This window comes from Emydura macquarii, unplaced genomic scaffold, assembly GCF_026122565.2.
Source record: "Emydura macquarii macquarii isolate MOO-44397 ecotype Brisbane River unplaced genomic scaffold, CSIRO-AGI_Emac_v2 contig_3121, whole genome shotgun sequence".
NCBI classification, from domain to species: Eukaryota; Metazoa; Chordata; order Testudines; family Chelidae; genus Emydura; species Emydura macquarii.
This window is the reverse complement of record NW_027133258.1, coordinates 526-72378: the sequence shown is the minus strand read 5'-3', so window position 1 is coordinate 72378 and position 71853 is coordinate 526. Positions and strand designations below refer to the sequence as shown.

Here is a 71853-nt window from a genome sequence, read left to right as displayed (position 1 = left end):
TTATGTGATGAAATCAATTCCATGGGGCATGTGATCTCAAGGGATGGCATAAGGACAGACCCTGAACAGGCAGAACCATCTGATCCTGGCTGGTGCCAGATTCTGTCACTGAGGCACAGTGTTTCATTGCCTTCGCTTCATACTACCTGAGATTCATTGCTGATTTAGCCACTGCACAAGCTGTCAGAGACGGGGCAGATGTTTGAGTAGACTACCCATGCCCAGAAGCCATTCTGGAACTGAAGTGAAGGCTCATGTCTGCACCGATATTGGCCTACCCAGATCCCCAGCTACTGTTCATCCTAGCTACAGGTGCCAGTGAAGCTGGCGTTGGTACTGTCTTTGCTCAGCCATGTGGAGATAAGGAACGAGTAGGTGCATACGCCAGCAGGACCCTGAAGAAACCCGAGAGGAATTACTTCACAACAAAGGGTGACCTGCTGGCAGTGTTGACCTTCACCAAACATTATTTGGCAATTTCTCCTGGGGAAAGAAACCTGTTAAGGACAGATCACCATTCACTCAGGTGTCTTCATACTCTCCTTGCATCTCAGGGACAATTGGCCTGGTGGCTCCAACAGCAGGCTCAGTTCCAGCACCAGATAAGACACTATCCAGGACAGAGCACACTAAGGTTGATGCCCTGTCTAGGAGACCGAGCCTGGACAGTGCCAGCAAGGAAGCCAGACCTGGGGAACAAAAAACTGCCAGCTTAGCAGTTGCCCTGACCCCAGCAGAACGGGTCACCAACAATGGTGCAGAACTGAGATGCAAGATGAAGGAACCACAACTCTGAAGGAGGCAAAAGCCACAGACCCAATAATGTCTGAGCTGAGGAGCTGGAAGGAAGAAAGACGGTTGACTCTGCCAGAAGAGGCACAGACAGACCCAGATATATGCCAATACAGAGAAGCCTGACTTGGAACAGGGCTACTATTCAGGCACTGAAAGGCAATGGAGGACCTGGTCCATTATGCACATCTAACTGTCCGCAGGGGAGCAGTCCCTGAGATTCTGAAGGTGTTGCATAGCAGTAAGACTATGGATGGAGGATTTGGCGATAGAGAAGCTTAACTGAAAGATTCTAAGTCAGTACTACTGGTCTGGATGGCACAGGTCTGTTAAGGATTGGGTAAAGTCTCGCTATACCTGTGGGGCCCATAAAACAGCATATACTACACCCAGGGCACCTATGGTCACCACCCACACAAGCCAACTTCTAGAGAGGGTATCAATGGATATTCTGGGACTCCTACCTGTCAGTGAGAGAGGCAGTCAGTACACCTTCTGGATAGCAGACTGCTTCTTGAAGAAGGTGAAGGATCACCCACTGTCTGACCAAGAGACAAAGATGGTTGCTAAGGGATTCGCTGAGAAATTTGTCTGCTGGTTCAGCACACCTCACTCCTTGCACACTGACCAAGGATAAAACTTTGAGGCACAGTTTTTCCAAGAGGTGTGTGACCTGCTCGAGATAAATAAATCCCACACTGCACTTTACTACGCACGGTCAGACAGGCTGGTGGAGCGTCTGATCCATACACTGACAGCTATGTTGTCATCATTTGTAGACACCAGCCAACAGAACTGGGATAGCTTGCTTCCCTGTGTCACAATGGCCTACAGGAGTAGTGTGCAGTTGTCCATGGGATACACACCACATATGGTGATGTCTGGGCATGAGACTACCCTCCCGGTAGCTTTGCTGGATGGGATGGAAGAGTATGCTAATTCCACAGCATACATAACACAATTGGCAGGCATACTCAGCTGGCAGCTAAACTGAAAAGTATCACCAGAGCAGGGCCACCAGTGCAGAGATGGAGCACTACGATTTATGGGTGTCTGCCCAGACATACCAGGAGCGTGAGCTGGTTTGGGTCATGGATCACAGAATGAAGAGGGGTTTGAGTGACAAGTTGCAACAGAATTATTAGGGGCCGTGCAGGGTGGTCAACCAGATGTCAGAGTTACTCTGTGGACTATCCCCTGCTTTGGGTGGGCATAGTTTTGTCTTACAAAACAACAGGACCAAACCCTAGCTGGGTCCAGAGGAATGATCACCTCAGGTGACGATTTGAAAAAACCTAGTCAGAGAAAAAAGGTCAAGTCCAATGGCAGCAAAAAATGACCAGGCCGGGGTGAGCACTGGTGGGTGTCCTACTGAGCACAGCCAAGCCCTGATGCAGCAAAGGAAGTTGTGGTCTTATCAAAGGGAACCAAGTCAGACGATGAGGCATAAGCGTGGGGGGGGTCACCCACCAACACAGCCTACCCCACAGAGTGGAGGTGAACTTATAATGTGCCCAGAGTTAAGGGGGAACCTGAGGCCACTGAGAAAGTGCAGAGCCCCCCGCTGGCACCAAGACTTCCACAATGGACTGCTGTGGATGTGAGGACATATCCTTTTTCAGCGAGGAGGGCAGTGTGATGGGTCTGCAAATCAGGGGACTACATTTCTCATCAGTCCCCCTCCATTCCACTTGCCTTTCCGCTGGCAGTGAGGGTCCTACCCTGCTTCTGGTATGCCAAGTGAGTCTGCTGGTCAAGATCTCAAAGCTTTCATGGTAGTTTGGCCTATTATAGAGCGTAAAGGTCCTCTGTCATTGGCGGGGTCGGTGGCTCTCCCTCGCCTTCAATCTCTGAGGGAGGCCACACCTCCCAGTGCCTCCACCCTGTGTGGAGTCCAAAAAAGGAGAATGTCTCCTGCCCTTAGAAGGATGAGCCCCGTTTTCAGGCCTGGCCCTTAGGTGAGTGAGCCAAACAAACGGGGAGGTAGCTTCTGGCCCTTAGTAGGGCAAGCACGCCGTTCCAGGCCCTGACCCTTAGGCAGGGCGGGCGAAGCAAACAGGAACAGTCTCGAGCCCTTCATAGGGCGAGCAGGCAGTTCTGAGCCCTGGCCATGAGGTCCGGGAACTCTTTGGAGCAGTCCCCGGAGGGCAGCTCCTTTAGGTCTCCTGGGGTCTCCTCTGGCTCACAGGGGGCTGGCAGCTCGGGTAGGTCCTCCAGGTCGCAAGGCCCTGGGTCTCCTCTGTCTCACCAGGCTCAGGTAGCTCCTCTAGGTCCGCAGGGCCCAGGCAGTGGGCAGCTCCGGCAGCCTCTCCTCCGGGTAACGGTTGGGTGCAGGCCCAGGTCCTGGCACCAAGGAAGAGACGTCCTTCTCCCTTGGCCGCCTTCCCATGACCGAGCGGGAAGGCCCGCCCTCTGTACTCCTTGCCCCGCCACCTGCCTCCGGTCAGGCGCTGCTGCACTCCCGGGCTCCACCCCCAGAAAGGGCCCGGCTCTCCATCACCGTCAATCTCCGAGGGAGGCCACATCTCCCAGCTACAAGAGCCTTGTGACTGCCATGAGTATTCATATACACGTCCAGCCTCCTTTGTCCATAAGTGACCTCCTCACCCTAATGATGTTGGGATGGCCTTATCCTGTAGGTCAGTATGTTAATTATATCAACTAATTATCATATATGTCCATTCATTGCCAAGGCAAGTTTGTGGTTATGCATCTGCAGATGTTCCTATCCTAAACTATCCAAAAACTAGTATTTGGACATATTCCTGCAGTTACCTGCTATAATTTGATACAAAACTCCCCTAAACATAATATTCCCAGTTCCCCAATAAGTCAGGGTCACTGTTGGGTAGCTCACTTCAGCTAAAGCTCATAAGCCTCAAAGCCTTGCACTAAGTGTTCGAGCTAAATATTTCACAGGATATAGACCAGTAGGTGCCTTGTGCTGCTGCCACATAAAATACCTGAAAGCAGCTCTACGGGCTACAACCTGGACAGGAAGAAAGAGAGGGAGTGAGGAAGGAACCCTTTCGCTTACCCATGCTCAGAGGTAATAGCCAGGCCTTTGGACAGATTTTTTGGATTCTGAAGTTTTACTCTTGAGTCTGAATGAAGCCAGACCCATAAAAGGATGGTAACTGGACAAGCAGGTGCATGGAGTCTCTCCAACAGAGGCTGGAATAAAGGGCAAGGCAGGGCAGGGTCACCTGAGCCACGTGAGGGTGCACACAGCAGCCACCTCATCTACAGAGAGTTAACTGGACACAGGGTCAGTCCCATCTCCAGCATTCACAATCTCACCGACAGTGTTCCTGGGAAATCAATCAGCTCTTGTGGGAATACGTCTGTGACATAGAAATCAAGAGAATCGTTAAGCATTTGTGCAGCTTTTCTAAAGGGGAAAGATGTGAGCAACACCTGTGAGACTCCTAGTGATAAAACAGAGACCAGCAAACCTGAAAGTAAAACTAAAGATAAAAGCTACAATAACGTCTTTCAAGGCCAGTAATTCTGTACCTTGTCTGCTGTTTGCAGCTGCCAGGAGGGCAATGTCTCTCCACTCCCTGCCAGTAAGTTGGTTATTTACAGTTCAAACCTGTGACTTGTTTAGCTACAATGATATAGATATGCTCATGAAATCATTTACTATTCATCTAGTCCAAGGTAAGTGCTGTATTGTGGAATGGGTCCCGTCCTTGGGCCTGTGCTACAACTCACTATGTGACCAAAGGTGACCAAATGTGAACAAACTCTTCAGGTGCCCTATAACCAGTGCTTAACTTGTACCAGAGCTGAGCCCCGGCACCTCTAGGCTTGGCAGTTCATAGCCCTGGCACCTTGGGGTTTGCTGCATCAGTTATGAATGTAAAAAAAATTGCTTGAGACCCTGGGACCTCTTTAATTACAAATTAAGCACTGCCTGTAACCTCTGGTTTGGGTGGAGAGAGACATGGGCGGAGGATACAGAGGGGTCCTGCTGTGGTGTTACCACATATGTCCCAAGAGCTGATTGAATCAAATCTTCATTTAGGTCGACGGCTGATGGGCCTGTTCATACCCAGGGTAACATCAAATGAAGAGCTTAACGTTTATTTTAGGCTGACCCAAGGTGTTCGTTCCAAAGACTGCGACATCCATCATTCGCTCGTCTAATTAGGACACTCACAATATTATTCTGATAAGGAAATGGGTTTATTTATGAAATGAGAATTAGAACCAACTTTAACCCTCATCGGCATAAGTCTAGAAACTAACAATTAAAGGTTCATCACTCAGGACAGGAACACACAGGAATGAATGGACGGATGCCGGGACCAAGGGTGGAGCTCGGGAACACAGGGACGCCAATGGAATCCAGGACTCAGTTGAGTTATCTTCTTTCTTCTCTTCTTTCCTTCAGCAGGTGGGTACGCGCGCAACTGACTGTCACTACTACAGACAGAATGAAGCTTCGGGGCTGCAAAACCTTTATAGCTTGTTTCCCACCGTTTTGCACACGGCCCTTAGCCCTTGGTGCACACGGTACTCTTCTATGCACACGGCACCTTAGATTTCTGCACCCGACACTCTAATTCTTTGCACTCAGCCCTTTGAGCCCCAAAGTTCACACAGGGGTCACGTATAACTGACAACCAACAATCAGGTTTCTTACAGGGTAACAATGGGTGGGATGACGCCGCTTGGGGGATACAGAGAGACCCTGGTATGTGGGGGATGGGGACACAGAGTCATGTTTTCACACCGAGATCTCACCTTACACAAAACACGAAAAGCAAGGAAATTACAATTGAAGACACCTACATGGACATTCCCTTTACTCCTCTACCAAAGGCACAGACTTTACTACTCCACTGAGCACATCCCACAACCATAATTCTGCTCTCCTCAACCCTCTGTTCTGCACACAAACCTTTGCCAAATTGCACCTTCCCAACGCGGTTACACAGATGTTTGGTGTCGTTGTCTGCAGTGGGTATTTTTGTTGAGGAGGGGGAAGTCTGGCATTTCCAGGGGTCAGAGATAAAGTTATGATCTGTAATCTGTAAGGCACGGTAGTTGTGGGAGCGGGGTAAAGTGTTTGCTGGTGCAGGAATAGAGGCCATCATGAAAAATGGCTTAACTTTTCATGTCTTTGCTTTTACAGATCTGAGTCAGGTGTGTTAAGCAGTGGCAACCTTAATTGATTACAAGGAAATTCCTCTTTCTGGCTTTTGATAAACTAACTTTTCCCTCCAAAAAATGCCAGCAATTGCAAACAGCAGCACAGCTCCACTGGTGCTGGCATAACACACAGGATGGGGTGAAATTTTGTGCTGCTTCTCTAACACTCCATCATCCTGCATCTCAAAACTCTTTGGTGAAGCACAGGCCAGAGTTTTACCTTTCCATGACCTTTCAGGGAACAGTGCAGACTCAAACCCAAGACTATTATGTTCAAAATCATGAAGGTAGCTCTAAGTAACAGCTCCCAGACACTGTCAAAGAAGAGAACAACAAAACTGTTTTGTAAATACGTAAATTTAATTTTACAAAGAATATTTTAAGCAGTCTTTTTTAAACAAAACCCATTAAGTAATGAGTCTACCAGTGTGTTTTTCCCATACAGATCTCAACAAACTCTGGTCCTGACATGCTCCTGGAATGGCAGTTTGGTTTGTAACATTTTTATCATAAGGCAAAGTTTCAGGCTGTGCTCACAGTTACTTTAGGGGACTCTGCTTACTCTCTGCTGCCCTGGCTCATAAAACCAGAGCCTGACCTCAGAGCACCTGACAGAAGAAGGTTTAGTTACCCACTGAGCAGTACAGGTTGGTGGTTGAGTGCATGTCTGAAAGGCGGATGGCTAGATGCAACTGCGTACAGAACCGTTGGATGTTGGTGTGGCCAGCGCTGTCTCTATGAGTGTGGCCTGCTGCACCCTGTGCGACATCTGTGAGGATAAGGGGAGAATTTACACCTGGAGCCGGCTCAGCACATTGCTAGTTCACAGGCCCAGCACCGGCAACAAGAGAGTTCAACAGTCATTGCTGGCACTGGGTCCATATGAGCAAAAGAAATAAGAAATGCCACATGTGCCCGCATCCATGTGTTGTGGGATGATGCAGACAAGGAAAAGTGATGATCTGATGGGTGAATGTGGTGCTGTGGGCTGTTGTTTTATACAGATCCATTTATTTGTTTTGCTTTTGTGTTGTTATAAGAGTCTGATACTTTATTACAAGATTTGGATAGAACTTCCCGATTCCTCCTTTTTTCCCAAGCACTCACATGGCAACATATGGTGCAACGAAACCAATTAATTAAGAAGTGAGTCTACCAGGGTGTTTTTCCCAAGCAAACTTTTAAAGTTTGCAGATGATATCAAGCTGGGAGGGGTTGCAAATGGTTTGGAGGATAGGATTAAACTTCAAGATGATCTGGACAAACTGGAGAAATGGTCTGAAGAAAATAGGATGAAATTCAATAAAGACAAATGCAAAGTACTCCACTTAGTAAGGAATAATCACTTGCACACTTACAAAACGGGAAATGACTGCCTAGGAAGGAGTACTGCGGATAGGGATCTTGGGGTCACAGTGGATCACAAGCTAAATATGAGTCAAAATTGTAACACTGTTGCAAAAAAAGTGACCAATGGTGGATAAAAAGCTGGATATGAGTCAGCAGTGTGCCCTGGTTGTCAAGAAGGCTAATGGCATATTGGGCTGCATTAGAAGGGGCATTGCCAGCAGGTCAAGGGAAGTGATTATTCCCCTCTATTCGGCATTCGTGAGGCCGCATTTAGAATATTGTGTCCAGTTTTGGGCCCCCCACTACAAAAAGGATGTGGAGAAGTTGGAGAGAGTGCAGCGGAGGGCAACCAAAATGATTAGGGGGCTGGAGCACAGGACTTATGAGGAGAGGCTGAGGGAACTGGGCTTGTTTAGTCTGCAAAAGAGAAGAGTGAGTGGGGATTTGATAGCAGCCTTTAACTACCTGAAAGGGAGTTCCAGAGAGGATGGGGCTAGGTTGTTCTCGGTGGTAACAGATGACAGAACAAGGAGCAACGGTCTCAAGTTGCAGGGCAGGAGGTCTAGGTTGGACATTAGGAAAAAGTTTTTCACTAGGAGGGTGGTGAAGCACTGGAATGGGTTACCTAGTGAGGTGGTGGAATCTCCATCCTTAGAGGTTTTTAAGCTGAGGCTTGACAAAGCCCTGGTTGGGATGATATAGCTGAGGTTAGTCCTGCTTTGAGCAGGGGGTTGGACTAGATGACCTCCTGAGGTCCCTTCCAACTCTAATATTCTATGATTCTATGATTCTGGGATACATTAGCAGGAGTAAAAACAATAAAAGTTCTGAGGCACTTTAAAGACTAACAAATTTAATTTCAGCAGGCATAAGCTTTCGTGAGTCTCAGCTCACTTCCTCAGATGCAGTAGGAAGAAATGATACAGCAAATAGGTAACATAGAGGCATAATATATACAAGTGCATAGAGAACAATGGGGGAGGTGGATAAAAGCCGGGTACTTGGGGCCTAATGACAGACATTGAGTAGGAGGTGAGAATGGGTGATCAAAGCAATTTACCTCTTGTAATGAGAGAGCCATTCCAAATCTCTGTTTAAACCCAGTTCGAATGTGTCAGTTTGCAGATAATTTCTAACTCAGCAGTTTCTCTTTGAAGTCTGTTTTTGGAGTTTTTTTGGAGAAGTACAGCAACTTTCAGGTCAGGGACAGTGTGTTATAAGCAAGAGATGAGAAGTAATTCTTTTGCTCTACTCCACACTGATTAGGCCTTAACTAGAGTATTGTGTCCAGTTCTGGGTGCCACATTTCAGGAAAGATGTGGACAAATTGGAGAAAGTCCAGAGAAGGGCAACAAAAATGATTAAAGGCCCAGAAAACATGACCTATGAGGGAAGATTGAAAAAATTGGATTTGTTTAGTATGGAGAAGAGAAGGCTGAAAGGGGACTTGATACCAGTTTTCAAGTACATAAAAGGATGTTACAAGGAGGAGGGAGGTAAATTGTTCTCATGAACCTCTAAGGATAGGACAAGAAGCAATGGGCTTAAATTGCAACAAGGGAAGTTTAGGTTGGACATTAGGAAAAACTTCCTAACGGTCAAGATAGTTAAACATTAGAATAAATTGCCTAAGGAGGTTGTGGAATCTCTGTCATTGGAGATTTTTAAGAGCAGGTTAGACAAACACATGTCAGGGATGGTTTAGTGTGACACTAGGCTCAAAAAAGCCAAGCAACTTTACAAATTGCATGGCCAAATCTGACCTTTAAGGATGTATTACAGAAAAATACAATGGTGGTGAGGGTCAGTCCTCATAAGTAGACTAGAGCTTGGATATGTAAGTGTATGTTGGTAGTTATCTGATGATGTTTACATCTCTCTTGTTAGAGGTTAGCAGTGTAGATAAACTGCTTTCCTGTCTATCACTGTCCTATTGATTAAGAGTTCAAAAGGAACATATGAACATTTAGATGGAACAATACTATTGTTTGTATTTCTCGTTGAAGTAGTAAATGGTTGTAAATGGCCTGTTACCTTGTGCTAATGAGTAGTACAAAGGGTACACTGTCAGTCAAGGGTCCACGTGACCGGAAGGTCCGCCTTACCCGCCTCTGTTACCGGAATTTCCGCCTCAATCGGGCTCCCAACTTCCGGCCCCACCCTGCCGAGGCCCCGCCCCCTGACCTTTAGGACACGCCCCCTGGACCCCCAGCCCCACCCCTCCTGGTCACCTGACATCCAGGCCCTGTAAACCTGTAAATCCTGTAAATCCTGTAATCCTGTAATCCTGTAAACCCTGTCCCATTTGGGGTTCACTTTTTGCAATTCTTCAGGGTAAAAAGATCCAACAACTGCCTCACCCGCATAATCTTTTAATCGATATACAGGCCTCTGTCCCCTTGTTAAGGTTTCAGTCACTATGAATATCTCATCGGTAAACGTTTGTTCATAACCTTTTTCAAAAGCACCTTTGGTTTTAGATAGTCTCACGTGATCACCCTTTCTAAAAAGGGCAACAACCGGTTTTACTTCTAAACCATCTCCGTATACCGTTTTCCACACTTTCAGAGAATTTGAGGGGTTCACGTCGACGGGTCTGGCACGTATGGTTCTGTGAAAGCTCCGGTTGTAACTCTTTATAAACTCGGGTAACGCTTTGATGTAGCGAAAGGTGTTGCGGGAGGTAAAATATCTCCACATCCTAGATTTTAAAGTTCTGTTAAATTGCTCCACAACCCCAGCTTTGACTTCGTTATTAGTAACAAAATGGCAAACGCCGTGCCGCTTTAACAACCCGCTTAAAGGTTTGTTTAAAAATTCTTTTCCCTGATCAGTTTGTAATTTCTGAGGCACGCACCCTTGGTTAAAAATAGCTTTAAAGGCCTCGGCCACTTCGCCACCAATCTTCTTTTTGAGGCCTAAGGCCCACGCAAATTTGGATAAAATGTCTATCACTGTTAAGATGTACTTAAAACCGCTGTTGTGTTTGGCAAACCTTTGCATATCCACCAAATCTGCCTGCCATTGCGCGTCCATGTCGGAAACGACCGTCTTGTTTCTTTTAAAACGTATTTGGGCCGGTTTGTGTAAAGCGTAAGCATCCTGGTCCGAAAGCCAGGCTTTTACCGCACCCCTGCTCAAAGTTTTACTATGCTTTTTGGCCGCTTGAAAAAGAGAGTTCACCCCTCCAAAGCTCCCAATTTCCCCAGGGGTGTAATATATTTGCTTTAAAAGAGCCGCCTGCGTTGACATGGCTGTCGCGCATAACACAAGTATGAAAAGACACAGTTATGCTGACAATCTTTATTAACAGCCTGGTTTAACACACCACCCTTTTTACAGCTGCTTCCCTCTCAGATTGGTGTAACACACACGTGCAAAAACAGCTGACGCATGGTTGATTTACTCCCTCAGGACTATCGATGTGTAGGTTCTCAAAGGCCTGTAAAAAGGCATCGTCGACCTGTCGAGAGATTTTTCAAAAAAGAAATAGCTGTAAGTCTCTACGGCTTGGCTTTGGCTTTTTAGATTTACAGTACCCGGCTCGGTTACTAACCCCCATCAGCCCTGCTCGGTCCTTTACCTGTGGCTCGTTTCTTCCTTTGGCCTGCCCCGCCGGCGCCTCCTGCAATCCGCCTTCCTCCATGGGCACGGACAGCATGAGGCTGTCAGGCTCATCGGGCGTCTCCGGCGTGTCGTACAAAGGCTGGGCCACAGGGATGTCCTCCTCGGAACTGTCGCTAAGGTGGCGGTTTCTAAGCCTGGGGGCCAAGAACTGAGGAGCCAAAACAATTTTCGAAGGCCTCATGGGGGTGGTGAAGACATCCATGTTCCCCTCTCGGCGTTTTTTTCCACGAGCTGTGAACCACGCTGTCTCGAAAATGAGATGCTTTAAAGGCCCCAAAACTTCCGGGGGCTGTGCCGCTGCTGTCCAAACATCCCCATTGGTGCATCTTTCACTTCTGGGATGGCCTAAGCCCGCTCCCCTTGGGGATGGGGACGCCACGCTCCTCCCCCGCCCTTTCTGGGCCAATCCCAGCTCTTGGCACAAATTCAAACACCCCAACCCCCGCTCTTGGCGTGTAATGTACACCGCCTGCTTCCGGTCAGGTGCCCCTCTGGGACCAATCCTTCTCTCGGAGGATAACCCTCTCCCATTGACCAGGATGTCATAACCCGAGGAGGGCCTGGATGTCAGGTCACCAGGTGGGGTGGGGCCTCGGAGGTCAGGGGGCGTGGCCTAAAGGTCAAGGGGCGTGGCCTCGGCAGGGCGGGGCCGGAAGTCGGGAGCCCAATTGAGGCGGAAATTCCGGTAACAGAGGCGGGTAAGGCGGACCTTCCGGTCACGTGGACCCTTGACTGACAGTGTACCCTTTGTACTACTCTAATGTCACTAATTACCGGTGTACACAGGACATAGGAGATGATACTTCAGAGTCCCAGGCAATCATCTATTAATTGTTCAAGGAGGGACTTGCTGTCAAGAAAATGTCGCTCAGCCTGCATGGATCTATGAAAGACCCTAGTGGACTGATCCTTTTTTTCTCAAATCTGTCCAAACTTGTCAGGGAAAGTTTGGATCGCAAGATTGAGATCCCAGCACCAGCCTGGAATCACCCTGCTAATTCTCATAGGAGAATTTGAACAAACTCTGCACATGGACTATTTCGTCTTCCTTTCTCTGGACTAGATTTCTAACAAAGAAGCTCTAAACAAAGACTGATGACCTCCAAGCTGTTTGGGTAATTTCAGAGCCCTTGTCATTTGAGAACTTTGCAATTTTCAATGCCTTTTTTTCCTCTGTCTTCACAGACAAGGTCAGTTCCCAGACTACTGCATTGGGCAGCACAGAATGGGAAGGAGGTGAACATCCCGAAGTGCTGAAGGAACAGGTCCAAGACTATTTAGAAAGATTGGACACACACACGCCAATGGGGCCAGATGCAATGCACCCGAGGGTGCTGAGGGAGTTGGCTGAGGTGATTGCAGAGCCATTGGCTATTATCTTTGAAAGTTCGTGGCGATTGTGGGAGGTCCCTGATGACTGGAAAAAAGGAAATATAGTGCCCATCTTCAAGAAAGTGAGGAAAGAGGATCCAGGGAACTACGGACCAGTCAGCCTCACTTCAATCCCTGGAAAAATCATGGAGCAGGTCCTTAAGGAATCCATTTTAAGGCACTTGGAAGAGAGGAAGATGATCAGGAACAGTCAACATGGATTCACCAAGGGAAAGTCATGCCTGACCGACCTAATTGCTTTCTATGAAGAGGTGACTGGCTCTGTGGATGTGGGGAAAGCGGTGGATGTGATATACCTTGACTTTAGCAAAGCTTTTGATACAGTCTCTCACAGTATTCTTATCAGCAAGTTAAAGAAGTATGGGTTGGATGAATGGACTATAAAATGGCTAGAGAACTGGCTAGAGCATAGGGCTCAACAAGTAGTGATCGATGGCTCCATGTCTAGCTGGCAGCCGGTCACAAGCAGAGTGCCCCAGGGGTTGGTCCTGGGGCCGGTTTTGTTCAACATCATCATTAATGATCTGGAGGATGGGGTAGATTGCACTCTCAGCAAGTTTGCAGATGACAGTAACGTAGGGGGAGTGGTAGATACCCTGGAAGGTAGGGATAGGATACAGAGTGACCTAAACAAACTGGAGGATTGGGCCAAAAGAAATCTGATGAGGTTCAGCAAGGACAAGTGCAGAGTCCTGCACTTAGGAAGGAAGAATCCCATGCACAGCTACAGACTGGGGACCGATGAGCTGGGCAGCAGTTCTGCAGAAAAGGACCTAGGGGGCATCAGTGGACAAGAAACTGGATATGAGTCAGCAGTGTGCCCTGGTTGTCTAGAAGGCTAATGGCATATTGGGCTGCATTAGTAGGAGCATTGCCAGCAGATCAAAGGAAGTGATTATTCCCCTCTATTTGGCACTGGTGAGGCCGCATTTGGAGTATTGTGTCCAGTTTTGGGCCCCCCACTACAAAAAGGATATGGACAAGTTGGAGAGAGTCCAGCGGAGGGCAACCAAAATCAAGAGGGGGCTGGAGCACAAGACTTATGAGGAGAGGCTGAGGGAACTTGGCTTGTTTAGTCTGCGAAAGAGAAGAATGAGGGGGATTTGACAGCAGCCTTTAATTATCTGAAAGGGGGTTCCAGGGAGGAGGGGGCTAGGCTGTTCTCGGTGGTGGCAGATGACAGAACAAGGAGCAACGGTCTCAAGTTGCAGCGGGGGAGGTCTAGGTTGGACATTAGGAAAAAGTTTTTCACTAGGAGGGTGGTGAAGCACTGGAATGGGTTACCTAGGGAGGTGGTGGAATCTCCATCTTCCGAGGCTGCGACTTGACAAAGCCCTGACTGGGATTATTTAGCTGAGGTTAGTCCTGCTTTGAGCAGGGGGTTGGACTAGATGACCTCCTGAGGTCCCTTCCAACTCTATGATTCTATGATTCTAATAACTTTCTAACTTTCTAACTAAAGAGCCTGGTATACGTGTCACAGAAGGGCTAAGCTTATTTGGTCCTTCCTCAATGCAGGGGGTGGTGGATTAGATGACCTCTCGAGATACCTTCCAGCTTGACATTTCTATGTGTCTATGAGAGGACATATCAATGGTAATACAATGACTGGAAATACGATACTGCCACTCACCCACCTATCCACTGACACTGCACATGGGGCTATGTTTGCTGACTGCCTCCACCCATGGCTGGGCCTCTTGTTTTTTCTTGTGCCCAGTATTCACCTCAGCCCATGTATTCCCTCTTTGTGCCTGGGCTCAGTGGTTTATGTGCTGGTGCCTCCGTGTCCAGGTTTGTAGAAGTATTTTGGCATTGCACCACTCAGCATTGTGAGGCCTTAGCCAGCTAAGTCTCTAAGTCCCATTTTCAAAAATGACCCAGGCACTTTTGACCAGAATTTCAAAGGTGTTTAGGTAACTCCAGATGCAGACAGGCACCTAGATGGCCTTTCATAAGTGTCTAGGCACCTAAACTCTTAACACTCCAAAACTACTCTAAGGAAGCTACAGGGAAGCAGTGGACACTATGGCAGCTCAATCTCACTGCCCCAGGTGGTAAGAGGGAAGGGTGTATGCACAACCCAATGGAGATGGATAGTCAAAAGGTTCTGGGTTCATCCACATGAGTCTCACACACCCCTACTGTGGGTCTGTGTGGACAAACACTAAAAGAAGAATTCTCCTTGAGCCTCCCATAGATAAGTTTATGGCCCTGTGTGCTCCCACAGAAGCATCCAGGAGCTGTAGTAGAAGGGAGAATCCCTTCACTTGTTTGTAAAGGAAAGAAAATATGAATTTTAACTGGGTTTGTCATGTTTGGTACCATTGTGTTCGCGGGAGAAACGACTTTCTGATGAACCCAGCTCGACCCATTTCCAACCACAAAGTATTCTCCAGACTTCCACCAACTGGAGGACCTGAAGCTGAGGGGGCAGCGAGTCTCCACTGCCACACGTCCAAGGGTGACACCACTGAAATCATGATTCTGTAGATTTTTATGAGTCAAATGACATCTACCTTACCTTTCTATCACCAACTTTCCCATGGAATTACACATGCTCTCAGACTAAAAATAGCTAATGAGAGTCTGGGATGCATAAACAGGGGAATCTCAAGTAGGAGTAGAGAAACTAGGTTACTTACCAGTAACTGATGTTCTTTGAGATGTGTTGCTCATGTCCATTCCACTATAGGTGAGTGCACACCACCGTGCATTGTTCACAGAACTTTTTTCCCCTTAGCAGATCCCGTAGGGCCGGCTCTGGTGCCCCCTGGAGTCCCGTGCGCATGCCGGGGTATATGAGGCACTGCTGGCCCTACGCCCCCTCAGTCCCTTCTTTCTGCCCATGACGGTTGCCATTCCCCGTTGTTTGAACTCTTTGTTGTTCAGAGTACTTTAGATAGTTTTATGTAGTTAAGTTAAGTGTAGTTAGATAAGAAGTCCTTGAGGGACTTAGGGTGGCCGGGCCATGCCCCGGTCACCTAGATTTAAGCTGTGTGCCTCCTGCGGGAAGGCTTTCCCGCTCAGCGACTCCCATGATCGGTGCCTTAAGTGCCTGGGGGAAGAGCACAGGAAAGATAAAGGAAAGATCTGCAGGGCTTTTAAACCGCGGACTCAGAAGGACAGAGAGATCTGGTTAAAAGCCTTGCTCACAATATCACTCATGTCGCTGCTCTCGCTGAGCTCTGCTTTGCTCACTGCAGCGTATCGGAACTGGTACTCGGTGTTTGGATTGCTCCTTGTTGGTTATAATGTCCACCAGGTCCCCTTCCTCTGCTCCGCCATCCCGGATAGCGGGCAAGGTTCTTGCTAGCTCTTCTGGAAGGTCTGTCTGTGTTGTTTACACAGATCTCTGAAATTCTGGATTTTCCTCTTGATCTCGGGGAAGGCTGTAACAGCTCTGTCCCTCACCATGTCATTGCACCGGACGTCATACTCCGTCAGGTGCTCCATGGCGCTTTGAGCTTCGTTAATCAGCACCGAGCTGATCTCGCGCACTAGCTGAGCGGCTCTGGAATCCAGCTGGCTCAGTGGGTACAGCCAGACTCACACCGGTACGGCATTTTCACCAGAGACTCCAAGCCGCTTAGGGAGAGTGGAGTAAACGTCTATGGCATCTTGATAAGTAACCGGGTTGTTCTCAAGAGCAAAATCGCCATAAAATTTGCAACTAAAATTTTCAGTTTTTATCTCTTTCTTGTTCCTCTTCTCCCCAGATCCCTCTGCTCCTCCAAAAACCTTTGGTATCTTTTCTAGCATCAGTTTAATGTTTCCCTCTATCTCTCCCACACTCTCTGATGAAGACACCTCCCGGTCAAACACAAAGAAAGCCTGAGCCCCGTACAGCACAGCTGTGATCACATATGAGGCCCGTGCCTTGGTCAAATACAGCAGGATAAACGATGTTCTCAGGCCACAACTGGCTCATGGTCAGCTGCTCAAACCTATGTGTCACTGAATAATGGAGAACCACTCGAGCATGATGTTTTGATTTCTTGGTATCATTTAAAAATGCTGCAGATCCACCTACTTCCACCATCCCCCCCAGGACACTGGCCTTTAGGGATGCAGACAGATTGAGGGCAGAGACCTTGTCTTCAACAGGGTCAGACGCAATGATCTGGAATTCAGTATTGTGCTTTGGCATTGTCTGCACGTCTCTCTTAAGGGCCTCAATGCCCCATAAAGTGATACCTGGACAATTCCACACGAGCACAGAGTCCGTGATCACTGGAGAGGATAAGAAATTGTTCCATGTAATGTAATAAGTTGTGCCATATTAAAGACACACCGTGAGCAAAAGAATACCAGCACTGAGGGCTCAAATCGCTGTGCCCTGTCATCTGACCCTCTGTTAGAATCTCTGTCTGTCCATCTCATAGATTCGTAGACTTTAATGCCAGAAGGAACCAGGTGCTGCTCCCCACCAAGGACAGGTCGATCAGATTCTGTACAGAATCATAAAATCATAGAATATTAGAGTTGGAAGGGACCTCAGGAGGTCATCTAGTCCAACCCCCTGCTCAAAGCAGGACTAACCTCAGCTATATCATCCCAGCCAGGGCTTTGTCAAGCCTCAGCTTAAAAACCTCTAAGGATGGAGATTCCACCACCTCCCTAGGTAACCCATTCCAGTGCTTCACCACCCTCCTAGTGAAAAACTTTTTCCTAATGTCCAACCTAGACCTCCCGCCCTGCAACTTGAGACCGTTGCTCCTTGTTCTGTCATCTGCCACCACCGAGAACAGCCTAGCCCCATCCTCCCTGGAACCCCCTTTCAGGTAGTTAAAGGCCACTATCAAATCCCCCTCATTCTTCTCTTTTGCAGACTAAACAAGCCCAGTTCCCTCAGCCTCTCCTCATAAGTCCTGTGCTCCAGCCCCCTAAGCATTTTGGTTGCCCTCCGCTGGACTCTCTCCAACTTGTCCACAAGCTGAATACGATCACCATGTCTGATGGCTAGCCCACGCCTATGATAGACGAGATTCAAGACAAGTTGGGGGGAGGGTTGTTACCTCGCTACTATGGATCTCACCAAAGGCTACTGGCAGGTGCCTTTAAACCCAGACAGAAATCTGCCTTCATCACCCCAGTAGGGCTCTTTGAGTTCTTCGTCTTACTTTTCGGCCTTAAGGGGGCAGCTGCCACCTTCCAGTGCCTGGTGGAGCAGGGTCTGAGGGGAGGGAGGACTTTGCCCTGGCGAGCAATTCGGACAGAAGGGATTTTTTTTTTTGGCTGGTTTTTGTTCGCACCTATTTAGCTCAAATGACTGAATGAACAGTCAGGAGTAGGGTTAAAGTTTTAACTCCCAATCTCCTTCAATTCAGGGGTAAGAGAGCTCCCAATCCATTTCTCCAAATCCTTCAGAAAAAGACCACTAGCATCATACTTGACATTCCAGATATTCCTCAGATAAAAACAAAAAACCAAGCAGAAAGGTCCCCCCCGCACACACATTTTTGAAGAGGAAATACAGCTACAAGTCACCAGACCTTGTTCTCCATCACAAGGAAGCAAAAGGAAAGGGGGAGGGGAGGCACCAGTCCAATTATTTTTTCATACTTCATATAACCTTTAAAAATGGGGGTGCTTAGCTTCATCACCTCAACCGATCACACTGCTCAGGATAGAACTCAACCGAGGAGCATCCCTGGGGTAACCAGGACCCAAACTAAACCAGATTTGATTGGTCAAAATCAGCTCTATGAACTGCACCCAGAAATGAAGTGGACGCTGGGGCAGATGACAGAGCAGTGGTGTCACATGACGTGTGTGTGGACACCCCCCTCCCCAGGTTAGCAGCTGCGTTCTGCACCAGGTGACATTTCTTAGGGTGCTGGAGGAGTAGCACATACAGAGCATAATGTAACTATTTAGTCTGGTGATTACTAGAATCCTTAATCAGAGACACCCGCTCCTTTCCAACACCCCCAAGATGGAACAGGTCAGTCTATGTTTTCTCATACGTTGCAGCTTTTTGTTGCTTGGAAAAAAAAAAAAAAACCTGTAAAACTCACTCCAAATAGCTTTCTTATAAGATTTTGCCAACCAAGTACTTTTCCTCCCTCCACCCCAAACCCTGACACATACAGAAACTGAAATCTGTTTCCATCCGGTAGAAGCACTAATCAGAGGTAGAAGAAGCCAGAAAACCCAGAGCTAGTCTGAGAAATCCCCAGCAGCCCGGGAGACAGCACAGAAGTCAGAGCGACCTGCAGGCTCAGAGGGAAGAACAGAGAGACTGAGCTGACTGCAAGCTGAGCTGGCAGCACCAGGTACCGCATGGTCTGTGTGTGTCTGAAGTCTGGCTACAGTGTTTGACCAGAGAATTCGTGGTGTTGACGATTGTCACTGGAAGTTTTAAGTTACTGTACAGAGTAAATGCAGTTAACAGGCTAATTTCTCCTTAGCAGTGTCTGTAGGGATAAAATGCCCACTGACCTTGTTTCCAGCCAGGAACCAGAGATTACTTGATGGTTAGAAGCTTAACTAGAGGGTGTGTCTTTATTTTTAAATACAACAATATGGATTTGTTAGATTCTCACTGAATTTAGTTCCCTTAGTCACACATTCTACAGAATGAACCCTGGCTGAGGGCAGCTACTGTCAATGCAAAGGCAAGGAGAAAAGGTAAAGTAAGGTCTGGAAACGCTGTATCCCGGCATGTCCTTTGGAAGTGCTGCCCAGTCTTTTCCTAATACTCTCAGCTCAGCATGTATAACCTAAAACAGACCTCAGACTTTGGTGGGAAGGGCTACATCTCTGTGATCTAAGGAAGCTGTGAACTGGAGGTAGAGCTGTGTTGTGTGTAGCGGCTGTGTAAGCTGAGGGTGGGGACTCTGTCAAGGCTTCTGTCAGGCAGGAGACAGAAGGGGGATCCAGAGCTCCCCGTCACCTTGGTCAGTAGGGGCGTCGGCCGCCCTGGCGTCTCCCCAGGCAGTGGATGCAGCACTGCCTCCCTCTGCTGGGAAAAGTGCTGGGGTCCAGGATTTTATGCAGGAAAGTTACCGAATCTAGGCCTGGCCTCTGAGGTTAAACGGCACTGGGCTGCGAAATGTAGCAGTGAGAATAGTCACAACTCAGGGGAATGTTAAACAGCAACTACTGCAGTTAGACGTTTTTCAAATCAGCAGCTCTGGATAATGTGCACCAAGGAGTCTTAAGACAGCTGGCTGAGGAACTCCCTGGGCTCTTAATACTGAACTCCAGTAACTCTAGGAATTTAGCTTTTTGATCAGGGTTCACAGAAGGGAAAGGGTTACTTTTAATTACTTCATGTTGAGAACAAACAGCATAGTCAGCCACAAGAATACTTTTAGAATTTTTTTGACGAGAGCCAGTAACATAGAAAACCAATTTTGGGTTCTGCAAAGGGTGGATAACAATGAGGCAGGATTAAAAACTGGACATTGGGTGAGTGTAATATGACCTGCAAACAGCAACAGAATTTCATATTTTGTTAAGCAAATATGAGGTACAGAAATGATCAGTGGACAACCAAGGACCAGAGTTTCCGAGGTTTTACCCAAGGCAGCTGCAGCTGCAGCGGCACGGAGACAAGGTAGAAGCCCTGCAGCTACAGGGTTCAGGGCATTACTGTAACAGGCAATGGTTTTATGCTTATCCCCATATAAATGTACACTTAAAACAAACCCATTTTTTCATAACAAAACAATATAAATGGTTTTGAATAATTAGGCAAACCAACTGTTGGTACACTAGACAATGCATATTTTACAGAGGTAAAAAACTTATTTTGTTTTGGCAGACTAGGGAAGAGGTTCAGAAATTTTAAGTCGAGTGAGTTTTTGCAGAGGCTTAACTATAGAGGCATAGCCCAAAATTTATTGGCGGCAATAGCCTGCTATACCAACAAAAAGGTTCTTATTTGTGACACAGTAGTAGGTTTAGGAACTTGCAGGATAGCCTGGACTCGACTGGCGTTGTTCACCTGCAGAAATGTCATGGCCTAAATAATGAACTTGGGACAGACAAAGTTGCAATTTTTTTTTAGAGGCTTTGTATCCCTTATTAGCCAGAGCAGAAAGCAGAGTTAAAGAATTTTTTTACAGGCTGTTAAAGAAGGAAGGGCTAAGAGCAAATTATTTACATTTGAATTAAAACAAAACCTTTTGTAAACACTATATTATTTAAATTTTTACAACAGGAAAGGAAGGTAAAACAGAATTAACAGCTTTTAAATTTTACGCAAAGCAATAAACATTTGTTTACGTTTTTTAACAGGGAAAATTGGGGTGTTACAGAGGATTTGAGTAGGCACAATAATTCTTTGTTTAAGGAAAGATATAATTACAGGACGTATTTTTTTTGTATGCTGGATATTTTAGGATTTTGTTTTTGTTTAAGAAATACAGCTAAAACAGAATTTTCATTTTTACAAGGAAAATAACAAATTAATTTTATTTGGTAAACAATAAATAGTACAATTAAATTTTACGAAGTAAATCTTTATTTATTAGGTTAACTGGAGAATAACAACTTAAAAGAAAAGTATGCTGATTAGAAATAGGTTTTAAAGAAACAGATAGTGGTTTAGACACTAGATGCGGCATTAATTGGTTAACATTTTTACTGCATTTATATTTTTTGTTGATAAGGGAATAGAGAGAACTCCTGAGCTTTTAAGGTGGATTTGCTGGCTTTAGTGTCTATAAAACATTTTACTGTTTTTTTATTAATAAGACAAGACACATAAAGACTTGATTAATTTATTAATAAAAGGGTGCATTAATGAAGTAATTTTTCTAATGAAGTAATTTTTCTCCAGGGCAGGAGGAATCTGTTTTAATATAAAGGTTGGGTTGGTTGAGTTTGGTCTGGCAACCGGGAAGAGATCTGGAGGATGGTGGTGGCCTAAATGTCCAGAGTCCTCCACTTAGGAAGGAAGAATCCCATGCTCCGACTGGCCAGATCACTTTGGACATTTTGCTTTTTAGTGTCCTAACTGTTTACAATAGTGGCAGGAGGAATCTCCTGGGGCCTGCAAAAGAGAAGGTACCAACTACCTGAAAGGGGGTTCCAGGGAGGATGGGGCTAGGCTCTCAGTGGTGGCAGATGACAGAACACTCCAAGTTGCCGGGAGGTCTAGGTTGGACATTAGGAAAAAGTTTTTTACTAGGAGGGTGGTGAAGCATTGGAATGGGTTACCTAGGGAGGTGGTGGAATCTCCATCCTTAGAGGTTTTAAGCTGAGGCTTGACAAAGCCCTGGTTGGGATGACCTGCTTTGAGCAGGGGGTTGGACTAGATGACCTCCTGAGGTCCCTTCCAACTCTAATATTCTATGATTCTATTCCTTTATTTGAATTTTCAATTTTTCTTTTTTGGAGTCCTTTAGACTCCTTATCCGGGATTTATGCAGTCTTTCCTTAGAGTTTTCACTCTGTCTGCATTTTATCTTCAGCCCCCCCTCTCCTTCTGCCCATAAGCCATGTTGTTTGAACCAGGATTCTTAAGGGCCCAATCCTTACTTTTACAATTCCTCCCCCCTTTGGTGCTGCAATGCACCACACTGCATTAAACTTTGTTTTATTTTTTTTATTTTAGCATACATATTATATACTGCTGTTTTTATTTTGGATTCAGCATACTTATTTGCCTTTTTTTGCAGTACATTTAAAGCAACATTTTATAAGCATTATAACTACTTGTATACACACAAAAATACTACTAATACGCTTAAATACAAGTAACATGATGTAGAAAAGTTTGGACCCCATAGGCTCCATTGATTTGTTTTATGGAGCTTTGCTACTTTTTCTTTAGCTTGAGCTTTTTTTTTTTTTTTTTTTTCCATTCCTTTTTGTACCGGTAACTTGCCCGCAGCCCATGCTGCTAACACCGCCCCTAAGGGGCTGCCCTCAGGGATTTTACTGCCACCGAGCCCCATCTCCCGTCCACAGCACTATCACTTTTTACACACACTTGCACGCGTTCCGTGTTAACACAGCACTCGGTTTTGTTCTTTAAAGAACAGGTCAGAAAATTTGATCCGAGCCCTTATCTTAGTACTTAAACTAGCATGCATTTCTTTTAAGCACACTTTGTGGACACTCTGTGCACAGAACAATTGGGGATATGCATATATCTCTTTAACTCACTTCCGGAGGAATTTTACCACAAGCAAAATTAAAGGTACAGACTAAAGAAAGGGTAGGGAGATTCCATGCACGAAAAAAAACTTGTGCCACCCTGGACTTTTGCGTTAATGAGCCCTCAAAGTCAACACATGGCCATCGTCAAGGACGATGCTAGGGTGCCCTTTTTGGAATCTCCCAAGAGAAAAGCCTGTCAAGTACAAAGAAACAGACAACAAACACAAAACATAGAGGTACCTGGAATCCCTGGAGACTGTGAGACTCAAAGGGTCTTGACGCTTTACAGCCTTCCACCAAGTTCCATCCTCCGTCCAAAACCCTTCATGGTGACCTCACCCAGTGCCGGCTGAGGCATTGGCTGGCGCAGGAACTCGGGGTTGGCAAGCAAGGCGTCCTGCTGTGGTCACCAAATTGTTGGAAAAAGATTCTAAGTGTGGTTTGTTACTTTGCACCGATAAGAGACTTACACAGGATTTTAGGCTGGACAGTCTCCAAAAGAGTTTATTCTGCAGAAGGTCAATTCCCAAGCCCACAAGTGGACAGTGGAAAAAGACCCCGAACAAAGGTTTACAGACAGTTTTATACTTTATTGCTACTTAAACATTCATGACAAGACCATACATATCCCCCTTATAAGGGCACAAACTTATTTTTTTTATAACTATTGATTTATATTATTTGGCATACATTATTTATAAAATACTTTTACAGATGTTTTGCAACTAACTACAAATTATTTATTAAGGTTGCATAGCTTGCTGAATTTAGCCGAGGCTTATCTCCTTCTGCATTCCTAAGAACTTTCCATGATCTGTGCACAGAGTGGAACGGCCTTGCCTTATAAACAAAGAAGCTGCAAAAATGGAGTAACTATAGTCAAGCAACTAAAAATCAGCTAACAACTGAAATGAAGCTAATGTTGTGTCAATATATTAAAAGGGCAAATGGAACAACCCGGAAAACTATTGCCAAATCCAGGACATGATTAATAAAGAATTAAACAAAGATAATATAATTAAAGCCAGTCAACAATAGTTTACAGAAAACAGATCCTCTCAAACTAAATGGATATATTTTTGATGAGATTACAAGTTTGGCTGCTACAGGTAACAGTGATGATGTAATAGACTTAGATTTCTGTATGGCACTGGATTTGGTACCACATGACATTTTGATTAAAAACGCAGGAATACAAGATTAACATAGAATATGCTAAATGGATTAGCAACTGGCTAACTAATAGGTCTCCAAATGAAACTGTAAATGGGAAATCATCTTCAAGCAGGTGCACTTCTAGTGGGATACCACCAGGATAGGTTCTTGGCCTTCAGATATACAAAAATTGTATCAATGACTGTATTATTTGTGGGCTGGGAAGTGGGCGGGCACGAGCTTGCCCACTGTTAAAGGCCCCTTCCCCTTAAGGGGAGGAGTCACTGGACCCAGGACACAACTAAGTTCGTGGGGCAACTAATGAAAACAGGAGCGGGCGTGGGGGTCACAGGTGTAAACGCAAGGCGCTGTGGCCTTCCTTGGACTCTGGGCCCGAGGAAGGGCCGCGACGCCCCTGCTGAACCGATCAGGGCACTGCTGGCCACAGACCCCGGCATCGGAGGGGCGGGGCAAAAATCTTGCAGGAAAGCTGTTTGGAGTGAGCGTCTATGATTCTATGTAGTCCTGTGGTCCTGGGCTGAGGAGCCAGCTGAAGTTTCTCTATTGTTGGTTCATGAATGGCTGGGAAGCGTTCATTGAACTGAGCTGGGTGTGGCCCCTGCCTGTGAATGGCTGTGTAAGAGCAATACCTGTCAGAGGTTTGTGACTTTTTTCAGCATCGCACTGTGGAAGAGAGCCCAAGCTGGTCAGACAGAGGGTTCAATGATATCCCAGCTGCCAGGTGGTACCCCAGGGGTTCTGCAACACCGTCACAATAATATACATGGTCAGTTTTCAAAAAGGAGAGAGGCAAATAGTGGTGTCCCCCAGGGGTCTGTACTGGGACCAGTGCTGTTCAACATACTCATAAATGATCTGGGAAAAGGGATAAACAGTGAGGTGGCAAAACTGGCAGATGATACAAAACTACTCAAGATAGTTAAGTCCAAAGCAGACTGTGAAGAGTTACAAAGAGATCTCACAGAACTGGGTGACTGGGCAAAAAATTGGCAGATGACATTCAATGTTGATAAATGAAAAGTAATGCACATTGGAAAACAGAATCCCAACTATATATATAAAATACTGGGGTCTAAATTAGCCATTACCACTCAAGCAACAGATCTTGGAGTCATTGTGGACAGTTCTCTGAAAACAGCCACTCAATGTGCAGCAGCAGTCAAAAAAGCTAACAAGATGTTGGGAATCATTAAGAGAAGGATATATAATAAGATAGAATGGAAAAGGTACAGAAGAGGGCAACAAAAATAATTAGGGATATGGAACAGCTTCTGTATAAGGAGAGATTAATAAAACTGGGACTTTTTAGCTTGGAAAAAAGACAACTGGGGGGATATGATAGAGGTCTATAAAATCATGACTGGTGTGGAGAAAGTAAATAAGAAAGTGTTATTTACTCCTTCTCATAACATAAAAGGTAGGGGTCACCAAAGAAATTAATAGGCAGCAGGTTTAAAAGGAACAAAAGGAAGTATTTCTTCACACAATGCACAGTCAACCTGTGGAACTCCTTGCCAGAGGATGTTGTGAAGGCCAAAACTATAACAGGGTTCAAAAAAGAATTAGACAAGTTCATGGAGGATAGGTCTATCAATGACAATTAGTCAGAATGGGCAGGGATGCAAAACCATGCTCTGAAGTGTCCCTAGCCTCTGTTTGCCAGAAGCAGAGAGTGGACAACAGGGGATGGATCACTGGATGATTGCCTGTTCTGTTCATTCCCTCTGAAGCACCTGGCATTGGCCACTGTTGGCAGACAAGACACTGGGCTCGATGGACCATTGGTCTGACCCAGTGAGACCATTCTTGTGTTCTTATGCTAAGTTCTTTCTGAGTGGCAACCCTGACTGAATGAAGGCAGGAAGCTGTACCACCTCCTGCCTACCCTAGGGTTAATCCCTCTGGGCATAGCTGGCCAGGGTGGGGCAGGATGATGGTTCCAGCCTTCATGCCTTCTTGGGGAACCTTGTTTTAGAAATTTTCGGAGATCACAGATTCATGTGACTCCAGCTATGTGGCTCTGGGGAAGCAGTTTAGTGAAGAAGAAATGGTTGTTCTTCTTATTTTTCATCTACTCAATTTAGATTATAATTATTCAGCATGTAATATGTATATTGTGATAGTGCCTAGAAGCCAACCAGGTCAGGGTCGCATTGTGCTAGGTGCTGTACAAACTTATATGATTCTTGCATCAACATTCTGCACTAACAGAAACGTTAATGGCCATGGGAGGATCCCAGCTCCGGCATTAGTAGGGCCCTACATTAGAACGGCCATACTGGATCGTGAAAAACACGTCACTGACTAGGAAATCTTGTGTCCCTCACGAAATCTGGTCTTTTGTGTACTTTCACCCTGTACTAATCAGTGTTCTGCAAACCGGGGGTCCTGACCCAAAGAGGGGGTCACAAGGCTATTGGGGGGTGTTTCTGTGCTGCCTTCTGAGCTGGGTGGCCGGACAGCGGGGGCTGCTAGCTGGTGTGCCCAGCTCTGAAGTCAACGCCACCACCAGCAGCAGCACACAGGTAAGGGCAGCATGGTATGGAGGGAGTCAGCACTCTTGTGGGGGGGCTATCATGGGCTTTACATGGCTATATTTTGCTGTTTTTAAATATATATTCATGCTTTGTTACAACATCATGACATTTAAGATTTAAATACCGGAAACTGTGAAATTCAAGGTTTTTAAACGCTAGGCCATGACATTTACTAAAACGAAGTGTGACTGTGGCAGGGCCATGAACATTAGGCATCCATCTTGGATGGTCGTATTCTAACTCACACTGGGAAACAAGAGGGACAAAGCTGGTGCTGCTGGAGAACTAAGGAACGGCAGCAGAGATCTACAATGGAATGTGAGTCGTAGCAGACAATGAGGCCTTCAGAAAACATGACGACGGTGAAGCAGCTGGCGTGCTGAGACCACTGCCCATCTTGCTGACCAGTGTCGTCTCAGGGTTTCCTTGTGCTCCCCTGTGTGTCTGTCTCTGTCTGATGTCTCTTGTCCTACAGTTAGATTGTCAGCTTCATGGGGCAGGTCAGTTTTGTGTTTGTACAATACTTAGCCCAGTGGGGTCCCGGTCCATAAATGGGGCCCCTGTGCCCTACAACAACACAAATAGTAATAAGAAAAAGATGGGATTAAATAGAGAAAATGCAGCCTGTCCATAGAACCCTTTTCCATGCTCCTTTGAGCTCCACGATGATGCACTTGAGTGTGTCCCTGAAATGATGCAATGTCATCCTCACAAATCTGTGTGTTACTGTGATGCACCAGAGCACCTGGTCAGCAAAGGTTTGACATCGGCAACCAAAGAGCCGTGTTTGAATCTGGTCCCGGATGGGCTTCAGTTTAACTCCTATTATTTTTTGTAGGTGAGACACAGAGGAAAGCATTTGGACATTAAACCATGGCTGCGTCACATGCTACAATTGAGATGCCTGCTCTGGGCCGCCCTTTCCAGCTGGGGATGCTGTATGACTGCCGCAATGAAACCCTCATTCCAGGTAATGCTGGTAGTCCCTGAACTGGGGAGGGAAAGAAGGAAAGGGACACTTCCTGAACCACTTTATAGCAGAGAGTGAGCTGCGTACAACTGGCCCATAAACGCTTATGGAAACAGCCCAGCACATTAACACAGGGGTCACGGTGTGGGGTTTTTGTATGGGGCAGGATGTATGTGCATTGGGATGGTGGCCCTTCTGACATGCAAGAAAAGAGCTGTGTACAAATGAAATGTTTGATTTCCCAGTTTAATAGAACTCCCACCAGTCCAGCACTGGAGTACAGCCCTATCTCACAGCATCACATACATGTTGGGCTGGAAGGGACTTCAGGAGATCATCCAAACCAGCCCCTTGTGCTGAGTCAGGACCAAGTAAACCTAGCCCATCCCTGACAAGTGTTTGTCCAACCTGTTCTTAAACACCTGCAGTGACAGGGATTCCACAACCTCCCTGGAAGCCTGTACCAGATCATAACTACCCTTCTAGTAAGAAAGTTTTCCCTAATATTTAACTCCCTAACCCTTCCTGGCTACAGATTAAGTTCATTACTTCTTGTCCTGCCTTCAGTGGACATGGAGAACAAGTGATCACTGTCCTTTTTATAACAGTCCTGAACATATTGGAAGATGGTTCTCAGGTCTCCACCTCAGTCTTCTTTTCTCAAAACTAAACATGCCCAGTTTTTTTAACCTTTCCTCCTAAGTCAGGTTTCTCAAATTTTTTTATCATTTTTGTTGCTCTCCTCTGGACTTTTTCCACTTTGTCCACGTCTTTCTTAAAGTGTGGCACCCAAAACTGGAGACAGTTCTCCAGCCGAGGTCTCACCAGTGCAGAGTAGAGCAGACAATTGCCTCCTGTGTCTTACAGACAAGACTCCGGTAAATATGTCCAAGAATGATAGGGACCTTTTTTGCAGCTGCATCACATAGTTGGCTCATATTCAATGTGTGATTCACTCTAACCCACAGACCCTTCGCAGAAGCTCCACCACCTCGCCAGTTATTCCCCATTGTGTGGCTGTTTGTGCATTTGATTTTTCTTTCCTAATTGCAGTTCTCTGTATGTGTCTCTATTGAATTTCATCTTGTTGATTTCAGACCAATTCACCCATTTGTCGAGGTCACTTTGAATTCTAATACTATTCTCCAAAGTGCTTGCAGCCCCGCCCAGATTTTCACATTCTAGGGTCCAATCAAGACTGGTGCAGCATTGAGTCCCCTCTTACCCTCTTCAGTGCCTTACAGCTTTGCTATTGCAGCTCTCTGCCCGGGACACTCACCGTCAGTCACAAGCAGGCACTCTGTCTGTGCACTGAGCAGCACTGGGCCAATGCTTTGGGTCCAAGAGCCTGCCTAAAATATCACAGATTTCCACTGGTCTCTCCCAGCACTGGGTACCAACTGGCCAGGTGACTCTACTCCACTCTCTTCCCAGCCCCAAATGAGAGGAAAGGCTGAATCTGAAGATGTTGTGTAGGAAGACACAGGCTGGATGTGAGAGTCCAAGGAAAGGACTGAATCAAAGGTGACACCAAGCCTGTGGGTCCAAACAACCAGAAGGATGGACGTGCTGCTCACAGCAGATATAAGTAGCATAAGGCAGTGCTTCCCAAACTGTGGGTTGCAACCTTGAGAGGAATCACAAAAGGGTCCCAGCTGGACTTACAGTATCTCCCCCACCTGGAGAGCTTTCTTCAACATTTTCCTTGCTGACTCAAGGCCCTGTAGGTTCCTTCTTCCTTGCACTATCTACAGATACAGGCTGGTGCAACCACTAGGCATATTAGGTGGTCACCTAGAGCTGCAAAATTTGGGGGGTGGTAAAAAACTATGAACTGAGGATTAAAGCCCAGGGGATGGAGCAATGTGCTAAGGGTGCTTGCGCAGTGACGTGCCTGGGCTCCTCCCCCTGGTGCTGGGATCACTGTGCTGCACCGCCCAGGGATAAAAACAACATGAGGCAGACAGCCAGACCTCCCCCCCAACCTGCAGCCCAGCACTGGACCCCCCACCCTCCCGCCCTGGCTCCCCCCAAGTACCAGCACTGAGTTAGGGTTAGGGTTAACCCTAACCCTAACCCTAACCAGCACTGAGTACCCTCTAGCTCCACCTACCCCTCTGCGCCCCCTGCAGCACCCCCATCCTGCTTGACTGCCCTGTGCCACCCCTCGCCCCCGCAAAGGCCTGTCCCCCCCCCTCAGCAAAGGCCATGTGGATCAGCTGTATCTCAGTCTTGCAGCAGGGGGTGGCAATGCTTTTTTGCCTTCAATTTCGCCTGCCTTCTGTGCAGAGGTGACTGGCTCTGTGGATGTGGGGAAAGTGGTGGATGTGATATATCTTGACTTTAGCAAAGCTTTTGATACTGTCTCCCACATAATTCTTGCCAGCAAGTTAAAGAACTGGCTAGATCATCGGGTTCAACGGGTAGTGATCAATGGCTCGATTTCTGATTGGCAGCCAGTCACAAGTGGAGTGCCCCAGGGGTAGGTGCTGGGGCCTGTTTTGTTCAATATCTTCATTAATGATCTGGAGGATGGGGTGGATTGCACCCTCAACAAGTTTGCGGACGACACTAAGCTGGGGGGAGTGGTAGATACCCTGGAAGGTAGGGATAGGATACAGAGTGACCTAAACAAACTGGAGGATTGGGCCAAAAGAAATCTGATGAGGTTCAACAAGAACAAGTGCAGAGTCCTGCACTTAGGATGGAAGAATCCCATGCACAGCTATAGACTGGGGACCACAGGCTAGGCAGAAGTTCAGCAGAAAGGGAATGGAGGGTTACAGTGGACAAGAAGCTGGATACGAGTAAGCAGTGTGCCCTGGTTGTCAAGAAGGCTAATAGCATATTGGGCTGCATTAGGAGGAGCATTGCCAGCAGATCGAGGGAAGTGATTATTCCCCTCTATTCGGCATTGATGAGGCCGCGTTTGGAGTATTGTGTCCAGTTTTGGGCTCCCACTGCAAAAAGGAGAAAGTTAGGGGGTTCACATGAGTCTTCAGCACCAGGCCCCCAAGTGGGGCGGAGCTAACAAGGAGTCTGCAAGCACAAACAATAACACGTGAGACAATCTGACAAGGGCAGCTCTGCTCATGGTTCCTTAGTGCCTGGGCGCATGAGAGAAGGGGTGACCTGAAGTGCTACGGGCCTGGGCTTAGAGGAGACGTGGCCTGGGCATTCTTACATCTCTGCAATGGCTCATAGGAACCACTGAAGCAGGGCACAAGTTAAGGCAGCCCTGAGTGTACAAACCACCTCTCTGCACCAGCCGCAGGGCCAGTGCTGGGATGAATCTGGCCCAGGGCTGTAGCTGACAGGGTGGCAAAGAACGGATTACTTTTTACTGAGGTTTGTACGTGTGCATCCCAGCCCAGCGGGGGGATTGCAGCTTTTCCTCAGGCCTGGGCTCCAAGGAAGACCACAGCGCCTTGGCTACGGCGGGAAAAAGCTAGGGTTGGTGAGTCTTTAGTCCCCAGCTCCTAGGTGGGGCAGAGCTGATAGGTAGTTTATAACTCCCAGGCTCTCAGGCAGGGTGGGGCAGCCAAAGTAGTCAGTAGCCCCCAGCCCTCAAGCAGACAGGGCTGGCAAGGTGTCTATGGGTCCCCGGCTCAGTATCTTCGGTAGCAATAGATCTGAGGAGACAAGCACTCCTGGGGTGGCTAGAAAAGGGGGGAGGAGGACTCAGGCCCACCCGACTCCACTGTGTCCCAAACCAGGGCCCTACCAGTGGCAAAAGGATTCTGCCACTGGGTCAGTGGGGCTCCAGCCACAACAGGCTGACACTGGTGCAACCACAAGCTCAGCTAAACTGTAGTCGGCCACCCCTGGGCTACTTCCTCCCACCCTGAACCTGGGTACCTGGAGCTAGGGGTCTTCCTCCAAGTCGCTGGGGTAGACAGCCAGCGGGAGTCCCACTAGTCCCTCGCCGTTGGCTGGCGGCAGGTCTGGGAACTCCTCAGGGCCATCAGTGGATGGCAGCTCCTCCAGGTCACAGGGTCCTGGTGGGTCCTCCAGCACGCAGGGCTCTGGCAGCTCCGGCAGGTGCCAGGCGACGGGCAGCTCCTCTAGGTCATGGCTGGCCTCGGGAGGTCCCTCCCAGTCAGCAGCCTCTGGTAGCTCTTCCCAGTCACCAGGGCCCAGCAGCCCTGGCAGGCCCTTGAAGCTCCGGTCGGTGGGGTGTTTGCTCTGCACAGCTACGGGACCTGTGTCAGGCCCAGACCACAGCCTCAGGGAAGGTACATACTTCTCTGTCAGCAACTTCCCCTTAACTGAGCTGCTAGGCCGGCCTTTTATACCTCCCCATCCTGTCCTGGCCCCGCCCCTCTGCTCCCGTGGTCTGTGGCCTGCAGTGTCCTGATCTGCCCAGCAGGGGCATCGTGGCCCTTCCTCGGACCCAGGCTCTGAGGAAGGCCACAGCACCTTGCTACAGGGAGACACTAAGGTGTGCTTGTAAAGTGAGTAGGATGAACCAAGGGAGAGCAGAAAGATGAAGGAAGGGGTGAGATTGGAGCCATGACCAGGAGATGGGATAGGAAGGAGCTGCTGGGGTCGCTGGAGGGATCAGAGGAGGAAAGCATGTAAGAAACCTTGGTGCGGGTGATGGCAGAAGAAGGTACAGGGAAGGGAGGCAGAGGTGCTATCAGACCTTGTCAATTCTTCTTTGACAAAGGGAATCCTGAATGGAGAGAAATGAGGGGCAAAGAGAGAGGGAGGGTTTAAGGAGAGAATCAAAGGCCTGAAGAGCCACCTGGAATTGTGGGTGTGGGATCCGATGAGGGTGCCAAAGCAATGCTTCTTGGCTATGGAGATGGCAGAGATGTAGAAGGAGAATGTAAATTTTTAGTGGAGGGGGTCAGCCAGATAGTGGGACTTCTGCCAGATACACTTGGCTGGATGAGAGCAGGAGCAGAGACAGTGGAGCGTGGGGCTGCATTGCACTAGGCACAATACAAACACACAGCAGCAGATGGTCTGTGTCTCAAAGACAGGACAGACACTGGATGAGGTAAGGGGTATAACACAGCAGCAGAGTGAGCAATGTGATGGCATCAGACATCATCTTAGCTCCACAGTTATTCACCCCCATGTTGGGAGAGTAGATCTTGAGATAGGAGAGAGGGTCAGATGGACCAAGTGTGGAAGAGAGCGTGGAGTAGAGAATATCAGTGGCAAAGACAGTGGAGGAGAGGGAAGACTGGGCAGGGAGGATTGGACCAGGAGCAGAGGAGAAGTTGTGGACGTTGATGGATTTGGAAGTTCTTTTTCCCCTCTTCCCTCTTGGGTGAGCCTAGTTCAACTGGACCCAGGACTCTGAAAATGACTAATTATTTAAAGGTCAATGGCTTAAAGGGTTTTGATTTTCAAGTTTTCCAAAAAACAAACAAAAAAACCCAAAACATTCAACTTGCTTCGTCTCAGTCCAAAGAAAAGTTCAGCAATGGAGATAAAAAGGGGTTATAACTAAGTGAGGTTTCAACCTTACCTGGGGCGGTTGCTAACAAGAATTGTATATCTCTAAATAGAGATGACCTCAGTGAAGAAACTATTCCCAAGAGCAGCAAAACCTGAATCTTCCGAAAGCAGAAATCCAAGCCTGGGCAATGGAAAAAGTAAGAAGGCTGTTGAGGGTAAGGGTTCAGCCTTAGAATACCAAAGGGATTGCACTAAACTGGGTGGCTGGGCAACAAAATGGCCGATGAAATGCAATATTGATAAATGCAAAGTAATGCACATTGGAAAACATAATCCCAGCTATAAATACAAAATCATAGGGTCTAAATTGGCCATTACCATGCAAGAAAAATCTTGGTGTTGTGGACAGTCCTCTGTAAACATCCACTCAATGTGCAGTGGCAGTCAAAAAAGTTAATAGTATGTTAGGAATCATTAGGAAAAGGATAGGTAAAACAGAAATTATAATGCCACTATATAAATCCACGGTATGCCCACAGCTGAATACTGCATGCAGCATGAGTTGCCCCATCTCTGAAAAGATATATTAGAATTGAAAAAGTACACAGAAGGCAAAAAAATAATTAGGGATATGGAACATCTTCCATATGAGGAGAGATTAAAAGAACGGGAATTGTTCAATTTAAAAAAGAGACGACTAAAGGGGAATATGATAGAGATCTCTAACATCATGACTGGTGTGGAGAAAGTGAATAAAGAAGTGTTATTTACTCCTTCACATGACAAAAGACGTAGGGGCACCCAATGAAATTAATAGGCAGCAGGTTTAACACAAACGAAAGGAAGTACTTCTTCACACAACGCACTGTCAAACAGTGGAATTCACTGCCATGGAATTCATATGCCATAGCTTAACTGGGTTCAAAACAAGAATTAGGTAAGTTCCAGTAGGATAGGCTCATCAAAGGCTATTAGCCAAGATGGTTATAGACGCAACCTCATGCTTTGGGTGTACCAAAATTTCCAACTTCCAGAAGCTGGGAATGGGCAACAGGAGACGGGTTACTTATTATTTGCACTGCTCTGTTCATTCCCTCTGAAGCATCTGGCACCGGCCACTGTCAGAGACAGGATACTGGGTGAGATGGACCATTGGTGTGACCCAGTGTGGCTGATCTTATGTTCTTAATTCTACTTTCTGTATTTATTATCTGCATTTGAATTCCAGATAAAGTCCTTGAGAACAAATATGTCACCATATCAGATTCTTCTCTCTTCTGTCACTAACCATATGTCTATCTGTGATTTTCCAGGGTTCACTTTATGGGACCTGGAGACACTTCAAAACAATGTGGATACAAAACCACAACCCAACACTGAATTTGAGATCATTGCATCTGACACCATTGAAGACAAGGCCTCTGCTCTCAATGTCACAGCATCGCTGAAGGCCAGTTTTCTGGGGGGGTTGGTTAAAGTAGATGGATCTGCCAAATACTTAAATGACACCAAGAACTCTCAACATCAGGCCCGAGTTACTCTGCAGTATTCAACAACAACAAAGTTTGAGCAGCTGACCATGAAACATTTAGGGTGCCAGAATGTCTCTTACCCTGAAGTATTTGACCAAGGCACGGCCACCCATGTGGTCACGGCTGTGCTGTACGGGGCTCAGGCTTTCTTTGTCTTTGATCAGGAAGTTTCTTCTTCTGAGAACATACAAGAGATACAGGGAAATCTCCAGGTTATGATTAAAAAGATACCCCTAGTCTCCATCGAAGGGGAAGGAGCTCTCAAAATGGATGACAAGGAAAAAGCACAAGCTGAAAAATTTAGCTGCAAGTTTTATGGTGATTTTGCTCTTCAGAACAATCCAGCTACTTACCAAGATGCCATGAAAATATATTCCACCCTCCCAAAGCTGCTGGGTGACAAGGGGGAGAAGGCCGTACCAGTGAGAGTCTGGCTGTACCCGCTGACCAAGCTGGATTCCAAAGCTGCTCAGCTGGTGCGTGAGATCAGCATAGCACTGATCTTTGATGTTCAAACTGCCCTGGAGCAACTGACAGAGCTAGACATGCGATGTAACGACATGGTGAAGAGTCCAATTGCCTCAACCTTCCCCGAAATCAAGAGGAAAATCCAGCAATTCAAAGGTCTGTGTAACCGATACAAACAGACTTTCCAGAAAGAGCTAGCAAGAATGTTGCCCTCTATCCGGGGCGGTGGAGCAGAGGAAGGGGACCTGGTGGACATTATAACCAGCAAGGACCAATCGCCATTCGCTGCCCAGCAACTCAATGAATTTCTGGGTAAGAAACAGGAAGAGATGGATTTCGTCAATTCCTACCTTGCTGATCTAGAGGGGGTGGAAGTCGTATCCTCCCGGAGCGAGCTACAACGAACAGTTCTCAGCCCCAGGCATGACTTCGTTGTCTCTCTTGCACTCACTTCATTGCATAACGAGGAATCCTATTTATCAGAATTGGACCTTTGGCTGCGGAGACAATTTATGAAGAAAACTCATGATCCAGCATTAGCCAGTTCTGCCTGGGAGAAACCAAAATCCAAACAGTGGTTTGAGGAAGAAGAGATAAGAAGAAAAGCACAACAAGCCGTAAAGTCCTTCTCTGACTTTGCTTGTGTCATTAAATGTGATGAGAAGACCCGGTTCGTTGTGGCCTCTGTTCCAGACAAGGACAATCCCGGAGCTTCCATTTACCTGTATGAAAACAGAGAGCTGGTCAGCACCAGCTTTGAGCCTCCATCAAAGCCTCTTCCTGCCCTGATTGATGAAATCAGACATGACAGTGTGCAGCTCACGTTTAACCCAGCAGCCTATGGAAGGGCTGTGATATCCGGCTATCAGGTACAGTACACAATTGCGGAGCAGAAGAACTGGACAGCTGTGAATGTAAATAACGAACAAGAGACATTCACAGTAACCGAGCTACATCCAAACACCGAGTACCAGTTCCGATACGCTGCAGTGAGCAAACCAGGGCTCAGCGAGAGCAGCGACATGAGTGGTACTGTGAAGACTCTTCCTACCAGCCCTCCTGGAAACCTGTCAACAACTATTGTAGATTCAGCTGCCATTACCCTCACCTGGCAGAATCCCAGTGTCACTGGAGATGGAGTCAGTATAAGGGAGTACAAGGTGGAATATAAAGAGGAGGCAGGAGATACGAGTCAGGAGGGGAAAGACAAATGGCTGGAACGAAGGACAGGAAAGAAAACAGAGTTCTGTATTGTTGAAGGACTGATTCCTGAGACGCCTTACAGATTCCGGGTGTCAGCTGTGTGTGCAGATGGGGCTGTGAGTGATCCAAGTAAGGAGACGTCTATTTCAACTCTAAAGGTAGGAGAAAAGGCAAATAAATGTATGTAGTGCTTACTCAAATGCACATTTCCAATATCACCCGCCTGACCCCTCCCTCTCATCCTGGTGCCTGGTACTACTGTGACTTCCAGTCTGTCAATGTTGATGACTTTTCTTCTACTGCAGTCTCTCCTCACTCCCACTCTTCCCTCTCCTGCACGGATTCGGTCGTTGTCTCTCCACTCTGTACTCTTCACTGCTCTTGATTCTTTTCCCCTCTCAAACACCACTGGGTCTGCCCTGCCAACCCGCCCACCCCCCATCTCTGACAAACCCGCCATCTGCCTTCTCTGCTCCTGCTGTGGCTGAGCATCTGGTAGAAATCCCACCATCATGCTGACATCCTCCACTACCAGTTCACTCTTTCCTCCTTCAGCTCTGCCACCTTTCTGGGCAAGCAACAGAACTTTAGTCTCATTGAAACCCATGCTTCTAGGGCAGGCTCATTTGGACAAAGCCAAAGGCAAGGTCATAAATCGATAGACTTGGCAGAATTCAATTTTTACGTGTTTTTTATAATTTGGCTGGATAATATCGATATTTGTTTTCAAGCCTTTTTTCAATTTTCATTTATTTAAATTTTCAGTTTTGCAAAATTATGGGGGGAGGGGGCTGTCCTACATCACGTGTCAAAATATACAAAATAAATATTTTAAAATCAACTCTAATAAGATGTCAAGCAGCATTTTCAAAAGGCTAAACCATAGATTCATAGATTCCAAGAACAGAAGGGACCATTGTGATCATCTGGTCTGACCTCCTGTATAACACAGAGCAGAGAATTTCCCCAGAATAATTCCTAGAACAGATATTTTAGAAACGCATTCAATCTTGATTTAAAAATTGTCAGTGATGGAGAAGCCACCAGGACCCTTCATAAATTGTTCCAGTGGTTAATTACTCTAACTGTTAAAAATGTATACCTTATTTCCAGTCAGAATTTGTCTAGCTTCATCTTCCACCCATTGGGTCATGTTATATCTTTTCTGCTAGATTGAAGAGCACATTATTAAATAGTCGGTAATCAAGTCCCCCCCTTAACCTTCCCTTTATTAAGATAAAGAGATTGAACTCATTGAATCTATCGCCTGAAGGCAGGTTTTCTAATCCTTTCATCATCCTTGTGGCTGTTCTCTGAACTCTCTGCAATTTATCAACATTCTTCATGAATTGCTGGTACAAGAACTGGACACAGTATTCCAGCAATGTTACACCAGTGCCAAATAAGAGGTAAAATAACCTCCTACTCCTACATGAGATTCCCGTTTATGCATCCCAGACTCTCATTAGCTATTTCTAGTCTGAGAGCATGTGTAATTCCATGGGAAAGTTAGTGATAGAAAGGTAAGGTAGATGTCATTTGACTCATAAAAATCTACAGAATCATGATTTCAGTGGTGTCACCCTTGGACGTGTGGCAGTGGAGTCTCGCTGCCCCCTCAGCTTCAGGTCCGCCAGTTGGTGGAAGTTTGGAGAATACTTTGTTGTCGGAAATGGGTCGAGCTGGGTTTCATCAGAAAGTCGTTTCTCCTGTGAACACAATGGTACCAAATATGGCAAACCTAGGACAACGATGTAGCTATGTATTAGAAAAAAAGGTTAAAAAAAATCAATGTTTTTAAAAAAATTATACTTTAACACAGACATATCAAACATGCAGCCCTCAGAAAGCTAAAGTGTGGCCCTCGACTGCTGGTGCTGTGTTATCAGTGAATGCTCAGAACATGATCCCGGACACGTTTTGATGTTATAAGTAGTACAAAGTGGGCACTGTCATTCAACCGTCGACGTGACCAGAAGGCCCGCCTTACCCGCCTCTGTCACCGGAAGTTCCGCCTCATCCGGGCACCTGACTTCTGGCCCCACCCACAGAGGCTCCGCCCCTTGATCCTTAGGCCCCGCCCCTTGACCCTGAAGCCACACCCTTCGCCGGAAGTTCCACCCACCTGGTCACCTGACATCCGATCCCTCTTCAAGTTATGACTTCCTGGTCAAGATGGGCACCTGATCGAAAGTGGGCGGTGCGACCCCCTCCACCAATCGGTGTATGTTACATGCCAAGAGCTGGGATTGGCCCAGCTAGGGTGTTTGAATTTGTGCCAGAGCTGGGATTGGCCCAGAAAGGGCTGGGGGAGGAGCGGGACGTCCCCATCCCCCAAGCAGAGCAGGCTTAGGCCATCCCAGAAGGGAAGGTGCACCAATGGGGATGTTCGGATGGCGGCGGCGCAGCCCCCGGAAGTTTTGGGGCCTTTAAAGCGTCTCGTTTTTGAGACCGCGTGATTCACAGCTCGTGGAAAAATGCCGAAAGGGGAACATGGATACCTTCACCACCCCTGCGAGGCCTTCGAAATTTGTTTTGGCTTCTCAGTTCTTGGCCCCCAGGCGTAAAAAGCACTACATTAGTGACAGTTCCAAGGAGGACACCCCTTTGGCCCAGCCTTTGTTCGGCACGCTGGAGCCCGAAACTGAAACCAAAATACCGTGAGAGACCATATCAAAAGCTTTGCTAAAGTCAAGAAGATGCACCGGACCCGGCCCATCGAGACTTCTCCGGTGCCTGCATCTCCGGTCAGGGAGCCTCCCCCAACTCCTGGGAGTGGGAGAGTGCCCCTGCCGATGCCATCCACACCGGAGGCTTATCAGGCGGAAAGAGCTTTGTTGGCCTTGCCTACACCACCTCTGCCCCCTCCTCTGCCAAGGGAGAAGGGGCCGGTGTCACGGGGAAAACCCGCGTTGGGTCCCCCTGAATGGTGGTGGAGATCCCCGGTACGGGGAGGAACATCTCCCGCTGGATGGTCTCCAAGGGTAGAGCAGAGCCGCTCCCCCAGCAGTCGTTCCAGGTCGATGTTGTCGAGCTGACCTGCTCCAGCACAGGACATGGAGTCTCCCTCTTGGCGCTGACATTGATCCCCGGCACAGGAGGCAGCGCATGCCAGGAGGCGGCACCAGTCGAGGTCTGCTAGGCAGCGCTCAGACAGTTCCCGCTCCAGACCCCCAGCACCGAGGAGTTCGCCCGTACCTAGACGGCGCAGAACCTGGTTGACATCGGAGTACCCGGCACCATGCAGTCCACGATGCGGAACCTGGTCGCCAGAGTCCAGCTCGGCACTGAGGAGTTCGGGGCGGCGCCGACCTCAGTCACCGAAGGTGTCTGCAGAGCTGCAAGGCAAGCATCAGCAGAAATCATCGGTACCGAGACAACGCTCTGGTACCTCTAGCTCTTCGGAGTGCACCTCTGTTCGTTGGCACTGTTCACGGTGACGGAGGCAGTCTTCATTGTCCTCCAGGTTGGAGGCGTCGAGAGGGCGGTCCCCAGCACAGAAGTGTCCCTGGGGCCGAGGATGTACACGGCCCCTCCGGTCCAGTGATTTGGGGTTTTCCAGGGGTGTCTTCCTGTGACGCTCCAGACGTCCTGTGATGTTACTGACTTGGCGGGCAGGGCCTTAGCCTCCGCCATCTGTATGAGAAGGTGCTCGAGGCTGCAATCCTTGGGCCTGTCCCAGAAGGTGCAGCAGTCTATTCAGGACCTCCCATTTCTTGGGTTGACTCTATTCTCTGACCAGACCGATGTGAAGTTGCATAGTCTGAAGGACTCCAGGGCCACGCTTTGCTCCCTGGGCCTGTACACGCCCCAATTTTGCAGGCATCAGTCACGGCCCCAGGCGCAGCAGCAGACAAGGCCTCTGCCCAGGCCTTTTCAACCCTATAGGAATAGGGATAGGAATAGGGGGTTTAGAAGGAGAAACCAGCCACCCAGCTCATCCTCAGATCCCCAACAGGGGCCCCCCAGTGGGTCGGGCAACCAGAGGAGACAATTTTGATGGTGCGCCCGAGGGTGGCGCCCCGACTGCTCTCCTGGATCTGCCCCGCCCCTTCCTAAACAGGTTAAGGCCCTTCCATCCCGAATGGACAAATATCACTTTGGACCGTTGGGTCCTTGGGATACTCTCAGGGGGTTGCACCCTACAGTTTACATCTACCCCCCCAACAACCCTCCCCCTCCGTCTCTCTTCAGGGACCCCTCTCATGAGCAACTCCTCTTGTAAGAGATGGACACCCTCCTCAACATATGAGCGGTAGAAACGGTCCCTTAAGGCAGAAGGGGGAAAGGGTTCTATTTGGTCGAAAAACTGGGTCGATTTCCGACGCGTTCCTCATGGACTGGACGGGGACCTTCATGTATGCATTCCCACCCATTCCACTCCTACCCAAGGTCCTGCTGAAAATAAAGAGGGACAGGATGAACGTTATACTCATCGCTCTGGCCTGGCCAAGACAGCACTGGTTCAGCATGCTGCTGGACCTTTCGATCACCCCAGCCCTGGAGCTCACAAGGCGGCATGAACTTCTATCCCAGGACCAAGGTCGCCTGTTGCACCCGGACCTGTATTCCCTGCACCTCAAGGCCTGGAGGCTCTGTGGCTGATGGAGGTAGAGAGAGCCTGCTTGGTACAGGTCCAGCAAGTCCTGCTCGGAGCAGGAAATCTTCCACACAGGTCGCGTATCGGGCTAAGTGGAGGCGGTTTACCTGTTGGGCAGAGTCCTGGGGTATTCCACCCAGTCTCTCGCCTATACAGGCGATCCTGGAGTAACTGCTCCAGCTAAAGCTCCAAGGTCTGGCGCTGGCCTCGTTGAAGGTTCACCTGGCGGCCATTTCGGCCTTCCATCAGCCACTAGAGGGGAGATCGCTGTTCTCCCATCCCATGTCAGTCAGGTTCCTCAAGGGGGTGGAGAGGCTTTATCTGCAGGTCCATGACCCGGTGCCTCCCTGGGATCTCAACCTGGTCCTCTCGAGACTCACGGGGCCCCCCTTCAAACCCATGGCTTCATGTCCTCTGATCCTGCTTTCATGGAAGGTAGCCTTCCTGGTGGCCATTACCTCAGCAAGGAGGGTCTCCAGATTCGGGCCTTGACCTTGGAGCCCCCTAATACAGTATTCTATAAGGATAAGGTTCAGCTGAAGCTGCATCTAGCCTTCCTATCCAAGGTGGTTTCCCAATTTCATTGTAACCAAGATATTTTTCTCCCTGTGTTTTTTCCCAAACCTCATGGTTTGGAGGAGGAGAAGAGATGGCATTCACTGGACGTGAGACGAGCCCTGACCTACTACATTGAGACAACAAAGCCGTTCCGGAAATTGATGCAGCTCTTCATTGCAGTGGCGGACCAGATGAAAGTCTCACCTGTCTCCACTCAGCGCATCTCCTCGTGGATCACATCATGCATCAAGTTCTGCTACGAGAAGGTGAAGGTGCCGCTTCAGGAACCATCACAGTGCACTCAACCAGAGCTCAAGCCTCATCTACAGCCTTCCTGGAGAGAGGGCACCTGCAGGACATCTGCAAAGCCACCACCTGGTTGTTGGTGCACACCTTCATGTCCCACTACACCATCATCCAGCAGGCGAGAGAAGACATGGGATTCGGCAGAGCCGTGCTGAGGGCAGCTCACCGGTAACTCTGGCCCACCTCCAAGGTGCTGCTTGTTAGTCACCTACAGTGGAATGGACATGAGCAATCACTCGAAGAAGAAAACAAGGTTACTTACCAGTAACTGCTGTTCTTCGAGATGTGTTGCTCATGTCCATTCCACAACCCAGCCCCCGTCCCCACTGCCGGAGTTGGCAGAAAGAAGGGACTGAGGGGCTGTAGGGCTAGCAGTGCCTCATACACCACGGTATGTATGCGGGGCTCCAGGGGGCGCTGGAGCCAGCCCTACGGGGTCTGCTAAGGGGAAAAAAGTTCCAGGTAACCGTGCACGGAGACACCTATAGTGGAATGGACATGAGCAACACATCTCGAAGAACATCAGTTACTGGTAAGTAACCTTGTTTTCTGCAGATCTTTACAAATCAGATGACACCTCCCTGATCTTTCTATCACTAACTTGTCCATGGGATGAGATTTTACTACGTTATGCTCCCAGACTAGAGCAGTGACACTCTTGATTAGAATTGCTCATTACCTGCAGTGTATACACATGAGCAGCGATAGAGGTTTTTTTGGTTTTCTTCAGTTGCTTAAATCCTGGTCTGGATTTTGTTTCTCTTTTGCTTTTCTGGTTATTCACAGGTGCTCGGAGCATGATTGTAACTTAGCCTTCTCTAACCTACTGTAAGATTAAAGTCAAAGGTAGAGTTCTAACACTGGCAGTATTATTCCCCACTCTTTGCTGTAATGGTACTGAAATGTGGAATAATGAACACAAGGGAAATTAGCACTCTCATATAATGAGATCATGGTCTACAAGAGATTCTGTACAGTAAGCTGTAACTACATTGCTGGTGTGTTTTAGGTTTGGGCAAATCTCCCAGTTACAAGTATGGCATCTGTTGAAAATGCAGCCATTGAGATGCCGGCTCTGGGTCGTCCTTTCCAGCTGGGGATGCTGTATGATGGCCACAAAGACTCCATCATCCCAGGTAACTGTACAAAACATTGATTCTATTAATTTATTGCGGGATGAGATTCCATGCGACATGACCTGACACATATAGGGCGTGCGAAGTCACGCTGTGTGAGTTCACCATTTTGTACAGCAGGTCTGCTCTGGGGAGGACATGTTCAGGGATTGTCCTGCAGGCTGGATCCAGCCTGTGGGCTTCCAGTTGGACCATTCCATGTGCTAAGTTAATGTTGGATGACAAAGAATTATAAATACCAAAATTAGGAAACTACTAATGTGAGGAAACAATAAATAGAAGGAATGGTTAATAATGGTTTATTATGAGACTACTTCAGGGAACTGGTCCCACACTTTTCCACCTAGGTGCTTGTCCACACTAGAAAAAAGGATATTTAAAAAAAATATATTACCTAACATATTTTTTAAAACTTCCTTTTATCCTACAACAACAAAGTGCCCAAGAGTTCATTTCCTATGCCACCGCAACTAAAGAGAAACAAGAAAATTTAACCTTTGACTAAAGAAAATTGTCTATTGAATCATAAAAATGAAAATACTTTTAAAAAAATGGAAATTGGAAATAAAAATTAAACAACTAAGTAAGGATATGTAAATGAAACATACAGGACATTGGTTATATTTAAAGAAACAGTATTGCATAAAGGAGTATAAAATTCAAGGAGATATTATTAATAAATAAATGATAAGCAATATAGTTCCATTAACTATCTTTAAGGAAATACAATCTAAATTATTATAGAATGTAAAGAAGCATAATTGATAGCAAGTAATAAACAGTTTGCTTAATAATTTACTGTGCTTTAAGAAATACCATATAAATATGTGGCATTAAAATAGGCATTAAAATCAAATTTAATAATCATACATAAAGCAATGGTGCCATAGAACTCTATAATAGGTTCATTCTTTGGTTGCTACTTAGAGATTAATTATGAAGGTTGGTATTTATTTATTTGGTGTATGCAATCCGGTCAAGCCAAGCCACAGTGTTCTTATCAACAATGTTCAAGGCACAAAGATCTCCAGGAAGTTGAGTCATTTTGCAGTCCTTAACAATATGTGTCATAGTTTGTGGCTACCCACCGAAATTCCACTGCAGCACAAATTCCATGTCTGGTAGGAAACTGGTTCAGAAGACTCCACTGCCTTCGTGGTAAATCAAACCCAGGTAGACATTGAGTGAGGTCTGAGACAAGATAATTATTTGTCACTTTCTCTGCAGACCAGGAAGCTCACCATGCATCCTCTACCATAAATCCCTCACCTGGTAAACTTTTTCACAATGGGCCCATGAGGGCAGATGACTATGTAGTGAATTAAACATATCTTTAATTAATGGTAGATGTGGCATATCATGTAGTTTCATTATGAGCTTTGCTACGCTTTCCTCTCTGTGAACGCTGAGCGGAGTAACACTTCAGAGAATCGGTAACTATGGTAAAGGAGTAGATTAAGTGTGCCTGAAATAATACGCATGGTAGAATCTAGTTGTACATCAATCATCTTTGTGTGGGAAGCGTGAGCCAATACTGGAGTGCAGTACTCTGCCACTGAATAATGAAGTGCCAAGGCAGAAGTGTGTAACATTTGGGCGTTGGTGCCCCATGTCATTCCGGCCAGTTATCTGAGCAGGTTGTTGAACTTTTTGACTTTAGTCGCTGTTTTGGTAAAATGGTCACGATCTGTAAGAGTTCTTTCCAACATGATGCCTAGACAGACTGGGTGTGAATTATGCTTTATTTGTTGACCATTGAGAACTATATTCAGCTTTCTGCCCGCTTGTGCACAATGTAAGTGGAAAACACCTGACATAGTCTTGCTCCCACTTGTTATCAGGTGCCACCAACAACAATAATTGGCCATAGCCGCCATATCTGCATTCAGAACACTGTGACTGAATGCCAAGATATAAGTCCTCTGCATAAACAAACTTGTGAGACCCGGTGTATGGTAGGTCATTCAATGAATAACATTGGAGATAATACTGATTCTTGTTGAAGGCCATTCTTCTGATGCCTTCAAACACATGTTCTATCACCAACATGCACACGGAAATGGTGATTTCTCTAAAACAGAACCGTTGCATATACTAACCAGCTTGGCATAGTTCTAGACAATTTTACCGAAAGGTCCGTGTGCCAAACTGTATCATCTGCCGGGGGCAGGTAAAGGAAAAGCGAACCAGTCTTCAGTTTATGTTGGAATCCATTTTTGATGAATGTTGTAAGTGTCAGCAGTTGATCACATGTACTACGACTGTGGCGAAAGCCAACTTGCTCTGGTGCTAGATGGTGAACTTCTTTGCAATATCAGATGCTCAAGCACCTTAGAGTAGATGCATAGAAGTGAAATTGGTCTGTAGCTCGAAGGCAATTGTGGATCTTTCCCAGATTTCCGCAAGGCAATAACTTTGCTTAGTGCCAGATTCTAGGCAATCTGGATTCCTGCCGAACTGTGTTGAAAAACCGAACAAGCCATTCCTAAGAGCGAGGACCCAAATGGTTCATGAATTCAGGTGCGATTCTATTATATCTGGGAGCTGTATCCGATTTTAAATCCTTCAGCACTTAGAATGGAGCGTTGTAACCATTCCATCAAACATCATCTCTGTGGAAGATGCAAACCGTTGTTTCTGTTGTGCCATTTTTAAAGCTGCAAATGCAACAATTCCATGTGGCTTCCGAGCAGTGCACATTCCATGTCTGAACGAGGATTGTGCAGAGTTGCTGAGGCAGTATGAGCAGTCAGGTGATCCGGAGATTGCAGACTATCTTATAGAGAATCATTGGATGTGGCTCACTGGGCTTGATGGGAGGAATCAACAGTGGCACTTTACTTTATGCGGTCAAGCCGGAAAAGCTGGAGCTTAATTTGTCGACTAGCTGCAGCTCAATGTCCATGCGCAAAGCAGGCTGGCAGTTACTGCATATCAGATTGCCAGTCATCTGCTGAAGGTCGCCAAAGTTCCTGTTGACAGACTTGTAGAACGACAGGTACATGATGAGTGGCGGTGTTTTCTAAGGAGTAATCCAGCTGATAGTATGATGGAGCCATTCATTAGTCTGGAATTGGATAAAGTGCTGAAGTGTTGTAAAAAAGGTTTTTCAAACAAGTACTCCAACTGCCAAAAACTAAAGTGCAAAGGAAAAATAATCCAAACATGCACAAATCAAATCAAAACTGAAAAACCAAAACAGTGCTAACAATATAAAACAAAGACTAGAATTGCCAAATAAGCGCACAAAAATGTGAAAAATGAAATGTGATGTCACCTGTAAAGGAATTGCACAGCAGCAGAGAATGGGTTCTCTTTCCCCTGCGACGGCATGGAGTAGGATGCATTGGGTATGGCTATTTCTGCAATTCCTTGATGCATGGATTGGTTCAACCCCCTCCCTGAGTTCTCCATTGCCTGCAGAACATGATAATATGGAAGCAATAGCAGGGGATGCAACCAAACTGGGGTTAAGGACAAGGGTGTTCTGGGCTGACATGCCAAATAGTCTCTTATGCATGTTCCAGTGAAGATTGAATCTTTCCTTCATCTTCCAGTCATGCCTCAAGAAGCTGGCTAGCATCTTTTCCCCAAATTTCAGCATCTTCTGTGCTGAGCCCTGGTTCTTCAGCTCCAATCCCTTTAGGGAGGAGGTCAGCAGAGGAGGGGTGAAATGCTTGTGGGGAAAATATGAGGTGGGCGATAGGGGTTTGCATTACAGCATGAACCAGAAGAATGCGGGTAGCACAGTGTTTCTCTGTAGCTCTTTGAAAGGTAAATAAACAAGACAGCAGCAAAGAAAATTCCTAATTATCACCAATTTCTCCTCCTAGCTGGAACAACCCTCAGTGCTCTGAATTTGGCTAACCGGGGTCGAAAGGAGTAACACTATAACTGTATCATAGGGTTAATCCATTGCTGATCACTTTGTTTTCTGGGTCCATCTCATTGCTCAAAAATCACCTTATCTAAACACAGACTGCATGTGTTCTTGTGCATATTAGCCCTGCCTCGCTCTCACTGGTATAGGTTACTCTATTTTATCTTGGCTGCTGTTTTGAAAAAGTTCTAACACTGGTCTCAGGCATTAACAGGTATTTTGAGAACCTCAAGAAAAGGATTAAAGCAAACAGAGGCTGGTTGCTTTTCTTGGGGCATTGAGTAAAGCAGTTCCATCCTAAGAGCAATAACACACAATGTTTGAGGTCTGGTTTCAATTTTTGTGCCATTATGATTGATGGCTGTACCCCTGGCTTGATTATTATTATTTATTATTTGCATCACAGTAGCACCTAGAGACCCAATCCGACCTCACTGTGCAAGGTGCTGTACGAACACATAGTCAGAGACAGGCTCTGCCCCGAAGAGCTGACAGTGTAAATAGACAAGACAGACAATGGTTGGTGGAAAGGAAGAATTATTATTTCATTTTACAGACAGGAGACCAACTTACAGAGAGATCAAAAGAGTTCAGCTTCCACTCGGGCACTAAAGTACCTGAGCAGGTTTTCAAAGAGCTCAGCACGTTGGACATGAAGGTCTTTTGAACATTTAGCCATAAGCAACATGAGGGAAGCTGAGCGCTTTTGCAAACTGACCCCATTTGTGGGTGCTGAGCACTTGCAAATCTGGCCCAAAGAATATGATGGACCCGGGTCTCACACGCAAGCTACCGCATCCATACTGCACTGTGCAGACCTTCTGACTCAGGTCTGCAGCTTGAGTGTGTCCACACTGCAAAATGTCAGGGAGAATCAGTCTCTGACCCACCACCCTAGCAGGTTTAACTGGGTTAATGAATTCTACACTGCATACTAAGCCTGGCCCTGACTCAGGTTTGCGCCCAAGCCACCCTTCCGTCCACACACAAATCAATCTGACTTGGTCAGCAAGCATTTAGGACATGGGTCCTAAGACCCTTCGAGGGTGGTGAGTGCTGAGTCCCGCTGTGACTTGGCTCCAGACCCTGTCTCTTTGCAGTGTGGCTGCCGCTCAAGCTGCAGACCTGAGTCAGAAGGTCTGTGTAGTGATGATGTGTGGACCCACTAGCAGGACTGTCAGACCCAGGTCCAGCAACTGCAAACCCAGGTTTACAGTGCAGCATGGATGCTCAAGCCTGGGCTTGCAAATACCACAGCCACAAGTCACAGATCCGGGCTTAGTGTGTAGTGTAGACATTCCCTAAGGGACTTTCCCAGAGTCACACAGGGAGTCTGTGGAAGAGCAAAGGCTTGAATCCAGATCTCCTGCGTCCCAGGCCAATGCCTTAAAGACAAGACCATCTTTCCTTTCTAGGGCTTGAGTGCCCACTTTGAATATTTAACTGCAGTTTTCAATTAGTGATGCCACGCTGCCTGGTAAGGGACACAGCAACGAGAGCCAGTATAAGGTCAGACTGGCAAAACACAGAGCCTGTACCGCAGACTGGTGGTGTATTTTATCCTAAGGTTTCACCAAGCCAGTGAAAAATGTGTGCTCCCAAAATACTACACTAGTTATTATGAAGCCACAGACAGGCCCCTTCAGGCATGCGAGCCCCTCATGTCACCACCCAGACAAACCAGACTTCTGTGGTAAATGATTCTTACACCCAGAAATCACACACAAGTTCTTCTACTTCCTGGGAGCCAGCCACACACCTCAGGTCAAAGTCCATTTATTTGGGGTGTTTATTGCCTGCATAAGATCCGTTATTTATGTTTTTTGTTCCTGGAGGCCAGTGAAGTATATGCACAGATGTATACAGTGCCTGTCCAAGGGGAGCCACCCCCAGCTATAAATATTCATTGCAGTAAGAGAACAGTGCAGCTGGAACTTCCAGGATCTCCCCTATCCTTAATGATGTAAGAAGCCCAGGCAAGAGGTGGGAGTTGCCTGCTCACAAGTAACCTGGGAAGGAAAGGGAGGTTATACATAACACAAAAGAAAATTCATAATTTGCTACCAACGTATCCCACTGTCACAATAATAGCAAGTGCCACCCACACGTGGCATGGAAGTGAAGTGTCAACCCCAGTATACTGTGCAGCTCTGTGATCCTCCCTCTCCTCTCTGAGGGCTTGTCTACATGAGAGCTTACTTTGGTATAACCTATGGCTGTCCGGGGTGTGAATAATCCACACCTCTGAGCGGCATACGTTACTCCGACCTAATCGCCGGTGTGGACAGTGGTGTGTTGGTGGGAGAGCTTCTCCCATTCACATAGCTACCACCTCTCGCAAAAGTGGAGTTATTATGCAGATGGGAGAGCTCATTCCCATCAGCTTAGAGCATCTTCACCAGACTCGTTACAGCAGCACAGCAATGGTGCAGCTGCGTCGAGGTAGCGCTTCTAGTGTAGACTAGCCCTGACATGCTTTGTTCAGCAGTGACATCATTAGCAATGTCGACATTCAAATTACTGTCATTGGGTATCTGAATTAACCCCTCTTCGAGATGAACGGGGCACTTCACAACTGTCTGGGCTGTTTTTTCAGGCTGTCTGCAGACTCAGGCAAAGATCATTGCAGTGGTTACACTTGGGTGACATTTTATTCTTCACAACCACGAGTGCTAGAGACTGAATCTTAAATGAAATATGACCCAGCCCAGTTCAAGCTGTACACATGCTTAAACTGTGGAAAGATTTCCTAGCTTCTGTGTTAGTCACTATGTGTTTGGAATTTTGCAGGCCTCATGCTGTTGGAGACTGCGGCTCTTACAAAGGATGTGGAAATGAAGAAACAATACAAGACTGAATTTCAGGTTATTGCATCTGACACCACTGCAGATAAGGCCTCTGCACTCCATGCTGGTGAATCGCTGAAGGCCAGTTTCCTGTGTGGTTTAGTTGAAATGAATGGATCTGCTGAATATTTAAATGACACCAGGAAATCCAGACATCAGGCCCGAGTTACTCTCCAATACAAAATGACAACAAGGTCTGAGCAACTGACAATGAGCCATGTAGGACAGCAGGCCTCCTATCCTGCTGTATTCGACCAAGGCAAAGCAACCCATGTGGTCACGGCTGTGCTGTACGGGGCACAGGCTTTCTTTGTGTTTGATCGGGAAGTTTCTTCTTCTGAGAGTGTAGAAGAGATACAGGGAAAGATGAAACTTATGATATAAAAAATACCAAAGATTTCAGAAGAAGATGGAGAGTGCAAAATGGATAATGAAGCAATAGAAAATGCTGAAAATTTCAGTTGTAAGTTTTATGGTGATTTTTGTCTTGAGAACAATCCAATTACTTATCAAGATGCCATAAAAGTTTATTCCATCCTCCCAAAGCTGCTGGGGGATAATGGGGAGAAGGCCGTAGCGGTGACAGTCCGGCTGTATCCACTAATCAAGCAAGATACCAGAGGCACTCAGCGGATACACGAGATCAGTGGAAGGCTGATTTCTAATGTTGAAGCTGTCATGAAGCACTTCACAGAATTAGACATGCAGTGCAATGACATGCTGAAGGACAGAACGGCCACAACTTTCCCTGAAATGAAGAGGAAAATCCAGCAATGCAAAGATCTGTGTAATCAGTACAGACAGACTTTCCAGCAAGAGCTATCTGAAATCTTACCTGCTATCCGTGGAGGAGGAGCAGAGGAAGGGGCCCTGGAGGACATTTTAAGCAGCAAAGAACAATCACCGTTCAATGCTCAGCGACTCAATGAATTTCTTGATATAAAGATGCAAGAGATGAATTTTGTGAAATCATACCTCACTCTTCTAAATGACGTGGATATTACTTCTTCCAGCAATGAACTAAAACAGGTATTAATTAACCCCGTGCTTAAGTATGTTGTCTCCTTTACATTTACTTCATTGCATGAAGAGGAGCCATTTTTATCAGATTTAAATGTCTGGCTTCAGACCCAAAATGTAGAGAAAACTCATGATGCAGCATCAGTCAGTTCTGCATGTGAAAAATCAAAATCCAGACAGTGGTTTGAGGATGAAAAGAGACACCAAAGAGCACGAGCATCTGTAAATTTCTTCTCAGACTTTGCCCGTGTCAATAAATCTAATGGAAAAACCCGGTTCGTTGTGGCCTCTGTTCCAGACGAGGACAATCCTGGAGCTTCCATTTACCTGTATGAAGATGGAGAGCTGGTCAGCACCAACTTCGAGCCTCCCTCAAAGCCTCTTCCTCCCCTGATTGATGGAATCAGACATGACCGTGTGCAGCTCACGTTTAAACCAGCAGCCTATGGAAGGGCTGCGATATCCGGCTACCGGGTAGAGTACAGAATTGTAGGGCAGGAGAACTGGACGGCTGTGAATGTAAATAACGAACAAGAGACATTCACAGTAACCGGGCTACATGCAAACACTGAGTACCAGTTCCGATATGCTGCAGTGAGCAAACCAGGTCTCAGTGAAAGCAGCGACGTGAATGGTACTGTGAAGACTCTTCCTACCAGCCCTCCTGGAAACCTGTCAACAACTATTGTAGATTCATCTGCCATCACCCTCACCTGGCAGATTCCCAGTGTCATTGGAGATGGGGTCAGTATAAAGGAGTATAAGGTGGAATATAAGGAGGAGGCTGGAGGTGAAAGATATGAGCGGAAAGACAAATGGCTGGAACGAAGGACAGGAGAGAGAACTGCATTTTATCACATTGATGGACTGAGGCCTGAGACACGGTACGGATTCCGAGTGTCGGCTATGTGTGCGGACGGGGCGGTGAGTGACCCAAGTGAGGAGAGCTGGATCTTAACAGTAACGAAAGGTAAACATTTAAATATATCTGCTTATTCTTCCTCAACTACAGCTCTCTGGTCCCTGGAGCTACTGGATCAGAATCCTTATCAAGGGAATTAATCTACAATATTCTGGGTGTATAATGCAGGCTCAGCTTCCATTCAAATAATAAGTAAATTAGAAATAAATCCTAGTGTCCAGTTAAACACCCCAGCTGGTTCCTGTGCATGGACTGGATGGCTTAGATAACAATGCCTGAGACCAAAGTTACAGAGAGGATTCATCAGACTGTATAATAGGAGTTCTGATTTGGATTGGTGCTGGGCACAGAGACAATGACAGGTTTGATTAGGGAAGGGAAGATGCTGTTATGTTCCCAGTTCCTGTTAGCAACCCAACCGGGCAGCATCATAGAATCCTAGAATCACAGAAGATGAGGGTTGGAAGGGACCTCAGGAGGTATCTAGTCCAACCACCTGCTCAAAGCAGGACCAACCCCAAATACGTCATCCCAGCCAGGGCTTTGTCAAACCACATCTTAAAAACCTCTAAGGATGGAGATTCCACCACCTCCCTAGGTAACCCATTCCAGTGCTTCACCACCCTCCTAGTGAAAAACTTTTTCCTAATGTCCAACCTAGACCTCCCACACTGCAACTTGAGACCGTTGCTCCTTGTTCTGTCATCTGACATCACTGAAAACAACCTAGCTCCATTCTCCCTGGAACCCCCCTTCAAGTAGTTGAAGTCTGCTATCAAGTCCCCCTTCACTCTTCTCTTCTGCAGACTCTCTTCGTAAGTCATGTGCTCCAGCCCTTCATCATTTTTGTTGCCTTCCACTGGATTCTCTCCAATCTGGCCACATCCTTTCTAGACTGAGGGGCCCAAAACTGGACACAATACTCCAAATGTTACCTTACCAGTGCCAAATAGAGGGGAATAATCACTTCCCTCGATCTGCTGGCAATGCTCCTACTGATGCAGCCCAATATGCCATTAGCCTTCTTGGCAACAAGGGCACACTGCTGACTCATATCCAGCTTCTTGTTCACTGTAACCCTCAGGTCCTTTTCTGCCAAATAGCTGCCTAGACCCTTGGTCCCCGTCTGTAGCTGTGCATGGGATTCTTCCATCCTAAGTGCAGGTCTTTGCACTTGTCCTTGTTGAAGCTCATCAGGTTTCTTTTGGCCCAATCCTCCAATTTGTCTAGGTCACTCTATATCCTATCCCTACCCTCCAGGGTATCTACCACTCCCTCCAGCTTAGTGTCATCTGCAAACTTGCTGAGGGTGCAATCTACCCCATCCTCCAGATCATTAATGAAGATGTTGAACAAAACTGTTCCCAGGACCGACCCCTGGAGAACTCTGCATGTTACCATCTGCTATCTGGACATCGAGCCACTAATCACTGCCCATTGAGCATGATGATCTAGCCAGCTTTATATCCATCTTACAATCCATTCATCGAACCCATACATCCAACCCAATACTCTCAGAGACTGTACCAAAAGCTTTGCTAAAGTCAAGGGATATCATGTCCGCCACTTTCTCCACATCCACAGAGCCAGTCACCTCTTCATAGAAGGCAATCAGGTTTGTCAGGCATGACTTGTCCTTGGTGAATCCATGCTGACTCTGATCCTTCCTCTCTTCCAAGTGCCTCAAAATGGATTCCTTGAGGACCTGCTCCAGGATTTTTCAGGGATTGAGGTGAGGCTGACTGTTTGTGGTTCCCCAGATCCTCCTTCTTCCCTTTGTTAAATATGGGCACTATATTTGCCTTTTTTCCAATCATCTAGGCCCTCCCCAATTGCCCCGTGTTTTCAAATATTTAAGGTTCAAAGCATTAAGGTTGTGTGGAAAATGTCACACTAACTTTGCATTTCCTGGTTTTCCATGTGTGACTTTGGGAATTAAATGCATGCTCTGGAAGTGCCTGAGGAGAACAGGGCAGGGATGAGCACCCACATCCATAACTCCACGTTAACAGAGTTTTTGCATGTGGATTGCCACTATTTCTGCTAACCCTGCTGGACAGAGGGCTGCAAACTCCAGTGTGATCAGTTAGGTTTGTCCGAGGAATAAATCCCCTTCAACTTTATTTTGAAGGTAAAGTGACTGTGGATGTGCAGTATCACAGCTGTTTTCAGGGTGCCCACTCCTGTAGTATCTATGCACCACATTTTCAAAACATAAGAACAGCCGTACTCTGTCAGACCAATGGTCCATCTAGCCCAGTGGTTCTCAAACTTATTTGATGATGCCCCTCTTTGTATCTGTAGTAGTTTATGCACCCACTCCTGTGAAACAAGCATATTTACCTGTACGTGTGGCAGCGGTGCTTCACTTGAATCGGTTTTGTCTTCGTTTTTCCCTAGTTTTTTTTTTCTATGGCATGAGTGAGCCGACGATCCACTATAATAAGAACAAAAGCAAAACTGTGTTTGTGGTTGTGATGCTATGCCCGAAAAAGGCAAGCGACTTTACAAATTGCATGGCCTAAATCTGACCTTTAAAGATATATTGTAGGAAAATACAATGGCAGTGAGGGTCATTCCTCATAAGTAGACTAAAGCTTTGATGTGCAAGTGTATGTTGGTAGTTATTTGATGTTGTTTACATATCTCTTGTTAGAGGTTAGCAGTGTTAGAGGTTAGCTTTCCTGTCTGTCACTGTCCTATTGATTAAGAGTTCAACAGGAACATATGAACATTTAGATGGAACTCTGAATGTAACAATACCATTGTTTGTATTCCTCTTTGAAGTTGAAGTAGTAAATACCTGTAAATGGTTGTAAATGGCCAGTTACCTTGTGCTAATGTCACTAGTTACTGGTGCGCACAGGACATAGGAGATGATACTTCAGAGTCCCAGGTAATCATCTATCAATTATTCAAGGAGGCACCTGCTGTGAAGAAAATGTCGGTCAGCCTACATGGATCTATGAAAGACTCTAGTGGACTGATCCTTTTTATCTCAAATCTGTCCAAGCTCGGCAGGGAAAGTTTGGATCGCAAGATTGGGATCCCAGCATGAGCCTGGACTCGCCCTGCTAATTCTCATGGGAGAATTTGAACAAACTCTGCACATGGACTATTTAGTCTTCATTTCTCTGGACTGGATTTCTAACAAAGAAGCTCTAAACAAGGACTGATGACCTCCAAGCTTTTGGGTAATTTCAGAGACTTTGTAATTTGAGAACTTTGCAATTCAGTTGTCATCTCTACTTTGAAACTGACCTAAGAAGTTTATTTTCATCTGTGTATGTACACTGAGCATTTAACCATTACTCTCTTTCCTTTTTTTTTTTTTTTTAATTTAGTTTAGTTAATAAGGATTGGCTTTAAGCGTGTATTTGGGAAAGATCTGAACTATTCACTGACCTGTTTGGTAATGTGTCCGTTCCTTTGGGCTTGGTAGAACTTTTTTACATATGATGGATAAAGATTTTCAGTAATCCCCATCATATCTGACTTAGTTGTCTGGGGGTAGCCAAAGGGCTGGATAGTTTTAAGGGAACTGTGTTTTGTCTACTGAATGACCAGTGAGGTCATCAGATGCTGTTTGTTGCTGGCTTGGTATATCTTATGGAAGAAAAACCACCAGTATTTAGGGCTTTGCCTGCCCCATTGTTTGCAGTTTGCCCTGTTTGAGCTATCTTAGCATGGCTCCCCTGGAGGCCAACGTCACAGTGGCGTAGTCTGGCTAGGAGACACATTACCACAGATTAATTGAATTTTGGATCATAACCCCACGATTCTCAAAACTGATTTTGGCATTTGAGAGTTTAAGGGTTAAAAATCAGTTATAGTGGGTGGAAGGAGAGCAGATGCAGATCTTGACAAAAAAGCCCTGAAAAACACAGATCAAGAACTCAAAAGCCTATTAGTAGCCCGTGATCAGAGGACAAAAGATGTGTCATCACCTGCCCTTGATACAGGGACTGAAGCAGGAATAGTGGGAATGCTAGCAGTAAAGAATAAGCAGCAATTCGAACATGAAGAGAAACTGGCAGAACTTTGAATAAGAGAAAAGAAAGAAGCTGCTGAAACAGAAAAAGCTGCACTTCAAAGGCAGATGGAACGCCTGATTGCTGAAAAAGAAACTGCTGCACTCCAGGTTCAGGATGAACAAAGGAAGACACCACCACCTGGAAATCCGTCTCCTCTGGATAACAGAAACTGGGAAAGGATCTGTCCCATTTACAGAGATACTGAGAATACTGAGGAATTTCTATCTACCTTAGAGCACCTGTGCAGTCTGCACAAGATCCCAGATGAACAGCGGATGCCCGTCCTACTAAGCAGGTTGACTGGGAAGGCCAGGCAGCTGTTCAGTGAAATGGGTATGGATGATGCTTTAAATTATGAAACATATAAGGATACTGTGTTAAAGTGATTCAAAGTTACTTCTGAAACTTACAGGTTATGATTTAGAAATGTTAAGATGTCTAATGACGTTACCTATCTGGAATGTGCTTATAAACTTTTAGGTTTTGCTAAGAAATGGATTACTAGTGAAAACACTTGGGATGATTTTGGGAAACTAATGGAATTAATTAGTCTTCAGCAGTTATTTAAATTAGTTCCAGATGAGGTCCGGGCTGTGGTGTGCGACCAAAAGCCTGATTCTGTTTTGCACACTGCAGAAATTGCAGAAGAATATGTGCAGAATTGGAATCATGAGAGAAATTAGCCCCTGGGGAAAGCATTAACTCTGCATCACAATTTAAGAGAGATGAAGGATTTAAGGGGAAACCTAATCCCAATTTTGTTAAAAAGCCCTAAGGCAGCCCAGAGTCTGAAACCTCTCACCCTAAAGGGAAGCCAGTTATCTGTCACCAGTGTGGGGTACCCAGACATATAAAGTCAAATTGTCCAAAGCTTCAAACCACCCCACAGCCTGCACCCACTACTAGTACCAATGCCATAACTGTGAGTGTGGATGTTAACCCTGTAATCACTAACACTATCTCATTAGCCGCAGGAGAAGGTGTGGGGGAAGGACAGAGTCTTGTGAACTATGTCAGAGCTGAGTCTTGGAGAGGCAGTGCTGAATTTATTAGGCATGCAAAGGTGAATGGCGTGGATTGTCGTGGTTGGCGTGACACAGCATCAGACATTATTTGGTATAGGGATGTTATGTCCAGGAAGAGAACAAACTGGCAGGCAGGAGCATAACTGTTCTGGGTCTGGCAGAGTTTCCTGTGACTGTCCCGTTAGCTAAGATCCACCTAGAATGGCGGGATTTTAGTGGTGAATTGACAGTAGGACTTAGAGATAGACTTCCAGTGGATTTTTAGTAGGTAATGACATCATGGCCAGGTTTAATCCAGTTAATGTCGTAACTAGGTCCAAAGGGAAGTGCGGTGTTGATACCTCTGTATTTCCTGTTGTCAGTGAAGGAGGCTGCGAAGTAGTTTCTCCAGCCCCTGTATAAAAGCTGAAACCTTCTCTGCCCTTCGCTGAGAGGAATTAAGGAACTTACAATAAATGTCCTCAGAGCCCCCTATGTTCACAAAAGTGTGACTGAGGGCCTCTAGGCAGCCCTTCACACTGGCCCCAGGTTAGTGATCTTCAGGGTGCGAATCACGTCTAACGCTGGGCCCCTGAGGCTCTCTGCTAGACATCTTTGCATTTCTGCATCTGGTATGGCCCACACCTGCAGCATTTCAGTGGTGTGTTCCAACCAGGGTTCAAACTCCTCTTCTCCAGCTATTGGGAGGGGACACCCAGCAAATAACCTTAACTTACAGTAGGAGCTGGATGTACAATGGGACAGCACTACCCTCTCCAGTGCCTGCCCCCCTGGGCCTGGGTCCACTCATTGGCCGAGGCTGTATCCCCCCAAGCTTGGGTCTGCTGAGTCAAGACCAACCAACCGGGCAATTAGCCATTATACCACTGCGATTTCCTCCAACTATAACAACATGGCTTTCCCAGCTTACTGGGTCAGACAAGAGCTTGCGAGGGGCACTGACCCAGGGATCCCCAAAGAGCCCCCAATATGTAACCCTTCTGCCAGAGGAGTCAGCAGGAACAAGGGCCGGGTTCACTGCCTAGAGGTACCTGTCAATGACACAACACCAAACCAAATTTAGCTGAGGTTAGTCCTGCTTTGAGCAGGGGGTTGGACTAGATACCTCCTGAGGTCCCTTCCAACTCTATGATTCTAAGATTCTATGAAATGGCTCGAGCCCCCACCCAGTCCCCTGGGAAATCACACACTATCCCCTGGGCAAGCACCGAGTCTGAGTGTAGAAAGTAAACCCTTTAATAAAAGTAAGTAACTCAGCCCTGATTTGGGGAAACAGTGCAAACAGAATTCAAAACCATGAGCAGAACTTGCCCCACTCGAGAGTTCTTGGGGCCGTGTCCTTTGCCTCTCCCTTCGTGCTTTCCCCTGCCCTACCGCCCCTCAAAGCTGCACTGTCCATGTCTCCCTCACAGGGCTTGGCTAGCCCCCTTTGCTGGCTCCTGCCGGTCACTGGGCTCAGCTAAACCCCCCGCTGGCTCCCAGGATCTCGAGGTTTCCCCAGTTCCTTTAGTGATTTCAGGTCTAGTGAGATCATCTTTCAGTGATTTCAGCTCTCAGTCCATGGGGAAACCCTCTGCTGACACAGGAGCATTGCCCCTGATTTGAACAAAAGACTCCAAGAGGAATCCCCTTAGCTCTATATTTTGACAGTGGGAAGGGATATTCAATCCATGCCCGAGGGCAGCCCTTAGTCAGAGCTGGTGCAGCCACAACAGGGAGACCCTCATTCCCTCCCTGCTGCTCTCACAGCGCCCTGGCATATGAACGCCTCCTGTGCTGAGTTCTGTTCGGATGGGAGCGAATCTTTCATCAGAACAGGCTAAGCAGGGTTCTGCTGCCCTTTGTTCATACAATGGGGGGACAACATTTCATTCCCCTGCAATTAACACTAAAGTGATTTGTAACCCAACCCCAGCCGGACTGGCCATTTCCCATCATGCTGAGCCCCTAGTTGTACTCATGCACATACAGTGCCCAAGCAAATAGAGTGCCCCTCCTTTCAGCTGGCTGAGCAGGGGAGGGCCACTCAGAACTTGCCTGCATCTGTATCATTTGTAAATTATTTCTTTTCTTTTTGTTTGGGATGAGTCCTATAGGGTGGCACTATTTTGAACTCCATTGGGGCAATGCATGGAGCTGTGATGCGGGAGGGGGTTGTTATGCAGGTGGTTGGATGAAACCTAACTGAAGCTCAGGAACATGCTACTCACTTTCCAGGCAGGCTAAATGAGGGAACAACTAAAGACCCTGTGTTTAACGATCACTGAAACAATGGACTCCACCACCCAGAGACAGAGAGAATACAAACACAGGGGCTGGGATTGGGTTTCCTTGCAGCTGTGTGTGTCTGCGTGGGTCAGAAGCAGCCAGAGGCAGACAAAAAGCAAAGCACAATGCCAGAAAGCAGCAAGTGAGGCATCAAGCAGCATGGGCCTAAGAAAGCCAAGAGAGACGTTTAGGCAAAATGCTGCCTGGAAAGTGGCTTGGGGTTGTGGGCAGAGAAACTGCCTCCTTTTGTCTGATTCCTGCTGTGGTCAGGGAAACAAGACCCTGACCTTGTGTACATTCTTTGTAAATAAACGGGCTTGCATCAAAAAATACTTCAGTCTATCATCAGTGTCTCTGTAGCCAGGAGGTGTGGCCTCCCTCGGAGATTGACACTGAGGGAGAGCCAAACCCCCCTGGGTGTTGGAACCCAGGAAGGCAACAGCTGATTGGAAGCAGGTAGGCGGGGCTAAGCCTATAAAACCCAGGCCTGTCGCTCAGTCAGAGCCTAGCGGCTGAAGGAGAAGGACACCTCTCCCTTGGTTCTCGAGCCAACGGCTGCACCTGACCGCTGCCCAGAGGAGAGGCTGGTGGATCTACCCCCGGCGTGGGGCCCTGAGGATCCGGAGGAGCTGCCTGAACTGGATGAGCTGAAGGAGACCCCTGGACCCTATGACCCGGAGGAAGGCCTACAGGAGCTGCCTACTGCCTGGGGCCCTGAGGATCTGGAGGAGCTGCCCAAGCTACCAACCACTGGTGGCCCTGGGACCAAGGGACCCTGGTACCAGGGACGCACCCTGGGACCTAGAGGAGCTGTCCTCTGCAGAGGACCCCGAACAGTTCCCGGACCTGCCGTCAAGCGACGAGGAACCGGGTACGGCTCAGGAGACAAGGTACTCTAGGGATAGTGTGGGAAGAAGAAGCCCAGGGAAGCTGACTATGGTCCGGCTGAGCTTGCATTCACTCTGCGTCGGCGTGTTTCAGCCAAAGCCCCGCTGACCCAGTGACGGGACACCCCGTCACTGACAGGGCCCTGGGCTGGGATGCAGTGGAGACGGGTGGTCCTGTGTCCCTCTCCACCCTACCTACTCTGACCTGGGGTGGATACCGACTGAGGGCCAGAGCCTGCCCCTTACTGCCTGCCATGCCCTGCCGAAGGGCCAGGTGTGGGCTAGCAATCTGCCCTGCTAGGGGCTAGAGACTGCTGCCCTTCTGCCCTGCCCTGCCAGGGGCTCGAGACTGTTTGCATGTCCTACAGAAGGGCCAGGCCAGAGACTGTTACTCGCCCTGACAAGGGCTTGAGACTACGTCCCCCCAGTGCCTGTCTGCCCTCTGGGGCTACAGACTGCTTCCTCCCTTTATGGGCCTGCCCTGCTAGAGGGCTAGCCCAGAGAATATTGCCTCACCCCGCCAAGGGCTGAAGGCTGATTCCTGCTGCTGGGCCATCACTTACTGAGGGCCAGGCCAAGAGACAATTACCCCCTACGAAGGGCCAGAGGCAGCCCCTTTAAGTGGGACTTCCCAAAGGGCGTTGGCACCGGGAGGTGTTGCCTCCCTCGGAGATTGACATCGAGGAACGGCCACTGGTGCCACCCCGTACAGGGGATCTTCTACACGTGCTTGAGAATTCAGGCAACGTTCGCCCCTTGCTGACAAGGGGGTGACCCATAACGCCATCCCCAATCGCCAGGTCAGGATGGACCTGGACAAGCTAAGACAATGGTGGGCCGAGACCCAACAAAAACAGCTAGTGGCCCAACTGCACAACAACAGCTGATCCAGACCCAGGGCTAAGCAGCAGCAGCTCGTCGGCGAACTAGGGTCGCAGCAGCAAGAACAGCAACACCATTGCCTCCAGCAGCTGGCTGCCCTGTTCCCCAGCCCCAACAGTACGGCTGTGGGAGGGACGATGGGAGGAGGTGGGGCCCCGATGCCGCTGCACCTTACCAAACTAGGACCAGAGGACGACCCAGAAGCCTTTCTGGTCACTTTTGAGCAGGTCGCGTCGGCCACTGGCTGGGACCCCACGTAGTGGGCTACCCTGCTGGCCCCCTACTTAACAGGAGTCCCACAGGCCACCACCGGGCTCTTTCCGAGGAGGAGGCCCATGACTATAAGGCAGTGAAGGCTGCGATTTTGAATGCCTTGGCTATTAGCCCTGACACCTTCAGGCATCGATTTCAGAGGAAGGCTTACCCCTGGGCACCCAGCCCTGAGCTGTTGCCCAGGAGCTGAAGGACGCTTGTTGGCGGTGGCTGCAGCCGGACCAACGATCGACCTCGGAAGTCGCGGACCGGAACATGATGGAGCAATTCCTCCAGATCTTTCCACCGCAAGAGAGGACCTGGGTCATGCACCACCACCCGACTACGTTGAGCGATGCAGTGCGTCTTATGGAGGACTTCCTAGCAGTAGAGACCCCTCCCACCCTCAGGACACCCACCGCTGCCCAGAGCCCCCTGTACGAGGCCCTCCTCCTCAACCCCAGCACCAGCCAAGCCAGGCCCAGCTGTGGGAGGCAGGCGGCACTGGTCTCCAGCGCCATCAACCCCAGTTGCCCATCAGGAGCTGCCCAGTCAGAGGCCAGAATGGGCCTTGGACCCCTGGGGCCTGCCAACCAGGCCACTGACACCAGAGCCTGACCAGGACCCACGGAGGTTGGTCCGTGTTCACTTGTGGCCACTTAGGCCACCTACAGTGAGACTGCCCCACAATGGACTATACCTTCGGCCTAGTATGCACTGGGGAAGGGCGAGCCTGGAGGCAACTCGGACCCATGGTGACAATCCCTGTGAGACTCCCCTGTGACCCGTCCATGCCTAGGGTAGCCACCTGAAAATGCCAAGGTCAGGGAGGCTGCAAAAGGAGTGCAGATTCTTCTAGCACTGGTGGGTGACACTGAAGTCAGACTTCCCAACCAGCCACAAACAGTGCTTCTGATTCCCCACACTGGTTATCAAGAAGCCAGAATAAAAATATACACAGCCCTCTTCATTGTATATCAGTCTCTGGCTCCCAGTCGGCCACTAGGTCCAGTAAAGAGACCAGTTATTTAAGACTCTATGCTCTTTACCAAAAAGGTTTCTCCTGACCCCAAAGGGTCAGCCACAGCACCAGATCAATATAAATTTAGATCTTACCCAAAATACCATGCTGCCAGCCAATCCTTTAGTAACTAAAACTAAAGGTTTATTACAAAAAGAAAGAAACAAACTATAAGAGAAATGTTAAATGATTAAAACAATAACACACATACAAATGATTTGAAAGTCCATATACATCAGGTTTCCAGTAGAAATGTGGAGTTTGCAGGCTTGTATAGTCCCTCTGGTTACATCCAGTACCTGGACGGGTCTCAGTCCTTTGTTTCACTGCTTATATTCAGTTCCGTTGTAAATGAGTTGATCCAGAGGTAGGCTGGAGACTAAAGACAAAATGGATGTCATGCAGCTGCCTTTTATGTCCTTTGGCCTTTGCCATGCTGCTCGTGGAAATTTACAGGAATAAGATGGAGTCCAGAGTCACATGAGTAAGTCCTGGTGACTCATCAGATGTATCCCTGGCTTCTCCCCTTGTACCTGTGAATTTCCTTAATGGGCCATTAATCAGGCTAGTGCTGCAGCCATCCTGTCTGGGGTGTCGCCCAGACACAGCACAGTTTGAAATACAGATATATTAACCATATCCATGATTTCCATTACACACATAACACATGAACATAAACATCATCATCTTACTTAGCACATTACAGCCTTTCTAACAGACCCTGACATGGCATATCTCACGTGAATTATTATGATTTTGACACACTGATGTTAAATAATATAATAAATGCCCCCCACCCCAATCCAGCGTCACACAACTGATAAAAGATACTTACCCTAGTTGTATGCAGTGTAGTGGTAGCGGTGTCAGTCCCAGGATATTAGAGTAACCAAGTCTATTGGATCAACCTCTTTGTTGGTGGAAGGTTGGAGCTTTCAGGCTTCACCGAGCTCTCCTCCAGTTTGGGGAAGGTAACCAGAGTGTCTTAGCTAACTACAAGTTGGCACAGATTGTTAAGCATAAGGGATTCACACATGCCATAGGCGATCACTTAAAATGAAATGGACAATTGAGGATTAGATTGTTCCTCAATTTTTCTGTGGTCCTCTTGCCGAGCTGTTCGGCATATTTAGACTTGTTTGTAGTGGTCAGAGGGTTATAGATGGTGAGTCCTTAGGGATAATATTTTGTTTCTTCCATCTTCTCAGGAAGTAGATGTCACTGTTCTGCCTGGCTGGATGAGACAGTTCAACATTAAACTGCAGTGCCGTATGGGGTCATATTGCCGTATAGGAGTTGTCGTTTAGCCATTCTTTCCCATTGGCCAGGATCCCTGAGTGGACTACATCCCCCATGACATAATCTGGCCGTGGCAACCAATCCATAGCGATAATGGGGGCATGAGGTGCCCAGACTACAACTCCCATGTAGCCCCAGAGGGAAATGCAGTTTAAAGTTGTAACTACTCACGACACATTTTTTAATCAGTTCAGTTTGGGAATATTGATATAGAATCATAGAAATGTGGGACTTGAAGGGGCCCCAAGAGGCAGCTAGCCCAGCCCCCTGCCCTGAGACAGGACCAAGTAAACCTGGACCGTCCCTGACAGGTGCTTGTTGGACCTGTTCTTGAAAACCTCCAGTGACGGGGATTCTACAACCTCCCTTAGAAGCCTATTTCAGTGCGTAACTACCCTGAGAGGCAGAACGCTTTCCCTAATAGTTAAGCTAAACCTTCCCTGCTGCAGATTCAGCCCATTACGTCTTGTCCTACCTTCAGAGGACATGGAGAGCAATTGGTCACCGTGCTCTTCATAACAGCTCTGAACACAGCTGATGGCGGTTATCTTTCCTTGTGATCAAAAATGCTGAACTTGTCAATGGAAGTTTTGATATTTCAACTCTTCAACCCAATTCAGACTGAAAATGAAAAGTAGAGTCATGTGTGCAATATTGAGGAAGTTCGACACCCCACACGTGTACCCCCAGTGCCATCGTCATTCTCCCCAAATCCTGCCCTGGCACACGTTGCTGGGCAGTGCTCTGTGTGGGATCTGAACCCTGGCACTATGGTGTGGTGCTGAGCTGATACGGGAAGGCTTGGCAGTCAAACTGGGAATGACATCCGAGAGCCTCACACAAGTGTCACGATGAATCAGTTCTCTGCAGGGTGAGACTCGCTGAGTTCCTGCCAGGCATCAGAAGGCAGGATAGACCTGATCTTTACTGGACACAAAGAACAGGCGTGGCTGATGGATCCACCAGGAAGAGAGCACTGAGGTTGGCGTGGGGAGCTGAGAACAGGCATGCTCGATGCATGGCACAGGCACTCAGGCACTGACCTGGGGGAGCAGCTGGGAACCTCCATCGATATAAATGGAGCAGGTCACACTTCTGCAAGTCTCTTTGCTAGAGTGAGGCTTTAGGGCTGGTCTACACTACAGAGTTTTGTTGCTAAAAGACAGCACAACAAAGCCGGGCAGCTAGAGCCCAGCTGCCCCTCGCTCCTCTGGAGCGCTGAGCGGCTGGACCCTGTTCCACTCTGGCGACTTCCTCCAGCTCCTGGTGGGGAACGAGGAGGGGAGAAGCCCTGGGTGTCTTTCCCCAGCTCCCAGCAGGGAATGGGGAGTAGTGGGAGGAGAGCCCAGTGGGATCCTGGGAGCCTGTGGGACAGCTGGGGTCCTGGCAGGGAGCTGCCAGAGGAGCTGAGAGACCAGGCTGTGAACTCCCATGCTGTCCCTCTTTGTCTGGTGGAAGCGCTCCTGGTGAGAACGCGAACCACCGACCCAAGGAGGGTAGCGTGGCCATCAGCCAGCGCTGTAATTAATGTGGTGGCTGTAAGTCGACCTAACACAGTCAACTTGTCTGTGTAGTGTAGACACCAGAGAGCATGTCTGGCTTGTTTTATTCGTAATCTTCCACCCTCTTTCATTCTTACTCGAAATCGCTCGTGTCTTTTCTTTGTTGATAAACACACCCTCATTTTATCACAAAACCCTCTCAGCGCTGCCTGCTAACCTATGCAACGGGTGAAATCCTCAGCTCATCCAGCAGGCTGGTGTGGGACCTGCCTCTCTGTGGGCAGCCAACTTGATAAGTGCTGGGAGGTCCAAGGAGGGGGACTGGTTACTGCGGGGGAGACAGTTCTGGGGGCACTTGGGGCTGGAAGGGCTGTTGGTGTTGTCCTGCCAAGAGTCATGTGTTCCCTGGCTGGGACCTACTGGCCGTTGAATGGTCTGAGGCCTTGTTCTTGGGCGAAGCAGTAGCAGCCATATTTGGAGAGACAGCAACCATGAGCTACGTAGCATGTAATCACATCTTCCCATTGCTGAAATTACATCCAGACAATGTAACGTGAGGCTGTTAAGAAGGTGCTGCTGTCCTAATAGTACCTGCCACCTCCAGACAAAGAAACAGAGCTTAAAAGGAGTAAAGAAAACGTTGTTGGCCAGCATTCCATCTGGCAAGGAATCCCTTTCCAATAGTTGTGGCTGTAAAATCTACACTCCTTATAGCTTTGCCTTTATGGTACCCACGTCTCTATTGTTTATCTGAATGATTTCTGTCTGGTTCGTTGGTTGTTTCAGAACTAGGTGTAAAATATTTAAATTCATTAAGGTGGTCGGGTGTAACTGATTAAAGAATTATTTTGCAATATGTTAGGGTTGGTCAAAGAATTATTTTGTAATGATTGGTTACGGTACAGCTAAGCAAGACTCAAGTGTCACTATAAAAACTGGGGTCCAAGAGGCAGACTAGCTGGGAAGAAAAGGGAACAAGAAGAATAAGAAGGAAAGACCTGAAGGGAGAAGAAGAAGAATCCACCTGCAAGACACCGCCCAAGAGCAGCACTACTTGAATCCTCTGCACGACCCTGACATAGAATCACAGAGTTGGAAGGGACCTCAGGAGGTATCTAGTCCAACCCCCTGCTCAAAGCAGGACTAACCTCAGCTAAACCATCCCAGCCAGGGCTTTGTCAAGTCGCAGCTTAAAAACCTCTAAGGATGGAGATTCCACCACCTCCCTAGGTAACCCATTCCAGTGCTTCACCACCCTCCTAGTGACAAACATATTCCTAATATCCAACCTAGACCTCCCACACTGCAACTTGAGACCATTGCTCCTTGTTCTGTCATCTGCCACCACTGAGAACAGCCTAGCTCCATCCTCCCTGGAACCCCCTTTCAGGTAGTTAAAGGCTGCTATCAAATCCCCCCTCATTCTTCTCTTTTGCAGCAACAAGAACTCAGACGAGGCTGGCCTTGCCTGGACAACAGGGAACGTCTGCCTGCCTGATCAGGACTGGTGAGCACAGCGTTGTAAGCTTAGCATGTGCACCATGTCTGGTGATTGTTAATACATACAGGATAAGGTTATTACTTATTGTTGTGCCTTTAATTTCAAATCCTGCAATTCCTTGTGTGCAGGGGCATAGGGCCCTTCAGGAAAGGCATCAGGGGGTAATGACCATTCGGGATCGATCCAACTATTCCCATTCCCAGGACTATCCCAGACGTCTGTATTCCCGGTGCTTAAGACTCTCTCACAAGTAAAAGATCCTGCAAACCCACAGTAGTATACACCCAGAGCCCTGCAAATTGGGAAAGGGTGTGGGTACTTAAATTAACTGGGTTAGTTTCACCCTGAGCCCTATGAATTGGGTACGGGTGACCCTGAACCCTAGAGTGTGAACTGGGTAAGGGTAGGTGCCTTTCTCCCATAGCCCTATAGTCTGGGAAAGGGTGGGGGTGCCTAAGTAACCAGGTTACGCCTGGAGCCCTATGGACTGGGAAAAAGTGGGGAGCCCTTATGTGTGGGTAACAGATTGGTGGAGAAGTCAGACAGCCTAAGGTCATTTGGACCAAACTGACAGAGCCTCAGACAGTGAATAATAGTAGAAAGGTCACAGCAGCAGAACCCCGTGTCATAGGGGTCGATTCCTGCTTGACAGAATGAACACTCTGAAGCGTCAGTAGGGAATGAAGAAAAGGATCAAGGAGGGGTTAGTTGAGGAGCCCACCCTCCTAGCCAAATGGGTAGCGGAACAGGGTCCATGCCCTTGGGAAGAAGACTCCTTCCAGGGAGGGATGCCTTTGAGTCCGCTTGTAAGGGGTTTGAAGCGTTCTGTAAGTGTCCGAAGACCAAGCCAAAGAGAGAGGCTATAAAAGCAGCCGCGGGGTGGGCGCTGTGAAAAGCTGTCACCAATTGGAGGATTATAAATTTGAACTGGGTACAGTTAAGGATGATTTGGCTCAGTATAAGCCATGCCAATGGGCCAGTGCGGCTTCAGCATTACAGAATGCAACAGCTTTACAGGCAAAAGCAGGAGAGTCTGAACAACTGAAACTGAAAGTAGAAAACCTGAACGGGGTGGGGGGAGTATCTACATTGCAAATGAAGTCAGGGGCTGCCCAGGCCACTGTCAGAACAGTGTTACAAGAAAATAAGGATCGGGCAAACAACGCCCATACTGTTTGCAGGCAGCAAATAGAGAAACTGGAAAACATGTTGGGAGTCCAGCGGGGTTTAGTGGCAGCAGTAAGAAGAGAAGCGGTGAGCACCGGGGATACAGATGTCTGGGAGAGTCCTGGGAATGGAAATAGTTGGATCGATCCCGAATGGTCATTAGCCCCTGTTGCCTTTCCTGAAGGGCCCTATGCCCCTGCACACAAGGAATTGCAGGATTTGAAATTAAAGGCACAACAATCCAGTCCTGTGGCTCCAGTTACCACTAGGGAGATAAAAAAACAGAACCTAACCCTTATGACCAAGAGCAACCAAGGGAAACAAGCCTAAATATTACAGCGATTTCTGATTTTACCCCAGACCAGGTAAGGGTGGCTGCTCAGTTATTAGGATCCTTAGAGAGGGATACATGTCTGGACTGGATGGTTTAGAGCCTCGATGCCCCATAAAGTGATACCTGGAAAATTCCACAGGAGCACAGAGTCAGTGAGCACTGGGGAGGATACAGAATTGTTCCAATTTAATTTAATAAAATTATTTCAAATTAAAAATACATCATGAGCAACAAAATACCAGCAGTGAGGGCTCAAATGTCTGTGCCCTGACATCTGAGCCTGTGTTAGAATCTGTCTGTCCATCTCATAGACTCGTAGACTTTAATGCCAGAAGGGACCAGTGTGATCATCTAGTCCGACCTACTGCACATGGCAAATCACAGAACCTCCCAGTCACAGAACTCTGCCACTCTGACCTGGCAGAGAATTCCTTCCTGACCGTCATCAGTTGGTCCCTGAGCCGGTCAGCAAGACCCACCAGCCAGACAGCTGGGAAAGAATTCTCTGTAGTAACTCAGGGCCCTCCCCATCTAGTGCCCCATCTCCAGCCGTTGGAGATACTTGCTACTAGCAGTGGCAGATTAGAGGCTATCTCATCACATCATCCCCTCCATGAATTAATCAAACTCAGTCTCAAAACAAGCTCGGTTTTCACCCCCAACCATCTCCCTACCTGGCTGTCTGTGTGATAATGTGCTAACTGTGCTGTTACCTCATTCACCCCCTCCTCCACCTCCACTGTTCTCATCTCTCTGTTGCATCTTGTCACCATCCAGATTTTCAGCTCTTTTGGGCAGAGGCTGCCTTTTCCTGTCTATAGCGACAGTGAGAGTGAAAGCACAACAAAAATGGCTACTATCTCCATTCCCCTGCATCTCCCACTCTCCACCATCTTCCTTCAGAGCAACTTGGCTTTACTCTCCTTGGGAACAATAGGCCTGGGCCCGAGGAAGGGTCTGGGCAGAACAAGGCCCTACAGGCCAAATACCCCGGGGAGCAGAGGGGTGGAGCCAGGCCAGGAAGGGGAAGCTTAAAAGGCCGGCCCAGCAGCTCAGTCAGGGGGAAGTTGCTGATGGAGAAGGACGTGCCTTCCCTGAGGCTGCGGTCTGGGCCAGACCCAGGCCCCACGTCTGTGCAGACCGACCGGAGCCTCCAAGGCCTGCCTGAGTGGCCAGGCCCTACTGACTGGTTCTTTGACCTTATTCATAGTCTGCCTTTCAGTTATTTGGAACAGAATATTTGGCAATATTCCTATGGAAGTTAAGTTAGATTTCTGTTTGCCTAAAAGGTTCCACTTGTACTAGAGCCTGGAATTACAAAAAATAGCAGTTTGGTCCAATTGGTTAATTACATAGGAAACCGTTATAGTTCTCCCCATGGAACGTCTGAGCGTAGAACTTTATGGGTTTGTGGAGGGGGGAAATACTGATTATCTCACTCTCTCTATTGAAGCAGGATAGTTCTCTCTCGCCATTCAGTTTGGAGACACTGAGGCTACGTCTATACTGACTGCGGCAAAGTCGCTGCCGTCAGAGTGATCTTTCTGGATCAACTGAGCGGTCAGTGAAGACCCGCTCAATCGATCAGGAAGTCGACGCTGGTAAACCACCCCCACAAGTGGCATAGTGCTGTGAAGACGGCACGCAGAAGGGAAGCACAGCAGTCGATGGGAGTTACATAAGCTACTCTGTGTAGTTTGCATAACTCCCATCGACTGCCGCCGAATAGCCAGGTAAGTGCAGATGAGGGCTGATAGTTTGAGAATAATGAATTTCCTGAGATCTTTGTTTCTTCAGAAGAGCAACCTCCTTCTCAAGGCCAGTTTCTGGTAGGAACTTAAGACTGGGCCCAAGTTTCCCCAAGGGTTTGGACCATGAAGGCCTTTGTTAAAGAGAGTTTCTAGGTGTTAGACTTCAGCTAAGGTGATTTACTTTGGCTAGAAATGAGCACAACTCATGTCATCAGAACTGAAGGCAGTTTCTTCATGGCAGGAGCATTGATTTTTGTAGGCAGCAGATAGCCTTGCTGCTATGGTTACTGCTTCGCTTTGGTTGGTGTAGATTGGATCTTTTTGTGGGTATTGTTTCCCATTGAAATGTAGAGGTAGAGGTGGTTCCTACCCAAAAAAAAAAGTCAGATGCAAATGTTGCCATCTTTCTGAAGACAGGTCAGGAGCAGCAGAACTGCTTGTGTGTGTCCAGGAGAGGGCACAGTAGACTCATGAAAGCCTGTCTTTCAGCCTTTTCTTAACTTCCTGCCTTGTAAACACAACCTGTTTAAAGTCTTTCTAGTTCTGTTTTTCTGATGATTCCCATAAAGTTTTTCATAGTTAGAACAGTCTTTTCACATTCTGGGGTATGTTGGTTCAGATCTCTCAATTTTTTCTTTAATTGTGGAATTTGACATTCATTCTACATCTTTTGAAGCATTTTTCTTTCAAAGGGGAATTTATCTATTCCAGCTTTGCATATAGGAATTTTATTCCCAATATTTTGATTTTTTACTTAGTTAACTTCCATAATTTATAATCAAGTTCAACATTCTACTCCAAATAATTTCATATCTTCATTGTCACTATATATTTTGGCCTGGATCATTTAAAATTTACTAGAAAAGTACAACAGGTGTGGATGAGTACAAAAATTGTAAGGTTGGTAAGGATCTGGCTAAAGTGGAGACAACTGCTGTGCTGTGCTCAAAGGGAAACTGTTGGGCTGGAGGCAGGTTACTAGTGGAGTTCCTCAAGGATCAGTGCTGGAAAAGATTTTATTTAGTACTTTCATTAATGACCTTGGCCCAAAAAGCAGGAGTTCGCTAATGAAATTTCCTGATGACACAAAGTTGGAAGGACAAGGTGGGTGTCCAATAAAAGACATTACCTCAACCACTTTGTCTCTCTAACATCCTGGGCCCAACATGGTTACAACACTGCATACAAAGCTGGAAGGCCTTGTCGACAGAAGATAATAGGAATATCATACAGGAAGAATCAGATAACCTTGAGAACTGGAGTGATAGAAATGGGATGAAATTTAATAGTGCAAGACTGCGCATTTATGGGTTACTAATAAGAATTTCTGTATAAGCTGGGCGCCCATCAGCTGAAAATGACAAAGAAGAGGAAAGACCTCTCTGTAAGAGTAGATTCCAGGACCACAAACCAATGTGATGCAGCTGTTGTGACGTTCTCCCTCGCAATCTGGAATGGTGTGTAGCTGTGTCACCCCAATCCTTCACTCCCGGTCCCTGATTTACTCTGTTTGCTGTGTGAACCACCCACTTCTGGGTCGGCCCACTCCCAGCCTCCTGTGAGTAATGGGTCCCTAGGCCAGTGAAGGAGCACTTCTGGCTAACCGCTCATGGATTGACCCCCAGCAAACACCCCCAGTCCTAGATATAACCCCGGGAACTGCCATCTTACAGGGTTCAGTGCTGTACACTGCATTCTGCAAGCTCATTTACATTCGTCCGTCAATTTATCAAAGAAATTGATATGCACCAGCTCTGTCACTCCAGGTGAAGTCTCTGCACACACTCAATCCATCTGCACTGTTTTAGCTAAAACAAACAAATAAGTTTATTGACTACAGCAAGATTTTAAGTGATCATAAATCAGATTAATATGAATCAAGAGGTTAGACCACAATTAACTAAAAGGTAACTCGCATCCTAAACTAAACTTAATATTTCAGTAGCTTTTCAGTTCTTGAGGTTAGCTTACCCACAGCTGGCTGCATCCTGACTCCCGTGGGCAGTTTCTCAGTGTCCTTGATGGATTCCAAGGGAGAGCCCAGAGACAAAGATGCCTCTTTCTTTTAACAAGTCTCCTCAACACCCCTTGGGCTCAGGTGATCGGCCATGTCCGGCAATGGGCACACATCACACCATGAGGGTGCACATGGGGTACAGCGTGTCACAGCTCTGAAAGAGGTAAATTTGATCTTAGGATGTATGAGGCAAGGTATTTCCTGTAGAAAAAGAGAAGTATAAATGCCATTGTTCAAGGCACTGTTGATACCTCATCTGGAATCCTGTGTGCAAATCTGTTCACCCATATTTAAGAAAAATGAATTCAAACTGGGACGGGTGCAGAGAAGGGCTGCTAGAATCATCACAGGAATGGAGGGCCTGTCTTCCTAGAGGAGACTAAAAGATCTTCCCTTGTTTCACCCAGCAAAACGAAGGCTGAGAGGGGTTAGGACTGCTCTCTATAAAATACACGAGCAGGGTAAGCACCAGAGAGGGAGAAGAGCTTGTTAAGGCCCTTCTGTCTACCCCCTTTTCCTCCCCCTCCCAGTTCTTGGTTTGCTGATAGAAGCAGAAGTCCAGATTCCAGCAACAGGCAATACAATGGGTTTATTGGGATAATCAAGCAAGCATGAATCCCAATTCTTCATACCAGTAATTTTCCTTCTCCCCACTTCCTGTTTGACGCTATAAAAACTGAGGTATCTTAACCATTCATTTAAAAAAAAAATTACAAGTTTTTTTTAAACCACTTCTAACATATTGTAACAATTCTCTGACCAATCATACCCCTCCACCTTAATTGATTATAATTAGTTATGCAACAGACACAATCAAAGAATCAAACAGAAATTATCAGAAAAGTGGATACCATAATGACCAAACAATACGAAGTGTAAATTTTACAACCACAACGGTTGACAAGTGTTT

The 71853-nt window shown here is 47.3% G+C and overlaps 2 protein-coding genes across 2 annotated transcripts; both read left to right on the top strand.

Annotated features, from left to right (window-relative positions):
- Positions 1 to 27023: 27023 nt before the first annotated feature.
- On the top strand, positions 27024 to 39132 carry LOC137141838 (stonustoxin subunit alpha-like). Its single transcript, XM_067530922.1, has 3 exons — positions 27024 to 27120; positions 33846 to 35893; positions 38938 to 39132. The coding sequence occupies exons 1-3, from the start codon at positions 27024 to 27026 to the stop codon at positions 39130 to 39132; spliced, it is 2340 nt and encodes a 779-aa protein (XP_067387023.1).
- A 3103-nt stretch (positions 39133 to 42235) lies between these two features.
- LOC137141837 (stonustoxin subunit alpha-like) lies at positions 42236 to 60969 on the top strand. Its single transcript, XM_067530921.1, is given in 4 exon segments — positions 42236 to 42335; positions 49006 to 51051; positions 58907 to 59220; positions 60589 to 60969. Coding segments are annotated over 4 exon segments (2841 nt in total).
- Positions 60970 to 71853: the final 10884 nt, after the last annotated feature.

What these genes read in the sequence shown, in the direction of transcription:
- LOC137141838 (XM_067530922.1), top strand. Translation starts at nt 27,024, where the DNA reads ATGGCTGCGTCACATGCTACAATTGAGATGCCTGCTCTGGGCCGCCCT. An exon ending in CAATGAAACCCTCATTCCAG is followed by an intron (nt 27,121 to 33,845) that starts GTAATGCTGGTA and finishes GTGATTTTCCAG; the next exon opens with GGTTCACTTTATGGGACCTG. An exon ending in CGTCTATTTCAACTCTAAAG is followed by an intron (nt 35,894 to 38,937) that starts GTAGGAGAAAAG and finishes GCCCGTACCTAG; the next exon opens with ACGGCGCAGAACCTGGTTGA.